The following is a 71,203-nucleotide window of genomic DNA, read 5'->3' on the forward strand; positions in this document are numbered from 1 at the left end:
TGTGGGGGTGCTTTGCTGCAGGAGGGACTGGTGCACTTCACAAAATAGATGGCATCATGAGGCAGGAAAATTATGTGGATATATTGAAGAAACATCTCAAGACATCAGTCAGGAAGTTAAAGCTTGGTCGCAAATGGGTCTTCCAAATGGACAATGACCCCAAGCATACTTCCAAAGTTGTGGCAACATGGCTTAAGGACAACAAAGTCAAGGTATTGGAGTGGCCATCACAAAGCCCTGACCTCAATAATATAGAAAATTTGTGGGCAGAACTGAAAAAGCGTGTGCGAGCAAGGAGGCCTACAAACCTGACTCAGTTACATCAGCTCTGTCAGGAGGAATGGGCCAAATTCACCCAACTTATTGTGGGAAGCTTGTGGAAGGCTACCCAAAATGTTTGACCCAAGTTAAACAATTTAAAGGCAATGGTACCAAATACAAATTGAGTGTATGTAAACTTCTGACCCACTGAGAATGTGATGAAAGAAACAAAAGCATAAATAAATCATTCTCTCGACTATTATTCTGGCATTTCACATTCTTAAAATAAAGTGGTGATCCTAACTGACCTAAGACAGGGAATTTTTACTAAGATTAAATGTCAGGAATTGTGAAAAACTGAGTTTAAATGTATTTGGCTAAGGTGTATGTAACAGCTGTCCTCGCTGACAGAAGGTGAGGACCAAAACGCAGAGTGGTTAGTGTTCATTATTTAATGAAAGTCAACAAAACACTTCAAACTACAAAACAACCAACAACCGTGACAAAACCGAAACAGTCCTGTGTGGCACAAAACCTGACACAGGAACAAACACCCACAAAACACACGTGAAACCCCGGCTGCCTTAGTATGATTCTCAATCAGGGACAACGATTGACAGCTGCCTCTGATTGAGAATCATACCAGGCCGAACACAAAATCCCAACATAGAAAATCACACATAGACAAACCCACCCAACTCACGCCCTGACCAACTAAATTAATACAAGACAAAAGAAAAGAAAACAGGTCAGGAACGTGACAGTGTATGTAAACATCCGGCTTCAACTTGCAAATTGAAGGAAATGTAAGAAACACAGAGGTTATTTGTTTATTTTTTTCATGGTCAATTTTTGTGGGGAAGCCTGGTTTCCCTTGGCATCCATGAATACATTCCACTGGGAAGAAGAGAAGTAGAAGTAGAGCAGGTAGATGAACGAGAGGAAATTGTTTTCTGTGCTAGCTGACACACTGACCTAGTGGCACAGCGAGTTTTACCCGGGCCAGATTACAGCCCCACAGCAGAGGGAGCGAGGGATTAGAGGGTTTCTGAAAGAGGGATTACAGAATGAGAGAGAAGTGGGAGAGGGGTTACACCCCCATGGACGACAGGATCCTGACATATTCTCTGTGGAAATAGTAGTCACCAGTCCTAGTCCTGATAGGCCATTGTCAACGCAAGATTTCATTCCTGATTTTAAACTGATCAATCTCTCTCTTTTCTTTCTCTATACAGTATCTCGCTACACATCACTTATTCATGAATGTAATCTTTGTTTTCCCTGTGTATGTCTGTCAGTCCGTCTGTCGCTCTGTCTGTCTGCCAAATACATCTCCATCTGTTCTGTTTGGCTTGTTTCACAGCTGCTGACAACCTTCAAAATAACACTCCTGCCCTCTCTCTCTCTTTCTGTCCTTCTCTCTCTTTCTCTCTTTTCACTCTCTTTGCATTTTTTCTCTGTGTATTTCAATTAAATTACATTTAAGGCACATATGTTTACCTTGCCAAAGCAAGTGAAATAGATAATCAACAAAGTGAAATAAACAATAAAAAATGTACAGTAAACATTCACTCACAAAAGTTCCAAAATAATAAAGATATTTCAAATGTCATATTATGTCTATATACAGTGTAATGATGTGCAAATAGTTAAAGTACAAAAGGGAAAATAAATCAACATAAATATGGGTTGTATTTACAATGGTGTTTATTCTTCACTGGTTGCCCTTTTCTTGTGGCAACAGGTCACAAATCTTACTGCTGTGATTGCGCACTGTGGTATTTCACCCAATATATATAGGAGTTTATAAAAATTTGGTTTGTTTTCGAATTCTTTGTGGGTCTGTGTAATTTGAGGTAAATATGTGTCTCTAAAATGGTCATACATTTGGCAGAAATTAGGAAGTGCAGCTCAGTTTCCACCTCATTTTATGGGCAGTGTGCACATAGCCTGTCTTCTTTTGAGAGCCAGATCTGCCTTCGGTGGCCTTTCTCAATAGCAAGGCTATGCTCACTGAGTCTATACATAGTCAAAGATTTCCTTAATTTTTGGTCAGTCACAGTGGTCAGGTATTCTGCCACTGTGTGCTCTCTGTTTAGGGGCAAATAGCATTCTAGTTTGCTCTTGGTTTTTTTGTAAATTCTTTCCAATATGTCAAGTAATTATCTTTTTGTTTTCTCATGATTTGGTTGGGTCTAATTGTGTTGCTGTCCTGGGGCTCTGCGGGGTCTGTTTGTGTTTGTGAACAGAGCCCCGGGACCAGCTTGCTTAGGGGGCTCTTTTCTAGGTTAATTTCTTTGTAGGTGATGGCTTTGTTATGAAAGGTTTGGGAATCACTTCCTTTTAGGTGGTTGTAGAATTTAATGTCTCTTTTCTGGATTTTGATAATTAGCGGGTATCGGCCTAATTCTGCTCTGCATGCATTATTTGGTGTTTTACGTTGTACACAGAGGATATTTTTGCAGAATTATGCATGCAGAGTCTTAATTTGGTGTTTGTCCCATTTTGTGAATGCTTGGTTGGTGAGCGGACCCCAGACCTCACAACCATAAAGGGCAATGGGTTCTATAACTGATTCAAGTATTTTTTTATCCAGATCCTAATTGGTATGTTGAATTGTATGTTCTTTTGAATGGCATAGACGGCCCTTCTTGCCTTTTCTCTCTGATCGTTCACAGCTTTGTGGAAGTTACCTGTGGCGCTGATGTTTTTTGTGTGCTCTAGGGCAATGGTGTCTAGATGGAATTTGTATTTGTGGTCCTGGCAACTGGACCTTTTTTGGAACATCATTATTTTTGACTTACTGAGATTGACTGTCAGGACCCAGGTCTGACAGACTCTGTGCATAAGATCTAGGTGCTGCTGTAGGCCCTCCTTGGTTGGGGACAGAAGCACCAGATCAGCAAACAGTAGACATTTTACTTCAGATTCTAGTCGGGTGAGGCCGGGTGCTGCAGGCTGTTCTGGTGCCCTCGCCAATTCGTTTATATATATGTTGAAGAGGGGTGGGGCTTATGATGCATCCCTGTCTGACCCCCACGGCCCTGTGGAAAGAAATGTGTGTGTTTTTTGCCAATTTTAACCACACACTTGTTGTTTGTGTACATTGATTTTATAATGCAGTATGTTTTTCCACTAACACCACTTTCCATCAATTTGTATAGCAGACCCGCATGCCAAATTGAGTCAAAAGCTTTTTTGAAATCAACAAAGCATGAGAAGACTTTGTTTTGGTTTGTTTGTTTGTCACTTAGGGTATGCAGGGTTTTCTCTCTCTCGCTCTCCTTGTCAACAGACTAGAGTAACATATTTGCATGCATGTCTCCCAGCTATGTTGGAGTCCTCCCTCTCCTTCCCTCCCTTTCTCCCTTTCTCCCTCCATCCTCTCCCCACTAGCCTGTTCTGTAGTTATGTAAGTCTTCAGGTCAGAGTGTCACCCCGGTTGTCAAGGGAGACAGAAAACAGAGTGGCTATGGAAGAGGGACATGAGAGAAGAGAGAGAGAGGGAGGATAGAGAGAAAGGATATAGATGAGAGAAAGAAAAGAGAGATTTATGATTATACTATAATTATGTATTATCAGTAATTTAAATAAATTAAATTTAGAAGGAAGACAGATGAGGCATATGTAACGGATGTGAAATGGCTAGCTAGTTAGCGGTAGTGCGCGCTAATAATTCAATCGGTTACGTCACTCGCTTTGAGACTTGAAGTAGTAGTTCCCCTTGCTCTGCAAGGGCCGCGGCTTTTGTGGGGCGACGGGTAACGACGCTTCGTGGGTGACTGTTGTTAATGTATGCAGAAGGTCCCTGGTTTGCGTCGGGCAAGGGGACGGTCTAAAGTTATACTGTTACATTGGTGCCGTGACCCGGATCACTGGTTGCTGCGGAAAAGGAGGAGGTCGAAAGGGGGGTGAGTGTAACGGATGTGAAATGGCTAGCTAGTTAGCGGTGGTGCGAGCTAGCAGCCTTTCAGTCGGTTACGTCACTTGCTCTGAAACCTAGAAGTAGTGGTTCCCCTTGCTCTGCAAGGGCCGCGGCTTTTGTGGGGCGATGGGTAACGATGCTTCGTGGGTGACTGTTGTTGATGTGTGCAGAGGGTCCCTGGTTCGCGCCCGGGTATGGGCGAGGGGACGGACTAAAGTTATACTGTTACATTGATGCTGTTGACCCGGATCACTGGTTGCTGCGGAAAAGGAGGAGGTTGAAAGGGGGGTGAGTGAAATGGTTAGCGCTAATAGCGTTTCAATCGGTTACGTGACTCGCTTTGAGACTTGAAGTAGTAGTTCCCCTTGCTCTGCAAGGGCCGTGGCCTTTGTGGAGCGATGGGTAACGATGCTTCGTGGGTGACTGTTGTTGATGTGTGCAGAGGGTCCCTGGTTCGTGCCCGTGTTGGGGCGAGGGAACAGTCTAAAGTTAAACTGTTACACATAGACAGGTTGGTTGTTTAGCAACAAAACTAACCCATGCTCAACTATGGAGAAAAACAGATGGGGTTGGCTTAGATTGTTGACAACATGTAAACTATATTTCCTCTCCAAATGTTTATTGAAAACATAAATACATTTGCACAATGAGGACTTGTTGTCTCTCAAATATATCGTTACAGTTGTTGGTTAGATAGCTAGTACATTTTTGCCATATTAGCATAGACTTGACAGTCAAAACACCTCAAAACAAGACATGTTATCAATAACAAGATATGACGATATTGAGTGGTGTGTGGCTTCGGGCTCCACTCACTCCAGTGTCGCTCCACAAACCTATTGCGCAATCTGCCTTCTCCCGGTTTCATAACTAAACTGCCAGAGCCTTGCATGACAAAGCACAACCCCCAAACAGCTCTCACACAGGAGAACTTCCCTGTGAATGGCATGAATCAGAAGTAATCATTAGTAATAATTGCAACACAAAGCTCAGAGTTTTTATTATCATAATGCCCATTGTTCTTAGATATGGCCTATCCACCTCAACACAAAGTGCATGAGAAAAAGGGTGTAATAGCCCATAGTGTTATGTCCATGCCTTGCAAAAAATCTTGATTTGTGAAAAACGACAAAAAAAACGATATTTTCAAACCCACGTTACTCTAAATGAGAGTTAAAGCGGTAATTGTTGTTTGTTATTGCCAGTAGATCTGATTTCCCTTAAAACTCGATCCCGCGTACGCGCGGCCGCGAAGACTCGAAGAGGAGCTATCTGGAGTGTGAGATCATATGAGAGTCCAGTCCACGCGTCGAAAAGTAGGTTAGCAGGGTAGACAGAGTGAAAGGCAGTCAGAACGAAAAAGGGGAGTTAGAGTATTGGGACCTTGCTTGCAAGCTAAACCACCGTGGGAGCATTTTGTAAAAAGTTACCGAAATAGTGCATCGAGACAAACAGGACACAATTCAACTTGAACAGTCGATTTTCTTTGTATTTGATTCACCATTGCAAGACTTTGTCGAACGATAACGAAACACTCGCGGATTTTTGCCTTGTTTAAAAATATATAAATCTAGTTCGTTAGGCTAAATAATTTTTATTTTACGTGCCAGCAAATGCTTGTCTTTCAACAGTTGGACATATATTTTTATTCTGTTACACACCCCATGAAGTCCAATTCATTGATCCAGAAACGATAATATTCAACATGAGAGGTACATTTATTATTAGGCTATCATTCATATTCAAATGACCATCGTATACCTTGCAATGTCACATATACTATTTTTAATAAACATAGTATATATGTGACATTGCAAAGTATACGATGGTCATTTCAATATGAAACAATGTATAAAAAGCTTTTGAAATGTAAGTTACTGTAGGCCTAACTGTGTAATTAACAGTGTAACTGCTTTCTTTTCGAAGTGCGTATGATGCTAATCTCATGCTGTTTTGCCTGACTGGTTTATCTGGCTAGTTCTGCCAGGTGCGCCGCTGTGAATGGGCGTCCTGGCTGTTAGTGTATAGACTGGCGAGAGTTTTCTGTCTGACAGAGAACTAGTGAAAATGCTTATATTCATCATAAAATATTTTGGTTCAATATTTGAACAATGTTGCATTTAATTCAGGATTGAGACCATATGGTTGTAAATAGCCTATGTGTTTTGTTTTAAAAGTCTATGATTTGACTTTTTGCATTCATGTCATAATCAGGTTGATTCCACCTGGGACTCTGTCTGTAAAATGTGCCTGGGGATCCATATTGGGTTATGCAACGAGTCGATAGGAGGTGCACACTGGTAAAAATGTGCACTACAGGTTCTAAAATAGGCTACACATGTGATCAAAACACCATTCAATTGGAATAGCAGGACTAAAATGAGTTGCCTATAAATCAAACAATTACATTTGTAAATCATACTGGCATATTTATGGCATTTTATTTTAATATCTTTGCCAGAATAGTAGCCATCCTGAGCACAAACGGCACTATAAATCCATATTAATGAAACCAGAATTACACTGAGTGTACAGAACCTTAGGCACACCTGCACTTTCCATAACAGACTGACCAGGTGAAGCTATGATGTCACATGTTAAATCCACTTCAATCAGTGTAGCTGAAGGGGAGGAGACAGGTTAAAGAAGGATTTTTAAGCCTTGAGACAATTGAGACATGGATTGTGTATTTGTGCCATTCAGAGGGTGAATGGGCAAGACAATAATTAAGTGCCTTTCTAGGTGCCAGGCGCACCGGTTTGAGTGTGTCAAGAACTGCAACACTGCTGGGTTTTTCACGTTCAACAGTTTCCTTTGTGTGTCAAGAATGGTCCACCACCCGAAGGACATCCAGCCAACTTGACACAACTGTGGGAGGCAGTGGAGTCAACATGGGCCAGCATCCCTGTGGAACACTTTCGACACCTTGTAATCCATGACCTGACGAATTAAGGCTGTTCTGAGGGCAAAAGTGGGTGCAAATCAATATTAGGAAGTGTTCCTAATATTGTGTACACTCAGTGTGTAATATTGTTCATGTGTGGTGCTCAGTGGGTTAATTAATCTAAAATAATTAATTGTGTGTTTTCGGCATGTTGTTGTGATGGTGGTGGCAGCATGACCGACTGTGTGGAGGGAGAGAATGTTGTCTGTTCCACTGACCTAATTGGTCGCGTTCCCCTGCTCAGATGTTGCATGCATCAATCAATGGTTCTGGTTGCGTGCCACGTCATTGACTGTCATCGACTGACATATTGCTTTAACGAATGATGTGGTTTAGGGATGGGCAAGGTTATTCAAATATCCGAACTGACGTTAGTATTCGAATATCTATGTGACATTGCTACACAGAAGGATATACCATGACATTAGAAATTCTTAATTTTAATAAAACAAACTTTTGAATGTCGTTTTTTGACGTGCGTCGCCCGAAAAGACCGTACATGTCACGCGTGTAGCCTGTTGATGTTGGCACTACAGTCAGAGGTTCCATGTGTAGCAACGTGAAGTAGGAGATCTTTGTTCAATGAAAAATGGAATTCAAATTACATAATTCAATTAGCTAAATGAGAAGGAGTAGGCTACAATGAGCAAACGACAGGTAGGCTATCATCTAGCCATCTTAGCTAGCATCTTTACATCGATTTGATGCAGTAAAGACAGGCACTACCAGATGGGATGATAACCTATAGCATTTATAAGTTTGTCTATCTAACTAGCGCCAGTCAGTGATATTTTTTTTTGTCTCTCTTCCTCCCATGTCACACCATCGGCCCCAGCCCATCCCCGCTCTGCTGTAGAGCGCACTCTTTCTCCTGAGTCGCGCAGGTTGCGCAGCAAGTTTAAACAAAGTTTATAAATCAATACAAGTTTGACTATGCAGATATCTGGAAACATTTTATGATATTATTTGAATTGTGAAATTACTTAAAACAATCATCCCTAATGTGGTTAGCTGATACTAAAAATACCTATCTTGGTGTTGTAAGATCTGACGTGTCAGAAACGCCTGGGCAGAGGAACATGTCGACGTGACACAACATTTGGTTGATGCATTCAACGTCTGAGCAGGAGGACGTGACCTATGTCACCGAGCGAATACAGCATTCAGGAGGGCGGGGGCGAGAGAGAGGAGGGAGTGGCATAGACAGAGGGAAGGATCAGCAAAGGACGAAAACAGTTGGTTGGTTGCAGAGCCTTGCCTGGGGCATCCCGAAGGCAACGAAGTTGAACTCAGGCAGCAGGTTATAGATACATTTTCTTTAGCTCCTGGAATGGATATAGTAGTTGACATGATTGACAAAATCAACGAACAGAAAGATGATGATAAAAAGGTTCATACTTACTGCAATGCTACTTTGCTACCTTTGTTGCTGCCTATCTTCTCACGACGTTGCCTCTAAAATTGCAACGTTACTGCAATCAAAAGGCATACCAAGACTTGTTACAAGATATACTACCCTAATGTCTGTTGTCACAACAATGTAACAATACATTGTAAGACTGATAAACATATTGCTATTGTAGCATATAAAACATATATAAATATATATATATTTCTATTGTTGAATTACAGTATTTAGTGTTTGTTTGGATTGAGGGTTTTTGGCACAGAGGCTCCTCTGTTCCTAATCTGTTTGGGGAGGGAGGGAGATTGTTTTGGCCTGTAGAGGGTGGTTCTACTTCTGGTGGGATATCGAAATGTATACGCTAACTCTTTGACACGTCATTAAAAGCTATCACTAACACATGAATTTCACACATCAGAATATGCATATATATATATATAGTTATATTTGCATTCCATGTCAGACCATGAAATGCAAATACTTATTTCACAGCCAAAGTGGAAATAAGCATTTGTTCTGTAAGTGGGAAGGTAGTTAGGGGTAGAGCCATTTGAGTACAAAGAAATACTCACTGTACTTATTATTATTATTATCATGGTGATCTCGCTTCACCATATTGACCGTAAGCAACTCTGGAAATGAACTGTTACACTTTGTCCTTCACCTTGTCGGACACAACAGACAACAATCACCTAAGGGACTTGACTAGAGGGGCCTTGTATGTGGCAATATGTGCCGTGTTATGTTAGCCTAGAAAAAGTGGTAGGAGTGGTGACCCAGAAGGCTGGTTGGGTAAAGGGCATCCAATCCATCTGAGTTTACTGGCCCGCTGACACACTGACTGCTTGACACACTGACTAACTGACACAATAAAATTACCCCCACATGTTCCATGTTAGATTCCAAGAAAGGAGAAGGGTTAGAGGCCAGAGCCATAAAGCTATTGAATTAGCCTCTAGTAGAGAACACAGTTACGTGCTTAGGCTGTGACTGATAAACAGACAGAGGTAGCTAGTTTTATTCCCTTTTTAGTACGACAAAACCTATTCCCCATCAGGAGACTGAAAAGTTTTGGCATGGGTCCTCAGATCCTCAAAAGGTTCTACAGCTGCACTATTGAGAGCATCCTGACTGGTTGCATCACTGCCTGGTATGGCAACTGTTCGGCCTCTGACCACAAGGCACTACAGAGGGTTGTGCGAACGCCCAGTACATCACTGGGGCCAAGCTTCCTGCCATCCAGGACCTCTATACTAGAGGTCGACCGATTATGATTTTTCAACACCGATACCGATTATTGGAGGACCAAAAAAAGCCGATACCGATTAATTGGCTGATAAAAATAAAATAAAATAAAATAATAATCTTTGTAATAATGACAATTACAACAATACTGAATGAACACTTATTTTAACTTAATATAATACATCAATAAAATCAATTTAGCCTCAAATAAATAATGAAACATGTTCAATTTGGTTTAAATAATGCAAAAACAAGGTGTTGGAGAAGAGAGTAAAAGTGTCACGATCGTCTTGAGGATAATGAGTGGACCAAGGCGCAGCGTGTGAAAAATACATTCTCTTTTATTAGAGACGAGTGAAAACACGAAACGAACACTTAAAACAAAACAAAACAACAAACGACCGTGAAGCTACAAACGTACGTGCAATACAAAAGCTACAAACGTTATACATAGACAATTACCCACCAAACCCAATGCCTATGGCTGCCTTAAATATGGCTCTCAATCAGAGACAATGAACCACAGCTGCCTCTAATTGAGAACCAATCTAGGCAGCCATAGACATACAAACACCTAGACAAGACACTGACCCATTCAACATACAAACCCCTAGACAATCCAAAAACACATACATTCCCCATGTCACACCCTGACCTAACTAAAATAATAAAGAAAACAAAGAATACTAAGGCCAGGGCGTGACAAAAAGTGCAATATGTGCCATGTAAAATAGCTAACGTTTAAGTTCCTTGCTCAGAACATGAGAACATATGAAAGCTGGTGGTTCCTTTTAACATGAGTCTTCAATATTCCCAGGTAAGAAGTTTTAGGTTGTAGTTATTATAGGAATTATAGGACTATTTCTCTCTATAGCATTTGTATTTCATATACCTTTGAATATTGGATGTTCTTATAGGCACAGTGTAACAGTATAGCTTCCGTCCCTCTCCTTGCCCCGAACCAGGAACACATTGACAACAGCCACCCTCGAAGCATCGTTACCCATCGCTCCACAAAAGCCGTGGCCCTTGCAGAGCAAGGGGAACTACTACTCCAAGTCTCAGAGCGAGTGACGTCACCGATTGAAACGCTATTAGCGCGCACCCCGCTAACTAGCTAGTCATTTCGCATCGGTTACACCAGCCTAATCTCGGGAGTTGATAGGATTGAAGTCATAAACAGCTCAATGCTTGAAGCATTGCGAAGAGCTGCTGTCAAAATGCACGAAAGTGCTGCTTGAATGAATGCTTACGAGCCTGCTGCTGCCTACCATCGCTCAGTCAGACTGCTCTATCAAATATCAAATCATAGACTTAATTATAACATAATAACACACAGAAATACGAGCCTTTGGTCATAAAACAAAACGTTTATTCTTTCAGTGAAATACGGAACCGTTCCGTATTTTATCTAACGGATGGCATCCCTAAGTCTAAATATTGCTGTTACATTGTACAACCTTCAATGTTATGTCATAATTATGTACAATTCTGGCAAATTAATTACGGTCTTTGTTAGGAATAAATGGACTTCACACAGTTCGCAATGAGCCAGGCGGCCCAAACTGCTGCATATTCCCTGACTGCTTTCACGGAACGCAAGAGAAGTGACACAATTTCCCTAGTTATAAGAAATTCATGTTAGTAGGCAAAATTAACTAAATATGCAGGTTTAAAAATATATACTTGTGTATTGATTTTAAAGAAAGGCATTGATGTTTATGGTTAGGTACATTGGTGCAACGACAGTGCTTTTTTCGCAAATGCGCTTGTTAAATCACCCGTTTGGCAAAGTAGACTGTGATTCGATGAGAAATTAACAGGCACCTCATCGATTATATGCAACGCAGGACACGCTAGATAAACTAGTAATATCATCAACCATGTGTAGTTAACTAGTGATTATGATAAGATTGATTGTTTTTTATAAGATATGTTTAATGCTAGCTAGCAACTTACCTTGGCCTCTTGCTGCCCTCGCGTAACAGGTAGTCAGTCTGCAAGGCAGGTGGTTAGAGCGTTGGACTAGTAACCGGAAGGTTGCAAAAACGAATCCCCGAGCTGACAAGGTAAAAATCTGTCGTTCTGCCCCTGAACAAGGCAGTTATCCCACCGTTCCTAGGCCGTCATTGAAAATAAGAATGTGTTCTTAACTGACTTGCCTAGTTTAAAAAAGGTGTAATAAAAATAACGATACCGATGGTTATGAAAAATTGAAATCGGCCCTAATTAATCGGTCGACCTCTACTCTATACCAGGCGGGTCGGAGGAAGGCCCTAAAAATTGTGAAAGACTCCAGCCACCCTAGTCATAGACTGTTCTCTCTGCTACCGCACGGCAAGCAGTACCGGAGCACCAAGTCTAGGTCCAAATGGCGTCTGAAATGCTTCTACCCCCAAGCCATAAGACTCCTGAACATCTAGTCAAATGGCTACCCAGGCTATTTGCATCGCCCAAACACACACACACACACCACTGCCACTCTGTTGTCATCTATGCATAGTCACTTTAATAACTACCTACATGTACAGTTGAAGTCGGAAGTTTACACACACTTAGGTTGGAGTCATTAAAACTCGTTTTTCAACCACTTGTTAACGAACAATTTCTTGTTAACGAACAATAGTTTTGGCAAGTCGGTTAGGACATCTACTTTGTGCATGACACAAGTCATTTTTCCAACAATTGTTTACAGACAGATTTACAGACAGAAATTGTATTACAATTCCAGTGGGTCCGAAGTTTACATACACTAAGTTGTCTGAGCCTTTAAACAGCTTGGAAAATTCCAGAAAATGATGTCATGGCTTTAGAAGCTTCTGATAGGCTAACTGACATCATTTGAGTCAATTGGAGGTGTACCTGTGGATGTATTTCAAGGCCTACCTTCAAACTCAGTGCCTCTTTGCTTGACATCATGGGAAAATCTAAAGAAATCAGCCAAGACCTCAGAATAAAAATTGTAGACCTCCACAAGTCTGGTTCATCCTTGGGAGCAATTTACAAACCCCTGAAGGTACCACGTTCATCTGTACAAACAATAGTACGCAAGTATAGACACCATGGGACCACGCAGCTGTCATACCGCTCAGGAAGGAGACGCGTTCTGTCTCCTAGAGATGAACGAACTTTGGTGCGAAAAATGCAAATCAATCCCAGAACAACAGCAAAGGACCTTGTGAAGATGCTGGAGGAAACAGGTAAAAAAGTATCTATATCCACTGTAAAACAAGTCCTATATCAACATAACCTGAAAGGCCGCACAGCAAGGAAGAAGCCACTGCTCCAAACCGCCGTAAAAAAAGCCAGACTGCGTTTTGCAACTGCACATGGGGACAAAGATTGCACTTTTTGGAGAAATGTCCTCTGGTCTGATGAAACAGAAATATAACTGCTTGGCAATAATGACCATCGTTATGTTTGCAGGAAAAAGGGGGAGACTTGCAAGCCGAAGAACACCATCCCAACCGTGAAGCACGGGGGCTGCAGCATCATGTTGTGGGGGTGCTTTGCTGCAGGAGGGACTGGTGCACTTCGCAAAATAGATGGCGTTATGAGGAAGGAAAATTATGTGGATATATTGAAGCAACATCTCCAGACATCAGTCAGGAAGTTAAAGCTTGGTCGCAAATGGGTCTTCCAAATGGACAATGATGCCAAGCACTTCCAAAGTTGTGGCAAAATGGCTTAAGGACAACAAAGTCAAGGTATTGGAGTGGCCATCACAAAGCCCTGACCTCAATCCTATAGAAAATTTGTGGGCAGAACTGAAAAAGCGTGTGCGAACAAGGAGGCCTACAAATCTGACTCAGGTAGCTTGTGGAAGGCTACCCGAAACGTTTGTCAGGAAGAATGGGCCAAAATTCACCCAACTTATTGTGGGTAGCTTGTGGAAGGCTACCCGAAACGTTTGACTCAAGTTAAACAATTTAAAGGCAATGCTACCAAATACTAATTGAGTGTATGTAAACTTCTGACCCACTTGGAATGTATTTGGCTAAGGTGTATGTAGACTTCCGACTTCAACTGTACATACTACAGTGCCCACGCACATTGACTCTGTACCGGCCCCCCTTGTATACATTGTTATTTTTTACGGATGCTCTTTAATTGCTTGTTACTTTTATCTCTTATTCTATCCGTATTTTTTTTTAACTGCACTGTTGGTTAGGGGCTCACTGTAAGTATTCGGCGCATCTGACTAATAACATTTGATTTGATTAGATTGTTCGCGAGATACCTGGTTTGGGTGTGTTGTGAGAAAATAGACCTATAATGTTACCACTTTGAAACTTTGTCTTTCTCTGAGATATCTGCGTTGAGTTTAGGGTTAGAATGAGTCATATTGAACATGGAAACTTCTGTGCAAAAACTTTAACCTTGTGTTAGTTTGGCCTCTACGACTGAAACAAACTGGGGACACCGATTCACATTTCTTTGTTATGTAACTAGTTCAGTTACATTTTACTATGTTGTGGTTGCTCTCCAGGAGGATAGGTCAGAGGTTAAAGGGGATTGGAGGGATTGGTGTGGCAGCCCAGGTCAGGAGTCAACTGCAGAACTGAATGATGATGTCACGAAATGGTGGTCTGTGCATAGCAAATTTGTGGGTGTTAAAATCTTTGTGTTAAGGTAAAAAGTATTGTGAGTTATATCTGAGTGTTGATTCTAGTGGGGTTAACACCAGTGGGATTTAAATTGACGCCACCTGTGGTGAATAAATGAAGTGTTAATCAGCTGGTGGTGTTACTCGACTGAAGAAGACATGGGAGGGGCCTAATTATCGTATTTCCCAGGATGTTTTGTTGCAGGTTGCGTTTTAGGATAGTTTGTTTTAATATCAATGTTTCTGCATGCACATTGGTGGATTCATTGATCTTATACTACACAAAGATAAATAACATACATTTTCCGAAACTAATCCAATCAGTAAATTATTGGACTTATTTCACCTGTTATTGAGATGGTTCTGCCAGTTTAGATGGTTTAGGTAGTCTCATTTATTGATCCTCCCTACCTTGGCAGTCATTCTAACTGCAGATTGCGGGTGATTAAAAGTTCCAATTGTTGGATATCCTAACTCTAGCTGGATTGCAACAGGAATTATATAACACTTTACAAGCCAGCATTATGTGACTTGCTGATGTGACCTGCAAACCAGGAGGTTATGACCAGTGTGTTAGGGTAATACTAGGCTGTGGAAATATGGTATTGTTTAAAAAAATAAAAAAATTCTCTATGGTCATAAATAAGTAACAATTTTAATTATTTATATTATCTTAGGCATTCAATTGGTAAAGGCTACAGGACTGAAAATCATTGAATGCAACAACCATGTCTCTGTCACTAGCAAACACAGTCATGGATGGTACTGCTACCTCTAGAATTCACTCAACAGGCACCCTGGGAAATAAATATGAAAATAAGGCACCCTGCAGTGTTAAAACAACACCCCAAAACAAGTTAATGTAACACCACAGGTGTTAATTCCCTAACACTGAGAAAGTGTAATGGCATTAGCTCTAATAAAAAGTTAATTTAAGTTGGAATTTGCAACACCCATGGCGTTAGGGACCCAACACTCTTGGTGTGTTCGTTTATCAAGACTTTGAAAAGTGTTAGTTTAACAATTTCGGTGGGTCACATATAATTACTAAAAGTGTTTAATTTAACACTGGGAGTTAAAATTCCAATCACAAATTTGCTGTGTGTTATTCTGGCCGCTGCCTTCCCTCAAGCTGGGGACAAGAATTTCAATACTTGAGGCAGAAGCTCAATGTCAACGAGAGTAGTCAGATAGCAGACCTAGGGCTGTGGCGGTCATGGAATTTTGGATGACAGCCAAATGATGCGGTCACCTTAATAACCGTTCAATTAGCAAAGTTATTTTAATTTTGTACTTAAAGAAGTACATTATCTCCTCTTTTCCTCTCCTGACTGCATGTGCTACTGGGGGGGGGGGGCGTTCCCTAGGCAGCCATAGACTCGTTTGCTATAATATTTTGCTTGTTTCAGTAAGGAACAACAAAGTTTAATCACGTTGTAGAGTCCATGTTACAGCAGAAACGGACTGAACCTCACGGATACCCGGCCATCCTGTCTTCTTCAGTCAGCTGTTCTTACCAAACACAAAAAAAACGTACGACGGTTAATATATTTTCATGACGATCTTCATCCATAATCGTCCACTACACAGAGAAACTGTGTCAGTAGGACAGAATAGTCTGGCAGGCAACCGCGCCTAAGTGATATCCCACACAACCAACCCCAGACAGGCCCTGCCCGCTCCTCAGCCAATGGGAGCTGTAGCGACAGAGTAGGCAGGGCGGTAGCGTTGCTAGAGTGACCTCCCTGAATGAGTGTGTTCGCGGAATGCTTGCAGATGAGAGTTATATAATCGAGAGGAAAGGGAGGGGGAGCGAGCGGGGGTTTGGAGAGAAAAGAGAGTGCAGAGGGGGAAGAGAGAAGGAGCCACTTTTTTTCCATTGCATGCCTGCAGCTGCCTCAGTCGCTCTGTGTATTTGAGTTATTACTTAGAGAGGACAGCAGAATTTCCCAGTTTAAAAAAACACATTTAAATTGATATTTTCCTACATGCAATGCCACAACAACAATGCATTCAATTACAGTGTAAAGTGATTTTCCTTATGTCTGCCTCTTGAAAGACTAAAGAGCCCATGTTTTATGAATAACACACATTTGTTCTCTCTTTCTAGAGCACAAACATAAAATAGACTGACAGATTGAGTAATGTTAGCATGTCACATTCATAACTTAGTTGTTTTTGTCTCTGTTTAGTTCTGTGGCTGTGGTGAACTAATACAGCTGACCGGCTCTGTCTGTTTAAAAGGAAACATGTTTTTCTTCTTCAAGTACTGCCCTCCATTTTAGCCTCTCATATCATATGGGCCCCGTGTATGTGAAGGGAGAGAGTGGGAGAGTGTGTTTGAGGGGACTGAGGTTTCTGACACATGACTCTGTCTATTTCTGTCTCTTTCACTTCACTGGGTCCACAGTCAGACAGACAACTTTAGAGACACTCGGCCAAGTTCAGGTGCAAAACATTTCAGTCAAATCATCCGCCCGCTCCTTTTATGTTTACTTTGAGCTGTACTATTCTCTTTGCTGGATGAATCTGTCTGGGGTGCAACTGTATTTGTATGAAATGTGGCACATACAGGTAACTTCCTTAAATAAAGGAACCAGTGAGTCCGGTTACATGCACACAATAATGCGATTATTGCATATAGTCAGATTAATATAATAGTTCAATTAAAACGTTTACATGCTTTGCAAGAAGAAGGATTTCTCTAATAATCCCGTTAGCATGGACACATCTGAAATCAGGCTACCCGATGACACTCTGATAAATGCAGGAAATCAGCAATGAAAATAAAGGTTCTACTACAGCGACCATGTTATTTTCGGGAAGCGTACATGATTCTGAGCTGGGACGTGTACAGTTTGTCTGTGAAAACGACTTCTAAGACACATACGTTCAGTTGTTCCGAACTCAGTCCATTCACGCTAATGAGGGAGGCTCGCTTGGCTGGTGCTGGCACGTACGCAGATCAAATACACCGCTGGAACGCCGGTTTAAGGCGTTTACATGTCCTAATAATTCAAAAGATTGCTCAGGAAACCAGGTGTTTTTAATCGGTGTATGCTTACTTCGATTTTGACCTTAAGCAGATTTATGATAAGCAGTGTAAGGTGTTTACATGACTATTGCATAATCTGCCTACTGCCATAGTCAGGTTAATATTGAATTATTACTGTGCTTGTAAACGTTTATTTTTATTTTTTTAATTGCACCTTTATTTAACCAGGTAGGCTAGTTGAGAACAAGTTCTCATTTACAACTGCGACCTGGCCAAGATAAAGCAAAGCAGTGCGACACAAACAACAACACAGAGTTACACATGGGATAAACAATGGAATGGAATACAGTCAATAAAACAATAGAAAAAGTATATATACAGTGTGTGCAAATGAGGTAGGATAACGGAGGTAAGGCAATAAATAGGCCATAGTGGCAAAGTAATTACAATATAGCAATTAAACACTGGTGTGATAGATGTGCAGAAGATGAATGTGCAAGTAGAGATACTGGGGTGCAAAGGAGCAAAATAAATTGACAGCAGTATGGGGATGAGGTAGTTGGATGGGCTATTTACAGATTGGCTGTGTACAGTTGCAGTGATCTGTGAGCTGCTCTGACAGCTGGTGCTTAAAGTTAGTGAGGGAGATATGAGTCTCCAGCTTCAGTTATTTTTGCAGTTCATTCCAGTCATTGGCAGCAGAGAACTGGAAGGAAAGGCGGCCAAAGCAGGAATTGGCTTTGGGGGTGACCAGTGAAATATACCTGCTGGAGCACGTGCTATGGGTGGGTGCTGCTATGGTGACCAGTGAGCTGAGACAAGGCGGGGCTTTACCTAGCAAAGACTTTTAGATGACCAGGAGCCAGTGGGTTTGGCGACGAATATGAAGCGAGGTTAAACGTACTCCGTAACACCAACAATAAATGTCTTAATATGGCGTTGGGCCACCAGAAGCCGCCAGAACAGCTTCAATGCGCCTTGGCATAGATTCTACACGTTTCTGAAACTCTATTGGAGGAACGCAACACCATTTTCCCATGAGAAATGTGATAATTTGGTGTTTTGTTGATGGTGGTGGAAAACGCCGTCTCAGGCACCCCTTGGGTTCATATATGGTGACTGAGACACACATACACCCTTTAAACCACCCATGCCCCTTTAAAACCCCTCTTTCAAAGTCACTGAGATCTCTTCTAGCCATGGTAGCCAAAATAACTGGCAACTCTGCATTTTATTCGTGACCCTAAGCATGAAGAGATGTTCATTTCTATATTAACTCAGGAACCACACCTGCATGGAAGCACCTTCTTTCAATATACTTTGTGTCCCCCATTTACTCGAGTGTTTCCTTTATTTTGGCAGTTACCAAGAGTAGATGCGCCATGATTTCAAGTCAATATTTTCCCATTTGAATGCCTTTGTCTGCTGTTGCTACACTGAGAGCATACAAGGCAGAGCGAAACTGACAGCCTGCCTTACACTTTCACCAACTCGTCCTTCACACTGTGCTAACCACAGCCACATGCCAGGTGGAAACCTGTTAACCGGTTGCAAACGCCAATATTCCTCTGACTCGAAGCCAATGCTAGCCTTGCAGAGTGTCTATAATGTATGTGTGAACGTTTGCAACACCTTATGCAATCACATCTGGTTTTGATACAAGCTCTTCTTGGCCGTGCCCCAAGAGAGATTGGCCTCAGCGGGGGTGTTATTCAATAGTGAGAGGGGTGTGTGTGTAGGCTGTATCAGTCTAATTTCCTGTCCTTATTTTGAGATCTACTAGCTGTAGACTTGGCAGGGAATTATTATTTTTCTGCATTCTCATTAGGTTTTGATACAGGTTTGATAACTCACTTGATGGCTTAATCTTCATAGCTTTTTTCAATATGTACTCTCTCTCTCTCTCTCTGTGTGTCTCTCTCTCGCTCTGTGTGTCTCTGCAGCTCAAATAGAAGTAATACCCTGCAAGATCTGTGGGGACAAGTCCTCAGGAATCCACTATGGAGTTATTACCTGTGAGGGCTGCAAGGTGAGCAAGTACTAGAGTTTTTCCACTTCACCACGTCACAAAATAGGTAATGGGAGACTGACTGTCTTAACAATGTAAAACCAAGACGAGCTGCAATAGAAAATATCCTTTGTTGTCGTCGGTGATTTAATACATCCATGCTATAACATCTAGGTTTATGATGCTGGGATTATATACATTCTGTAATAATTTGACTCATTCCATTGTGTTTCTTTGTGTAGGGGTTCTTCCGCCGCAGCCAGCAGAACAATGCCATGTACTCGTGTTCCCGCCAGAGGAACTGTCTTATTGACCGAACCAACCGCAACCGCTGCCAACACTGCAGACTGCAGAAGTGTCTGGTGTTAGGCATGAGCCGGGACGGTGAGTCTCTAACTCTCTCACACACACACACACACACACACACACACACACACACACACACGTGCAAGTATTCTAACCCAGAGGATAACTCATGACAGCATTATACAACAGTTATTTCCAATCCACACAGACATTGACTTATATTCTTCCCCGTCGCTTGTCTCCATCCAGCGGTGAAGTTTGGCCGTATGTCTAAGAAGCAGCGCGACAGCCTGTACGCTGAGGTCCAGAAGCACCAGAAGAACCAGGAGTGTCTGAACCAGGGTCTGTCACTGTCCAGGGAAGACGTGGCTGGGGGAGAAAGCAAGGGGGACAGGCACGGGGATCTCAGTCGCTCCTACAGCAGCGGGGGCTCCAGCTCCACCCTGAGTGACCTGGATGACATCGCAGCGCTCCCCAAACTGTTTGACCTCCCCTTGACCCCACAGGAGGCCCACGAGTACTGCAGCCTGGAGCTGCAAGAAGACCACGGCGGAAGCACTGGGAACACCTCCAATTCTTCATCACCATCATCATCCTCGCCCATTTCGTCCAATCAGAATTCTCCCCAGCAAAATCTACTGGATGTCACCGACGCCAATGGGATCAAACACGAGTACCAGATGTTGTCGCACACACACGCGCTCCTGGCACACACACACGCCACACTGCTAGAGACACTGCCTGATGACTGCACTCTTATGGATATAGGTAAGAAATCTATTACTATTGCTATAACTAACATAACCAACTAAGTTTCCCAGTATCAAGTAAACATGTTGTCTGTGGTGGTCTTGTATTCGTAAGTGTGCCTGTGTTGTTTCAGAGCGTATCACCCAGAGTGTGGTCAAGTCCCACTTGGAGACGAGTCAGTACAGCTCTGACGACCTGAAGAGGCTGACATACAATCGGATGCAGTACTCACCTGAGGAGACTCGCAACTTCCAGTGTGAGGTGAATACACACACTCACACACATTGCACTCACCATCACAATACCTAGTATAATATTGCATTGTCGTCGTATTAAATGATTATTTCTCTCTTTCTCGCAGTCTGCAGAGTCTGTGTGGCAGCAATGTGCCCACCACATCACCAATTCCATCCAGTACGTGGTGGAGTTTGCCAAACGCATTACAGGCTTCATGGACCTGTGTCAGAATGACCAGATTATTCTGCTCAAAGCAGGTCAGTACCTATATATATGCAAACTAGACTGACTGCTCAAATCACTTCAGTTCTTACAGGACATACATAGACACACTGATACGCAAAACAAGGTGGGCATGTTTATACAGATAATTCTTTCTGTGTGACATGCACACTCTCTCTTACACACACACACTTACATATGCAAACAGTATACCATAGCACCACGTGAACATTTCTGTAATGTGAGTGAAGAAATGGTGTAAATGCTTTATCTTGCTAACTTTGGCTCTTGCACTTCTTTTCTCCAACCTTCTTCCTTTTGTTCTCGTTTTATTTGTGCCCTTTTTATTTGTATTTGTTGTTTTTTTTACAAACCACACATCACTGCTCTGACCATTTAACCATCTCTGGAACCTACATTTCTGTATATATAATTTATCATTATATCTGCAACACACAAACACATTTATTTTACAATACTCCATATTATACCATTTGTAAATGTTTGAAACCCCTTTTGACAAATCCATCCTACGCTGCTGATTTTCTAAATGTTCAAACGCCTTACATCTGCTGTCCTCCAATCTGAAATATTTACTTTTCATTGTGTGTTTGTGCATGTTGGAGCATTTTCCGTCTTCTCTGTCTTCCCCTCCCTCCTCTTCCTCCATCTCTGTGGCTCTCTGTGGTTACCATTGCAGGCTGTCTGGAGGTGCTGTTGATTAGGATGTGCAGGGCATTTAACGCCACCACCAACACCATGTTCTTTGATGGCAAATTTGCCTCCGCTCAGCTCTTCAAAGCCCTCGGTAAGTGTCTTTATAAATAGGCTACTCTTTCTGCAATACAGTATAATGTATAGGGTTTTCCTAGCCACCGTGCTTCTACATCTGCATTGCTTTCTGTTTGGGGTTTTAGGCTGGTTTTCTGTATAGCACTTTGTGACATCGGCTGATGTAAAAAGGGCTTTATAAACAACATTTGATTGAAATTTGATTGATACTGTTAGCTACTGCAAATTAGCCTGATCAAAGACCAGCCTGACCGCTGATCTTTATGTAAGCTCGCGAGATTGGGATAGTAGGTGAGGCTAACTCGTACAATTCAATGAAAACTCAACATGGCGTCTGGATATCTAATATTGTGACATTTCTCTGCAGGTTGCGATGACCTGGTCAGTGCCGTGTTTGACCTGGCTAAAGGGCTCTCCCGCCTGCAGCTGACCGATGAGGAGATGGCTCTGTTCAGCGCCGCTGTCCTTCTGTCCCCAGACCGACCATGGTTAGCCGACAGCCAGAAGGTCCAGAAGCTACAGGCGAAGGTCTACCTGGCTCTGCAACACAGTCTGCACATGAGCGGAGCTGCCGACGAGAAGCTAGACCAGGTCAGGCCTAGCACACTCCACAGCACCATAACAACAATACCCCACAGTCTCTAGCCATGCCCCAGTTGTCATTAGCTGAGATCCACCATATTGGAGTTACTGGTGTAGCATATGTCTCCTCTCCAAGAACTTTATGATACGATCCTCTCCAGAATATCCCAAACAGCCGCATATGCACATTTTATAGGGCCTTATGGCCTGAACAATCTTGTGCTGTAGACATGCTGACATTCTTTAAATCGAACAAAGGCAGTTAACCAGTCTAGTGCTGTAGACCGGATCTATCCCATTTTAGCTTAGCTTAAGTACATACACATTTCATGCATTCTCCAGATTTTTCCCTTTCCATCACACCAAGTCCACAAATATTGATTGTGTTTTCCTGACTGATCCTGGTGTGTCCCCTCTGTAGATGGTATCCAAGCTGCCGATAATGAAGTCCATCTGTAATCTCCACATCGACAAGCTGGAGTTCTTTCGTCTGGTCCACCCCGAGACCGCATACAGCTTCCCACCACTCTACCGGGAAGTGTTTGGGAGTGAGATCTCTCTCCCCGACTCTACAAACAACTCCTAGAGAGAAAGATGGAGTGAATGTGTTATAGAGAAATAAGTATGGAGGTAGGGAAGTGAAAGGAGAGAATGAATAAGTGAGGGATATAAATAGTGACCTCAGAAATAACCAGCTGTTAACGAGACAATCCAGGACTTAAAATACTCAGTCTCCCAGCATCCTGTTGTGTTAGTCCACCACTATCCCAGCAGGCCATACACCTTACACTACAGACTTCACCTTCATGGTCCTTTTGTACCGTAGCACTTTGGACAAACTAATGGGCGATATGCATATTCTACAGTATGCACATAGATCATTTAGCATTAGAACTAGAGGTCGACCGATTATGATTTTTCAATGCCGATACAGATTATTGGAGGACAAAAAAAGCCGATACCGATTAATCGGCCGATTAATAATAAAAAATAAAAAAGTTTTTTAAATATATATATATATATCATACACACACACACATTTTTGTAATAATGACAATTGCAACAGTACTGAATGAACAATGAACACTTTTATTTTAACTTAATATAATACATAAATACACACACAGCTCTGAAGTGACAATGATACTGAAGAGTCTGCTTAGGAGACAAATACTCTCAACTGTTTGAATAAAAATAGAGTTTAAGTTACCTGTGATGAATGTTGAAAACAAAAACTTTAATTTCTATATGCAGGAAATCCTATTTTAATAATGGGCATGGTAAGAATTGACAACCAAAGTGCGAGTCATAATTCCCATGACACATAGCAAAATCTGAAAAGCGGTTCCTTCATTTATTCCATAGGATATTTTTAGATTCACTTAAAATAAGGTCTGTGTTTCGTGTAGGCTTACATCACCGTGCCAATTTTATAACTGTGTAGATATCCATAGGACAAGGTAACTCTGATCAATATTGGCTAAATATAAGCGAAGATAAAAAAAAATTGTAGAGTGGATTTATGAAAATATGTTGACAAACGTTACCTTATCCTAGTGAGATTTACACGGGTATCAAAACGTCGAGGCGGTTTAAACCTGCACGAAACACAGACCTTATTTGAAGTAGATCAAGACATTCTCTATGGAAGACATGAACGGTAAAATAACGAAGGAACCCCTTTCAAATTCAGCCGCAAGTTATTACAGGAATTATAACGCGTCGACTATTTCTCTCTAAACCATATACCTTTGACTAATCCGGAAACTATCACCTCGAAAACAAAACGTTTATTCTGTTCCATATTTTATCTAACGGGTGGCATCCATGAGTCTAAATATTCCTGTTACATTGCACAACCTTCAATGTTGTCATAATTATGTAAAGTTCTGGCAAATTAGTTCGCAAAGAGCCAGGCGGCCCAAACTGTTGCATATACCCTGACTCTGCGTGCAATGAACGCAAGAGAAATGACACAATTTCACCTGGTTAATATTGCCTGCTAACCTGGATTTCTTTTTGCTAAATATGCAGGTTTAAAAAATATATACTTGTGTATTGATTTTAAGAAAGGCATTGATGTTTATGGTTAAGTACACATTGGAGCAATGACAGTCATTGATTGATTGTTTTTTATAAGATAAGTTTAATGCTAGCTAGCAACTTACCTTAGCTTACTGCATTCGCTAACAGGCAGGCTCCTCGTGGAGTGCAATGTAATCAATGCAAGATTGGATCCCCCGAGCTGACAAGGTTAAAAATCTGTCGTTCTGCCTCGTTCCTAGGCCGTCATTGAAAATAAGAATGTGTTCTTAACTGACTTGCCTAGTTAAATAAAGATTAAATAAAAAGGTGTAAAAAATAAAATTAAAATATATATTTTTTTAAATCGGCAAATCGGCGCCCAAAAATACCGATTTCCGATTGTTATGAAAACTTGAAATCGGTCGACCTCTAATTAGAACATCATTTTTCAATGCTCCCCAACCCTGTCATGAATGTACCTCACTGACAAGCACCAATGCACCAGCTAGAGCCCCACACCAAATGTAAATACTAACATTCTGCTTCAATTCAACTGTTCAATTTAGAATCATTGTAATTCTTTGGTTCTACTCAACATACCCAGGGTTCATTCATTTGTAGTCCCACAGACAGTTCTTGGCGGTACCATATACAGTTGAAGTCGGAAGTTTACATACACTTAGGTTGGAGTCATTAAAACTCGTTTTTCAACCACTCCACAAAATTATTGTTAACAAACTATAGTTTTGGCAAGTCGGTTAGGACATCTACTTTGTGCATGACACAAGTCATTTTTCCAACAATTGTTTACAGACAGATTATTTCACTTATAATTCACTGTATCACAATTCCAGTGGGTCAGAAGTTTACATACACTATGTTGACTGTGCCTTTAAACAGCTTGGAAAATTCCAGAAAATTATGTCATGGCTTTAGAAGCTTCTGATAGGCTAATTGACATCATTTGAGTCAATTGGAGGTGTACCTGTGGATGTATTTCAAGGCCTACCTTCAAACTCAGTGCCTCTTTGCTTGACATCATGGGAAAATCAAAAGAAATCAGCCAAGACCTCAGAAATAAAACTGTAGACCTTCACAAGTCTAGTTCATCTTTGGGAGCAATTTGCAAATGCCTGAAGGTACCACGTTCATCTGTACAAACAATAGTATGCAAGTATAAACACCATGGGACCATGCAGCCATCATACCGTTCAGGAAGGAGGCACGTTCTGTCTCCTAGAGATGAACGTACTTTGGTGCGAAAAGGGCAAATCAGTCCCAGAACAACAGCAAAAGGACCTTGTGAAGATGCTGGAGGAAACGGGTACAAAAGTGTCTATATCAACAGTAAAATGAGTCCTATATCGACATAACCTGAAAGTCTGCTCAGCAAGGAAGAAGCCACTGCTCCAAAACCGCCATAGAAAAGCCAGACTACAGGTTTGTAACTGCACATTGGGACAAAGATTGTACTTTTAGGAGAAATGTCCTCTGGTCTGATGAAAGAAAAATAGAACTGTTTGGCCATAATGATCATCGTTATGTTTGGAGGAAAAAGGGGGAGGCTTGCAAGCTGAAGAACACCATCCCAAACGTGAAGCACGGGTGTGGCAGCATCATGTTGTGGGGGTGCTTTGCTGCAGGAGGGACTGGTGCACTTCACAAAATAGATGGCATCATGAGGTAGGAAAATTATGTGGATATATTGAAGCAACATCTCAAGACATCAGTCAGGAAGTTAAAGCTTGGTCGCAAATGGGTCTTCCAAATGGACAATAACCCCAAGCATACTTCCAAAGTTGTGGCAAAATGGCTTGACTTCAATCCTATAGAAAATGTGTAGGCAGAACTGAAAAAGCGTGTGTGAGCATGGAGGCCTACAAACCTGACTCAGTTACACCAGCTCTGTCAGGAGGAATGGGCCAAAATTCACCCAACTTATTGTGGGAAGCTTGTGGAAGGCTACCCGAAACGTTTGACCCAAGTTAAACAATTTAAAGGCAATGCTACCAAATACTAATTGAGTGTATGTAAAGTTCTGACCCACTGGGAATGTGGTGAAAGAAATAAAAGCAGAAATAAATCATTCTCACAACTATTATTCTGACATTTCACATTCTTAAAATAAAGTGGTGATCCTAACTGACCTAAAACAGGGAATTTTTACTAGGATTAAATGTCAGGAATTGTGAAAAACTGAGTTTAAATCTATTTGGCTAAGATGTATGTAAACTTCCGACTTCAACTGTATGTAGGCTACATATACAGTACCAGTCAAAAGTTTGGACACACCTACTCATTCAAGGGTTTTTCTTTATTTCTACTATTTTCTACATTGTAAAATAATAGTGAAGACATCAAAACTATGAAATAACACATATGGAATCCATGTGGTAACCAAAAAAGTGTTAAACATATCAAAATATATTTTAGATTCTTCAAAGTAGATGACAGCTTTGCACACTCTTGGCATTCTCTCAACCAGCTTCATGAGGTAGTCACCTGTAATGCATTTCAACTAACAGTTGTGCCTTGTTAAAAGTTAATTTGTGGAATTTCTTTCCTTAATGCGTTTGAGCCAATCAGTTGTGTTGTGACAAGGTAGGGTTGGTATACAGAAGATAGCCCAGTTTGGTAAAAGATCCAAGTCCATATTATGGCAAGAACAGCTCAAATAAGCAAAGAGAAATGACAGTCCATCATTACTTTAAGACAAAGGTCACTCAATACGGAAAATTTCAAGAACTTTGAAAGTTTCTTCAAGTGATTTTACATTTACATTTTAGTCATTTAGCAGACGCTCTTATCCAGAGCGACTTACAGTAGAGTGCATACATTTTATTACATTATTTTTTTTACATACTGAGACAAGGATATCCCTACCGGCCAAACCCTCCCTACCGGCCAAACCCTCCCTAACCCGGACGACGCTATGCCAATTGTGCGTCGCCCCACGGATCTCCCGGTTGCGGCCGGCTGCGACAGAGCCTGGGCGCGAACCCAGAGACTCTGGTGGCGCAGCTAGCACTGCGATGCAGTGCCCTAGACCACTGCGCCACCCGCAAGTGATGTTGCAAAAACCATCAAGCGCTATGATGAAACTCTCAGGCTGCGTGAATCAGGCCTTCATGGTGGAATTGCTGGAAAGAAACCACCACTAAAGGACATGAATAAGAAGAAGAGTCTTGCTTGGACCAAGAAACATGAGCAATGGACATTCGACTGGTGGAAATCTGTCCTTTGGTATGAAGAGTACAAATTTGCGATTTTTTTTGTTCCAACCGTTGTCTTTGTGACGCAGAGTAGGTGAATGGATGATCTCTGCATGTGTGGTTCTCACTGTGAAGCATGGAGGAGGACGTGTGATGGTGTCGGGGTGCTTTGCTGGTGACACTGTCAGTGATTTATTTAGAATTCAAGGCACTCTTAACCAGCATGGCTACCAGAGCCTTCTGCAGCGATACGCCATCCCATCTGGTTTGCGCTTAGTGGGACTATCATTTGTTTTTCAACAGGACAATTACCCAACACACCTGCAGGCTGTGTAAGGGCTATTTGACCAAGAAGGAGAGTGATGAGTGCTACATCAGATTTACATTTACATTTTAGTCATTTAGCAGACGCTCTTATCCAGAGCGACTTACAGTAGAGTGCATACATTTTATTACAATTTTTTTTTTTTTTTTACATACTGAGACAAGGATATCCCTATCGGCCAAACCCTCCCTACCGGCCAAACCCTCCCTAACCCGGACGACGCTATGCCAATTGTGCGTCGCCCCACGGATCTCCCGGTTGCGGCCGGCTGCGACAGAGCCTGGGCGCGAACCCAGTCCAGCCTGGGCGCGAACCCAGAGACTCTGGTGGCGCAGCTAGCACTGCGATGCAGTGCCCTAGACCACTGCGCCACCCGGATACTCAGATGACCTCCACAATCACCCGACCTCAACCCAATTGAGATGGTTTGGGATGAGTTGGACCGCAGAGTGAAGGAAAAGCAGCCAACAAGTGCTCAGCATATGTTGGAACTCCTTAAAGACTGTTGGAAAAGCATTCCTCATGAAGCTGATTGAGAGAATGCCAAGAGTGTGCAAAGCTGTCATCAAGGCAAAGGGTGGCGACTTTGAAGAATCTAAAATATATTTTGATTTGTTTAACACTTATTTGGTTACTACATGATTCCATATGTGTTATTTCGTAGTTTTGATGTCTTCACTATTATTCTACAATGTATAAAATAGTAAAAATAAAGAAGAACCCTTGAATGAGTAGGTGTCCAAACTTTTGACTGTATCTTGTGCAGGTATGTACTCACCAATTTTCACCAAGGGACCAATTTTATGATTCAGTTATTTATCTGTTAAATATAAGAAGATATAAACCGGTATGACATGCCACACTACTTGGTGCTGATCATTGTCTGCCAGTAGGTTAATAAGAAACTCACAGAATGGTTATACACACACAGACATAGGCACATGTTCTGACAGTGTTTGGTGCTGCCCTTTGTAGGCTTTTAAAATGCAATGAGAAACCTCAGTCCCACACCCCCTTCCCTTGTTAATGCCACTTAGAGACAAGAAGAAAATAAATGATCTTTTAATTTATATACACATTTATAAATAAATATTTTAAATAAGAATGTATATAGATAAATGTGTGTGTGTGTATATATATATTTAGAGAGCAAGAGGGTGTGAGATGGAGAGAGGGAGATGAGCGGAGAGAAAGGGAGAGAAAGAAAAAAGGATAATGGACTCCGAGTGATCTCAAAAAAAGCACTCTTAGAAAATTATTTTTTTCCTGGACTGTTTTCCTCTCACTGGTTTCCAAGGCAACACCCACCCCCATTGCAACCCAATGGGGTTATGTACTGTATGTCATGTGACCAATGGGGAGGAGGCAGAACACTCTTTGCCTAGTGGATACTCCCGGGGTAGGCAGTCCAATCACACAAAGGCAAAGGAGGAGACACGTTCTTGGGCCAGTATCTGAACTGTACAGACTATGGCCCAACATTGTCAATGACCCAATATTGACGGAAACGTTGGACCCTTGCCTCAGGAGACCGCTGAAATAAGTATTGAGGAGAAGAGTTTCTCTGTGAGAGTACCTAACCAGTAACAGCCAGCCAATAGGAATAGGCTCCCCTTCACTCATAGCTTTTCTTTGGGTTACAATTAAGTTCGTATGTGTCATAAGCTTTCTTTGCTGGTTGGATCAACTGTATTATTTTTGTACATTGATGTTCCTGTGTCCTCCACTCACTATATGTCAAAGATATTTCCTATCCACTGTCCCACTGGGTGGGCACAAGTCTAATGATGGACTGAGCTACCAGCTACCCCTGAGTTAGGCATTGATGTTAATTAGGTTTAGGATTCAGACAGAGCATCACTTACCCCTTTGAAGAGTATGGACGGACAGCATATCCTGATTCTAATTCAGTCCTTATTGAACTGTAATGTTCCGGAACAGAATATTGAGAATAAGGTTCTAAGAACTCACTCCAGAAAGGGTTCAGAGTGACTCAGGGAGCTAGCTGAGTTCAGTCTGGGTCCTCTCACCAGTGTCTTCTACTAGCCTTGTATTCTTCTCACCTTGCACCTAAGACAAGACCCATAACCTTGATCATTGTGTACGTAAGCTCTATTTTTGTGAATGGTACTCAGTGTCAAATATATTTTCTCTTTATTCTCAATATTATAACACAATCTGAATTTTAAAAGACAGAATCAAGAAAATAAAAATTGAATTTTAAAAATATTTTGTTCTTGTGATTTAATGTTACCTTGGTTGTGATTTTTATTTCTCTGTTGATCTTTGATCATTTTATTTTTTATGTCATAACTGACTTTACAAGACAAAAAAGTGATCTATTTTTTTAAGAACCTAGGGAAATTCAAAAAAATCTATAACATTTCTGTCTTCCCCCCCAAAATGTACAAGAGGTATTTTGTTAGTTAAAGAGTAAACGAGTCAATCAGCTCGATATATATTGTACATTGGGTTACATTACATGTGCGTTAAAGAATGTAATAAAAGTATTTCTTTTGAATCAGTGAAGTCTGTCTTTTAAAAATGTAAATTCCCTCATCACAAACCTGGTTTATTCACATTTTAAAAATAATACCACTTACATCATGTAATGAAGTGGTAATAGTACGGCAACAAGTTCACAATGGAAACATTATTTGCCTAGATGTTCCTTAATTTCAGTATAATCATATTCTTGTTTTCAGGGTAATACACAATATACTTGTATGTGCTATAGTATAGAGGGGGTAACAAAAATAATATCTGAAATGACTAGATAGGTGTGAATATTATCGTGATGGCTCCCCCTAGCCTTACAACAAGCTAAGTGGAGCGTCTGCCATATTGCTCTCACTGATCCTGATCTGTGAACACTGAAGTTGTAAGAACTGAAAGGGCTAGGGACCAAAATGGGCCTATGTATAACACATTAGCCTGGTCCCATTCTGAAATAGGGCCCTGGATCATTCAGGATGTCATTGTAAAATGTTCAGATACAAATATATTGCACTGAACAGACATGATTGCCTGCATGTAGAAAATGTATTGGCCAACTGACATCAGCAACATTTTTTTTATATATAATATGCAGCAGTGTGAATATTGCAGCCCTCTGAATAAGGCACAAATGTTGCCAAAAACATTCACCCCTTGACACTGGGAAAGGAAAGTGAGCAGACTGAGATGCATCCATTGTCCCTAAGTAGAGCTGTCACATCTACGGCCCACAGCTAGTCCCTTCACCAATATCTCCTTTCCTTTACCTGTACGGGAGATTGGGTGAAGGTGAAAGAAGATTCCAAGTGGCATCCACCTTTTATTGTAGCAACCGCCTGTCCTCTCACAGATCAGCAGATAAAGAAGATAGCTAACACCTAACTCCTCGTGACATCAGTCTGGAATGGGTCTTTGATGTTGTTGGCACAAGGCCTAGATTAATTAAAGTGCTTTTACTGGTTGTCTCTCTGTCTTTCTCACTCAAAAACCCACACGCAAAACCATACACATCCCCCTACAATTACAACGGTTAGATTTTCAAACGCAAACAATGAGGTCTCAAACCCCGAGAAAAAAAAACATTTGAGACAACCAATCAAACCCGTCGCACAATTTCTAAACTAATATTGCATTAACACAGATTAGGCCTAGTCCTGGACTAAAAATAAAATTTCGGTAGATATTTTCCATTGTCATTTTCCATTGAGTGAATGCTCATAACACCTATAAACACATAAACCATGGTTCCAATGGTTTTTCCGACATTCATTTTTCACATCGTGAATATTACAAAAAAGTTTACCTTAACGTGACATTTTTGATAGTCATGTAATTCTCTCTTGGTCAAGGTGAGTTTTATCAACATATTCGCCTCAATTTACTTGCAAAAATGTGCAATGCTAATTATTGCTAAAAGTTACCTTGTCCAGAGAGATTTGCGAAGTTAAAACATCACACCAGGGTAAACCTACATGAAACACAGACCTTATATGAAGTGGCTGTGCAAAATCACAGATGGAAAAATGAATGGTGAAAAAACGATTGGAACCATTTCCGGGTTCTTTGACTCATACTGTGCATGCTCTACAAATTCAGAACTAGGTTTAGCATAAACCGTGTCTGGAAAACTAGTTAGATGTGTTCAAAAACAGAAGTGCTGTCATCATTGTGCCATGTAGTGGCACTGGGTTTACACCATTCCAACACAGAAACGTTTATTTGTAACATACTTAATTAAAAACATTTTGGAAGGAAAACTATTTAACTCATATTGTAAGTAACTATAGGTCATATTTCATATACATCTGGGAACAATGGACAGTTACTTTAATCCCCTTGGGCAATAGTGGGAGTTGCAAAATCGTCATCTAGCCACAGATTTTACTACTCCTTACAGGAAGTATGGTTGCCAGGCAAGTTCCACTCACCAAGGCATAAGGTAAACCAGCTGGAAGACGTGTATGGTCAAAGCAGCAGAGAAACTTCAGCGAGCTATTCCTAAAATCTAACTTTCGGCATTTATTTTGAAGCAGCTTGCACGTAAAGAAATAAACTAATATCCTGCTGCAAAAATGTCTGTCGCAGGCTTCAAGAAACAATTTTATAAAGCCAGCCAGGTCAGTGAACAACAACTTTTTACTTCGGCTAACGTTAGCTTGCTAGCGGTAGCTTTACTTCTGCAAAAGCTATTAATGTCATTTTTTACGAGGAAATATGTGACACAAATGTTTTTATCTAAATTACTCAACTTTTCATTTAGTCTAATGGATAACTTCAGTGGACGGGTAAAGTCCTCGCAAAGTTAAATCGGCATAGCGCGGGTGAGTTGGGTATGTTAGTTAGCTACTGTTAGCAGCTAACTAGATGTCAGTTCAGCACGGTTTAGAAACTCTTGACTGTGCAGTTACTTTGTTGCGTCGTTATGCAATTGACACAATGTTTACATTTACTTCGGCTAGCTCACTACAATGTTTAAATTTGCCATAAAAACACGTTTGAAAACAGCGCCATTGCAGTGATGTCATTATATGTTTGCATAGCTAGCTAAATTAGCTCGTGAGTTTCGTATCAGGATGTTGACTTGACTCACTTGAAATACTCCCCCCAATCTCTGCTGAGTTCAGCAGAAAAATTCAGCCACTCTCCTGACATTCATCCTGGCCTGGGTTTACGGCCAGATTTCCATTGGAGGGATGGGTAAAGCAGGGTAGACTAGAGGTTAATTAAACTAGCTGTGTGAGTGAGCAAGACATTCAACCTTTTTATCTGAGCTCAACCAACAAGTGTGTGTCAGGATGATGTCATGGACATTTTATTACAATAGCTAAATATATTGGTAAAACTACAGATACTTATCTGTACCGCCTGCATTGCCATATCAATTGTCATGACTACAGAGAATGCACCTCTGACTGAAGTTACCATCATGTGTCCGTTTGTTGGGAGGGAAGTGTAGTGTTTCTGGATGGAGATGGACATTCCATTCCTTCCAGACCCACCACACTGTTATTCTCTCTACAAACTATTCCCTTCCCCCTCTACCATTCCCTTCATCTGTCCATCTCCATGAGAAATGATCTTGTAGTTGGAGTGATAGTGCTAATTTGCATATGGGGATGATTGGTAACCATGATTGACTCCGTGGGTCTACCAGCCATAACAGGTGAATTCCTCACTCACGCGCTATGAGTAGCACGGTCTCTACTTGCCAGATACAAACATGCTTCTTACCCTTTTGTGGAATTTATTGCGTGATGTAGTTGTCACACTAACAATAGCGCTTATCTAATAATACGTTTGTTATTGAACGGATATGAAACGCATTGTAGCCTTTGCCGATACGAACAGAACCTGCATTTGGCATCAAGGGAAATAACTACAGAACAGTTTGTATAGTCCTAAGGAAGTCATCCGACAGCTTTGAGAGAGAGAAACTGTTGAAATGGGCCTATTAGGTTTTTGTAAATACACTTGAGGCCCTCCATAAATACTGCTGTAACACAATGTGTTGTGTGTGTGTGTGTGAACTGGAATGGCCCCTGACTGTACCACTCACCTCTAGAGCATATCCTAGTCTCAGACAGGTTATTTTGCATAGGCGCCCATTAGGCTGGGCCTAGTCACACTCAAACCCCTGTCATTAAATGTCCCATGAGTGTGCAGAGACTCAGACGTACCCTTATTATGAGGTCATCTGCTATGTTATAGGGGCCTGTTTTGGAAATACGAGTGCAGTCTGTTGTAGTGTTGTCACGATTAAGGTTGGGTGATATTTGGGAGACCTCTTATATGATATTCTGCTCCAAATTTCACAATATCCAATATAACTGTTTTGCCACGTTAATGACAATGTTTCCAGACTGCAATTGTTGTGCTTATTTACAATATTATAGTCGTATTCACATGGTGAAAAAATAAGGCTTTGTTGTGACATGACTATCATTAATGTGATGAATGCTATTCATTGAATAATTACCTACTACGTTTAATTATTACTCAATTAAATTAAACATGTAACAGTTAACTCATTAGGAATTTGGGGCACCACGGGAAAAGTTAATTTAATGAGTTACCGTTTCCCAAATTAACTCAAGAATATATCGATATCATACCAGTCATCAATCAATCATTTCCTCATATCACTCGTTCTGAATGTTGTTGACTTTGTAAATCTGGACGAACCCTAACTTAAGTGATGAATCAGCGAAACATTATTTATTTACAAACTAAATAATCACACACAAATACATAAATGCACACACACGGTATAGGTTATTGATTACTAACATAATGCAATGAAAACAGTCCCTAGTGGACTAACCCGATATGATGGCTTGTTACACAATTGAAAGGGGGTGGGGAAAGAAAGAACGGGAGAGACAGAGTGGACTTATCGTACATACATTTGGAAACTACGTTCACCGTAAGTATGAATATTTAGCACCCTAACAACTGCTCATTCGGATTAGAAATGCAACATACACTTACTCGTAGATGTCCTTCTCTGTCGTCTCTCTGAAACCACTCGGTCTGTTTATGGCAAGTAATTAGATGTAAGTCTCTGGTTGTCCACCAGAGGTCACAATGTTCTTAGTTGTAGGCTTATTTTGTTCTGGAGTGTTCTTAGAATGGATACATCAGAGGTGTACCACACGGTGGTGAAAGGGATCTGTCTTCCCTCTCGTCTTTGGTCAATTGTCCTAGACTACTTTATATACCAGCTGCAGACTGGGAATGTTTGGTCTAGTCTTCACCTTCAAGGGTTGGCAGGTAGCCTAGTGGTTAGAGCGTTGGTCCAGTAACCAAAAGGTTGCTGGGTTGAATCCCCAAGCTGACAAGGTAAAAATCTGTCGTTCTGCCCCTGAGCAAGGCACTGTTCCCTGGTAGGCTGTCATTGTAAATAAGAATTTGTTCTTAACTGACTTGCCGAGTTAAATAAAGGTTACATCGTCACTTGGTCTTTACCATTTTCTGGTCTTGTAGTTTTAACCATTTCAACGTGTGGACCACATTCTCTGGTCTGTATTTAAATTCTCAGCGAATCCTTTTAAGCACTCTGGTCTTGGAGGGTGTTCTGTCCTGTTGACACAATGTCTGTGCTCACATGGGCGTGGTTACTGACTGGGCCCAGGTTTAAAAGAAAAGCCATTATCTAATTTAAAGGCTACAATCACGCTTCTATCGTTTCAAAAGTATTCTTATACGTCATTTATTTTATACAACATTTAGATGCAAACCTGATAACTAGGACGTGTACACTTTCAGTTACAGTTATCTTGTTATACATTCTTTCTGATGACATCACAAAATAGACATTTAAAGTATTCCATCCCTCATCATCCCCAATGTTTGGATGTGGAAATATATTGTCCCGGTGTCTGATGTTGAAGTTTTGGCAAGAGTCTCGCTCTATACACAGCACATTCCTTTGTTCAATACTGCAGGGCAAGAGAGAGAAAGTTTACGACCAGAGTTAAGTCATAAAACCTGCTCAACTCCCCCCTTCCTCTCTGGTGGGAGAGAGGAGGGGGGGGGGGGTCTGGCTATCTGTCAGCCTTGTGCCGAGCTGATCTGGCGCCTTTGATCCTTACTAAGGAGAGAGAGTCATGACAGCTTAGTTCATCAATTTAGATGTAATTTTCAACATATTGATACAGCCTAACTGATAAAACTGCACAGTTTTGATTAGTACATTTCAAATAGAGTATAGTCTTACACTTCACGATATATCGTCAATGTCAAATATCACGATATTCTATTTAATCATATATCGGCCCAACGCTAGTCACGATACCCAAATTTTAGTATCACTACTTTATACCAGGGGTATTCAACTCTGACCCTACGAGGTCTGGAGCCTGCTGATTGTTCAACCTGATAATTAATTGCACCCACCTGGTGTCCCAGGTCTAAATCAGTCCCTGATTAGAAGGCAGCACTGGGGGGAAAAACACATTGGAACAGGCTTTGAGGTCCAGAGTTGAGTTTGAGGGCTCTATACTATCACGATACTGCAGAAGAAGAAAATAAAATAAAAAGTTGGGAGATGGACTGATTTTCCTTTTTTGTGGGGGGAGATTTGCTCTCAATCACGTCATTTATTTATAGAGCATCCAATGCTTCTGTTTTTCTAAGTCCACAACCATGCTGAAATCACATAGGAGACAATTTTTGAGTTTTGGTAAAAATCTAAATATTGATTTGAGTAGTTACCCTTTATTTCAAGTGCTCATGCACCTAGGGCTGTTTTTGTTTAGCAGGGTTTCTTTAGCTCACATGGAGTTTGCAAAACAAGTGCCCACTTGATTGATGCAAATAATCCTGATTCTGCCAAGTAGGTGTAGGCTAGTTTGTACTTAACTTGAGAAGGCTTTTGGGAAAGCCTTTCCATCTACTAGAAAACAGTTATCATTAGCATTCCTAATGGCTACACAAACTGGTAGACATACTCACACCGCTAACACACACACAGACGGGGGGGATTCCCGTGCCGTTACCTTTTCAGAAAGTTTCGGGGAATACGAATCACTGATGCATTCTGTTAATGTCTTATGATAAACTTGGGAAAATGTGTTGCTTTTGTAATTAGTTCAGTATATTTAGTTGATTTCCAAATGTGAGACGTTTTGATAGAAGAACCAAAAGTAACATTCTAATACCGGACCGTTCTTAATGTTGTAGTATTGAAAAAGCGCTTGAAGTATTGGTACACTGTGCAACGCTAGTCTGTTGGTGTGTTACTCACCCTGTGTCTGGTGGGGTGACTTGTTCGCTTATGGGTGTGGGTCATGGTGTGTTTTGTAAATCTTGCAACGCAGCAGTAGTGCCCAAACCGGATTCCTGGGTCGTTATTTTTGCCAGGAGAACCGATCAGGTCAACAGCCTGCCAATAAACACACACACATACACACAGTCACTTCCACACACACACTATCTCACACTCACTCGCATGCAAAGCATTATGCACGTACAATAACAACGTCAGTAACAGTCTGTTGGCACGCACGCGTATACAGACACTCTTGCGCCTCCTCTTCTCTCTCTGACACAGTTCAAGCTCATTTGTTAGTCACGGTCAACATGAACTTGAAATGATGTCATGTCAAATTTCAACGCCTATGACATTGAAAACCAATACGTAGTTGCTTCATTTTGTGTCACTGAACGCCATACATTAGTCTGTTCCATTTCATAATATTGACTCTACTGTCATATGAGGAATTATTTAGAGTTGGCTCTTGGCAACATATGTTGATAATTTTGCTGCTCGGGTTTTAAAACTAGTAGCCTACTCGTTGCTACATCTTGAACCGCAGATCATGGAATAGGCTATGGCAGCATTAATGCACGGAGGGAGAACCTGCCAAACGGCTGGTGCTCATCATGTGAACGCACACCAGAGAGATGTGTTGAGAACATGAACAAACGCACCAGAAATATGTTCCCACTCCCAGGCAGGCCCACCTCCAGTTCTACGTTATGTCATATAGCATCATGTGGATTACAGCTATCAGTAGCTGAAGCCTGGCCACTGTGCATGTAATGTGACAGCATTGAGCACGCCAGGTTATGTGACTATGGTAACTGCAACAGTTATTGCACTAAAGGTGCGAGTTTCACGATTCATGGCAACAACTGAAGCAGGACTGAAGCAGGCGTACGGTCTTTGAGAGTGTATTGCACACTGATGGGCAGGTTATTAAGGTTGATGAGTAGTTACTAGTTGATACGTTTTAATCAGTTGTGTAAAACTTTTGGAATGGAGCAAAAGCTTGCATGCACTGGGTCTCCATGACTTGGATGAAAGAACACTGCTAATGTAAAGACTGGTTGATTAACCCATCTGCTGTGTGCATGTAGTGAGATAAGTGCCCTGGAGACAGCTGCACTGAGTCACATGGTGGAGGAATATTCAATAAGAGTCTGATTTTTACCTGCCAATCAACCAAAAGCTTCTGGTGCTTATGTGCACATGGGTGTGTCTGTGTGAGAACGTCTCTGTCTGTGAAAGTGTTCCTGTCTGTCGGTGACTTGTGGGGTCCACTCTGGTGACTTTTTAAAAGGACATTTTACACCAACATGAATTAAAATAAAATTATGCTGACAGCAACAAAAAAAACGTTTTTTTTTTTTAAAAACCACTTTTTTTTGTATGTTTTGTTGGGGGGGTTACAGGTACATTATCCATTTAAATGTTAACGTTTGTAAGACATGTACCCGTAGGCTGCCACTCAAAAGAGAGAAAAGAAAATGGCAAGAAATACATAAAGGAATAATAAATTCAGTATGAAAAAAACCTAAAAACAAAGTGGTCATCTGTGTGCTCGTCGTCCTCACCAGGGTCTTGACCGGACTGCAGATCGGAGTCGTAACTGACTTCAGTGGGCCAATGCTCACCCTCGATGGCCACGGGCACACTGGACAAGTGTGCTCTTCACTGATGAATCCCGGTTTCAACTGTACCGGGCAGATGGCAGACAGAGTGTATGGCTCGTGTGAGCGAGCGGTTTGCTGATGTCAACGTTGTAAACAGAGTGCCCCATGGTGGAGTTATGGTATGGGCAGGCATAAGCTACTGACAACGAACACAATTGCATTTTATCGATGGCAATTTGAATGTACAGTGATACCATGATGAGATCCTGAGGCCCGTTGTCGTGCCGTTCGTCCGCCGCCATCACCTCATATTTCAGCATGATAATGCACTGCCCCATGTCGCAAGGATCTGTACACAATTCCTGGAAACTGAAAATGTCCCAGTTCTTCCATGGCCTGGATACTCACCAGACATGTCACCCATTTGAGCATGTTTAGGATGCTCTGGATCGACGTGTACGACAGCGTGTTCCAGTTTCCGCCAATATCCAGCAACTTTGCACAGCCATTTAAGAGGAGTGGGACAACATTACACAGGCCACAATCAACAGCCTGATCAACTCTATGCAAAGGAGATGTCGCGCTGCATGAGGCAAATGGTGGTCACACCACATACTGACTGGTTTTCTGATCCATGCCTCTACCTTTTTTTCTAAGGTATCGCTGACCAACAGATGCAAATTTGTATTCCCAGTCATGTGAAATCCATAGATTAGGGCCTAATCAAATTATTTCAATTGACTGATTTACTTTTATATGAACTGTAATTCAGTAAAATATTTGAAATAGTAGCATATAGAGGTGAAATGTTGTATTGACCATGTTCAGTGTAGACTGCTAAGAGTAGACATGTCCTGTAATGAACCAGCACAGACTGGAGAAGAGCAAACTTTCTCCATCACATGGTCAATACAACGTTTCACTTCTATATGCTACTATTCTGTCTGAATTAGGCCTGCTTTGTTGTGATCGAAAATTCATGTCCCGTGCAGAATGGATGTGAAAGAGACTTGTAGTGAACATATTATTCTCCTCCCTTTCTCTCTGCCTTGTCCTTTTGTAGATGGTGAGTGAGAAGGTAGGGGGTGCAGAAGGAACCAAGCTGGATGAAGACTTCAAAGATTTGGAGAAGGTAAGGGCTCTTTCCCCTTAACAAAACGACCCTCCTGTACTACAAACGAAAGTTTTTCTTAAACTTCTTGTACATAATTCTCTTACCCTTTCTCTCTTCCCCACAGAGGGCAGATGTTACCAGCAAAGCGGTGGTTGACCTAATCTCTAAAACCTCTGAGTACCTGCAGCCCAACCCAGCGTCCAGGGCCAAGCTGACCATGCTGAACACAGTGTCTAAGATCCGGGGCCAGGTGAAGAGCCCTGGCTACCCCCAGGCTGAGGGGCTGCTGGGGGAGAGCATGGCCAAGTTCGGACGAGAGATGGGAGAGGACACCAACTTTGGTAAGAAAGAAAAATTGGTTTCATAAATTGACATACGTTTTTTATTTTAGCCTTTGCCCCTCAAAATACAGAATTCCAAGTGTGTTTGTGTGTGTGTGTATGAAGTAGTGACCACTCAAAAGAGTACTCAACAGAAGAACATTGTCCTTTGTGGCAGTTGAGTGGATTGTGTACCCACTCATGTAACTGTGTTTGTCCTGTAGGTGGGGCCCTGGTGGACGTGGGCGAGTCCATGAAGAGGCTGGCCGAAGTCAAGGACTCTCTGGATATCGACGTCAAGCAAAACTTTATCGACCCACTGCAGGCCGTCGTCGACAAGGACATCAAAGATATCCAGGTACAGATCAAGAATGAGTGATTCTCAACTCTCCCCCAATGTTACACATTTTTGTTCTAACCCTGCACAATCAACTAAGGGAGGGCTCTCTCCTTCTCCCTGCTCAGCATCTTCTGAAGAAGCTGGAGGGCAGGCGTCTGGACTACGACTATAAGAAGAAGCGGCAGGGGAAGATCCCAGACGAGGAGCTGAGATCGGCCCTGGAGAAGTTCCATGAGTCCAAAGAGATGGCTGAGAGCTCCATGCACAACCTGCTGGAGACTGACGTGAGTCATCAAATCAAATTGTATTAGTCACATGCGCCGAATACAACAGGTGTAGACCTTAGAGGGAAACGCTTACTTACAAGCCCTTAACCAACAATGCAGTTTAAAAAATATGAATAAGAATAAGAAATAAAAGGAACATGTAATTAAAGGGCAGCAGTAAAATAACAATAGCGAGACTATATACAGGGGGGTACAGGTACAGAGTCAATGTGCGGGGGCACCGGTTAGTCGAGGTAATTAAGGTAATATGTACATGTAGGTAGAGTGATTATGCATAGATAATAACAGAGTAGCAGCGGCATAAAAATGCACGCATGACTAAGTCGCTTTGGATAAATGTCTGCTAAATTATATACAGGTAACTGCCAAAATAATGGAAACACTTTTGTAAATTAGGGATACAAAGTATATTGAAAACAGGTGCTTCCAGACAGGTTTGGTTCCAGAGTTAATTAACCAATTAACTTCCCATCATGCTTAGGGTCATGTATAAAAATGCTTGATAGGGCATTATTTTGGCTACCATGGCTATGCCCCCATAGGACACATAGTAATGCCAAAATAACATGCAAAACACACATATATTTTAGCTAAACAGGTGTGGCTCAAAACAGGTGGCTCTGCCCCACCTGCCCTGAATGATGGGTCGCCACTGCCTGTATACTATATATAGGGCTCCTTACAAATGAATTGGTCATAAAGTGCTCCCTTAACAGAAACATACAGTATGTGCCTAAACTCCTCAATAGCAAGTATAAACAACAGTGACAAGGAAGAAAGGGAGCCTATTTTCCATTGGTTGTCTGGGTAGGTCAGAGCTAGTATGATCGTCATGCCATATGAGGTTTCATACTCCCAAGCCATAATACCCTATCGCTAGCATTAGCATTGGCACTAGATTTGGCATCAATGTTAGCATTAGCCTTGATGAGTATTTCAGGACCAGAATGCAGTCAGCTTGCCACGACTACATAGCAGGTGAGTGGAACATATACCCCAAAACATGCATGCGCCAGTTTTCCCGCAGAAGTTGCCATTTATTAAAACTGAACTTGGTGTGAGAATGTGCTTCACTCCACACAAACTTCAGACCATGTGTGCGCACATTTTCTAGTGGTTGAAGTATTGTATTGTGTGCAAATGGGGATGAATAAAAAACCAGATGCAGCCATTGGCAGTTAGTGGGCCTAAGAGTGAAAATCTGTGTTAAAAAAAATAAAAAATAAAAATAATTAGACATAGGAAATAGTTTTCTATTTATTTTATTTCCATAACCATTGCAGAATAAATTCCTCACATTCTGCCCGTGATGCATCCCCAAAGTAGCCATACAACAAATGCCCATGCACATCTCTAATTTAATTGAGCCCAGTAGCTTAGTAAATAGAGAGGCTATGTATTTCAAGCTTTGCTGTTGCCTATGCCATCCCATTGGCAGCACGGTTTATAACAGGATAAAGTTGAATTTAACAGGTGAACAGGCAGTTGATCTTTTACATTGAAGTACAGTGCCTTCGGAAAGTATTCAGACCCCTTGTCTTTTTCTATGTTTGGTTATAGCTTTATTCTAAAAAGGATTAAATAAAAATACATAAGTATTCAGACCCTTTACTCAGTACTTTGTTGAAGCACCTTTGGCAGCGGTTACAACATCGAGTCTTCTTGGGTATGACGCTACAAGCTTGGCACACCTGTATTTGGGGAGTTTCTCCCATTCTTCTCTGAAGATCCTCTCAAGCTCTGTCAGGTTGGATGGAGAGCTTTGCTGCACAGCTATTTTCAGGTCTCTCCAGAGATGTTCGATCGGGTTCAAGTCTGGGCTCTGGCTGGGCCACTAAAGGACATTCACAGACTTGTCCCGAAGCCACTCCTGCGTTGTCTTGGCTGTGTGCTTAGGGTCGTTTTCCTATTGGAAGGTGAACGTTCGCCCCAGTCTGAGGTGCTGAGTGCTCTGGAACAGGTTTTCATCAAGGATCTCACTGTACTTTGCGCTGTACATCTTTGCCTCGATCTTGACCTGTCTCCCAGTCCCTGCCACTGAAAAACATCCCCACAGCATGATGCTGCTGCAAACATGGTTCACCGTAGGGATGGTGCCAGGTTTTGGTTTTCCTCAACGTGACGCTTGGCATTCAGGCCAACGAGTTCAATCTTGGTTTCATCAGACCAGAGAATCTTGTTTCTCATGTTCTGAGAGTCCTTTAGGTGCCTTTTGGCAAACTCCAAGCGGGCTGTCATGTACCTTTTTCTGAGGAGTGGCTCCACTGTCAGTGACCTTTTGGTTTTTGGTCACCTCCCTGACCAAGGCCTTTCTCCCCCGACTGCTCAGTTTGTCTGGGTGGCTAGTTCCAAACTTCTTCCATTTAAGAATGATGGAGGCCACTGTGTTCTTCAATGCTGCAGTCATTTTTTGGTACCGTTCCCCAGATCTGTGCCTCGACACAATCCTGTCTCTGAGCACTACGGAAAATTCCTTCGACCTCATGGCTTGCTTTTTGCTCTGACATGCATTGTCAACTGTGAGACCTTATATAGACAGGTGCCTTTCCAAATAATGTACAATCAATTGAATTTGCCACAGGTGGACTCCAGTCAAGTTGTAGAAACATCTGAAGGATGATCAATGGAAACGGGATGCACCTGATCTCAATTTAGAGTCTCATAGCAAAGAGTCTGAATACTCACCACCCCTAATGCCAAGAGTGTGCAAAGCTGTCATGGCTACTTTGAAGTGGCTACTTTGAAGAATCTCAAATATAAAATATATTTTGATTTGTTTAACACTTTTTTTTGGTTACTACATGATTCCATATGTGTTATTTCATAGTTTTGATGTCTTCACTATTATTCTACAATGTAGAAAATAGTAAAAATAAAGAAACCCTGGAATGAGTAGGTGTGTCCAACATTTTAGAATAGGGCTGTAACAAAATGTGGAAAAAGTGAAGGGGTCTAAATACTTTCCGAAGGCACTATGTATGCAACATAGTAAGTAGCCTACTGTAATGTCAATGTTTTTGAGTAGTTCCAGAACTTGCTGGCAGTCCAGCATATTTAGGATTGGGGTTAAAGTCGATGCAAAACATTGTTGAATTCAAACGTTCTGCTGACAGATCCACAACAATTAGCGGCATATTTTATTTAAGAATCTGTCAGTCCTTTGCCAAATACTGCATAAATTACTGCAAAAGATGAAAAGATTCTGCCAACACCTTCAAAGACATTTTGATCAAGTTTGCCATTGCTCTTTCTTTTAGAAACTGACGTGGCCTAATTCCAATAGTTCCAGATTATGCAGCAAATAAATGGTGTGTTCACAATAAAAGGTGAATGGAGGGTGTTTTCCAGGCAGAGTTATGCTTGTTCACGCGCGCACACTTTTAAGACGGGTCTGATTTATAACATCTCTATTTTTAGACATATTCATTTCAGAAATTGCGCACGCAGAAATTGTGTGTGAAATTTACGCAACTGTTATATACGAGGCCCATGTTAGGTATTAAACTTTTTGTTCCATCAGGGTATGGAGTGAGTAGAACACGTGTTAGTCAGGAACAAAGCAGTTTTGAGAGTCAGAAAATAGGCCTTGTGAGGGGAGACGATGAAGAACAATGAAGCAAACGTGCCAAAGTGTAAGTGTGCCATGGTAATGGCATTTCTTGTCCAGTCCCCCTGTACAAATAATACATCTGACTGATTTCTGTGCTTGTATGTAGGTGGAGCAGGTGAGTCAGATGGCTTCTCTGGTGGAATCCCAGCTGCAGTATCACAAACAGGCCGTGCAGGTTCTGGAGGAGCTGACTGACAAACTCCAAGACCGGTATTTAAGCTCTCTGTGTGTGTGTGTGTGTGTGTGTGTGTGTGTGTGTGTGTGTGTGTGTGTGTGTGTGTGTGTGTGTGTGTGTGTGTGTGTGTGTGTGTGTGTGTGTGTGGACATCTACAATTCAGTTGAAGATGTTTGTGTTGAATGTCACTGTGTGTGTGTGTGACCTGAGTCATCCCCTCTCCTGTGTGTGTATCAGGGTGAACGAGGCCCAGTCTCGCCCCAGGCGTGAGTACACTGCTAAACCCAAACCCTCCTTTGACTACGGCGAGCCGGAGCACTCAAACGGAGGATACTCCCCCACTGCCAACCCCCCTTCCTACTCATCCGGTAAGATTGGCCCTTAGCTGCGTGTGGTGTGTGTGCTTTTGTCCCTGTCTGTGTGTATCTATTGTCTCACCAGCCCAGAACTGATCTTTCTATATGTATGTATAGCCCCCCTTGTAGAAGTTCCATCCTTCCACAGAACACCGTCCATGAAGAACAATCAACACTGTGAGTGTGTGTGTGAGTCTGTGAAAGTGACACTTAAATGTTTTTTTATAACATGGAATGGTGTGTGTTGAATGCTTTAACCCTCCCATCCCCTGCATGTCACCACAAAGAGTATATGTTTGGTCACTAACACACACCCACATGCCCAAGCCTCTACAACCACTAAACTAACCCTGTGCGCTGGATCTGGTAACTGGTAACGGTTCCCTTCAGCCCTCTGAACCCAGCGGTTCGGAGGTTTCTGAAGCGTTCTGGTTCCGGAAGTGTGCCTCTCCTGCATCTCCCTCATTTAAACTCTGGAAGTGGTCCTGGTTTGAAAATGCTAACTGTGTTTCAGAAGAATGCAACATTTTTCAAGTTTCCTTTTTCTCTTTCCAACACATTCCTCTCCTTCCCTGTCCCCAGCCTCTGAGCCGTGCGCTAAGGCATTATATGACTTTGATCCGGAGAACGAGGGTGAGCTGGGCTTCCGCGAGGGCGACATCATCACGCTGACCAACCGCATCGACGAGAACTGGTTCGAGGGCACACTCCACGACCAATCAGGATTCTTCCCCAACAACTACGTAGAGGTGGTGGTGCCCCTGTAACGCTCAGAGAGGAGAAGAGCATGAGAGGGAGGGAGATGGGAGACGAGGGGGCATCTCAATTGTCTGAAGTGGGTCACTGGTCTAAATAAAAGGAGATCTCGGCATGAGGAAAGTAGCTGAGGAGAGAGGTCACTTTAGATTGAGATTCACCCAATGATGGATGGACAGAAAAAAGTGAGGGAGACAGGATATGGATGCTGACGGAGGGAAAAGTTAGTACAACATTGGGGTTGGGTGTATCTTTGTTTTCATTCTCTATGCACCTGTGCACTTTCTACTCTTCACCTCCCTTACCGGGAGATCTGAAGAAGGGGTTCCTAGAGGAGATGTTTGTGTTATTATGCGTGACCTGTACCTATGAACACTACCAGGCTATGCTGTAAGCAGACCTAGGGGGAAAAACTGCAGCAAAATTGCCTTGCGATTGTTGCCTTTAATCACTCATTTACTTTACGTTGTCCTCATTTCTAGGCAGAAGTGTTTAAATATGTGTTACTCTTCCACGAGTGGGAATTAAAAGGCTGTTTCATTTTAATGCACACACGCCCTCTTCTTTTATAGACAAACACAAGAGGTGGAGCGTGAGATGGATCTCTGTTTTAGCACTTACATGCTGCCCTCTGCTGGTCTACGTGTGTTATACCGTCAGGAGTAGGATGAAGTTGCAATAGATACTGATCCGTTTTGCGTGTTACCCCCCTAATGGTTTATTTCATGGTCCTTTTTTCAAACTCATAATCTATTCCATACTTGTCAAATGTGATTTCTGCTTGTATGTGGAATAACTAGCCTGTTTCTACTGAAGCCAACGTGGCCATTGTCTTGGTATGGCAACAATATGGGGTTGGGCACCGAGGCTAGTGAATAACTGTAGTGAATGGTCCTTTTCTGTTGGCGTACACACAGCTCTGCTGGTCAGAGTTGTACTACGTCTCTGAACACTATCTCTGTTTAGTACTGTTACTGCTGCTAGGCTGCCTTTCATAGACTCTGTCTGCAATACCCCTTTGCCTTCCTCTCCTCTATCTCTGCCTTTACACTAACTTTTACATGGTCTAATTATCAAAAAAGGGGACATTTTGCATTTCTCACAAAGTCCTTAGTTCTGAATGTGTTTTTGTGTTCTAAAACCGATTTGTAGTAATCTGCACCCTCTGACAATAACCCTAGTCTCTGTGCCTGAGGGCTGAAACCAAAGTAACATACTTTTTTGGGGGAGAGTGGAGATGGATACCACAGTGGCCTATAATTGACTTGCTACAGTCAGTCTGTGTACAGTCAGTAAGGTATATGTCTGTCAGTATGCATCGCTTGTTGACACGGCTGGCAGTGTCTTGGAGAATGTATTCAGGTTTTCTAGAGTATTTACGTGTCACCCCCAGTGTGTGTGGGAGAGAAAGAGTGGACAGAGTACTGGATATGACCAAACACTCGTGTTTTTCTGGGTGTTACAAACTGTTCTAGTTTCAGTTCTACCTTTAACCCAGAGCCTCAGAACTGTAAATATATGAACTCTACACACAGACAATAACTGGTTCTCCTTGTTATCTCGTTGTTTCACTCCTTCATGGCATCCGTGGAACTGGAGCATAATCTTTTATATAGAAATAGCACAGTTTATCCCCTACCCCCACTCTCTGGCTCTCTGCCCCCATCCCCTGCCCCCATTCCTATGCCCCCTTGCCTCCCCTCCTACCCCTCTCTCACACCTGCCCCTGGTCCCTCCCTATTGTCATCCCTAACCCCCCCCCCTCCCTTCACTCATCTCCTAATCCTCCCCCTTGAGCCCTGCCTCTCTCCCATCACTACAGAACTCTCCCTCTCTCTCCACTCCTTCCCTAGAACATGCAGCTTCACTACCAAAATAAACCGAATGTGCATTTTGGCATGTTCCTGTTAACTTAATGTGTACATGTTTCTCTTGTCTATTATATAACAGGGTTCAGACCACCTTTGTCAGTTTTTGTGGACATGTGTCGTTGTCAACAACTATTCTAATGCCATTGGTGACTAATTATATGTGTATGTTTTTCACACTACATTTAGAGCTGGGGTAGATCTACCAACCCCCCCCCCACTGGAGTACCATATTATTTAGATATTATGAAAATAAGTATTATCTTAACATTATTTTAATATACAGAATCATATTGGAAGGTGTCCAGTGTAAATTGCTAGTAGCCTGCATGTGTGTCTATAGGTAATGCCTTGGTTTAGCGATTTAATGCCTCATTTTGAGGCTCTTTTTTTGTTGTAACTGTGACACTCCAGCGATCGAGGCTTGAACCAATTCAGGATTATCTTTTTATATGGATTATCTCTATATTATCTTTGTATTGTCATAATCTCCTGTGTATTGTATATTTTTTGTGATGATGTAAAGGGGAAAGGAGGCTGTCCTTTCAATTGTTAAATAAATATAAAGTGAAGTGGCCCTCTGTGTGCTGGTTGTGTCTTCAGGTCTACAATGCATGATTGGATGAATTGTTTTCTTTCGGGGGGATGCACATTATGCATATCATTTACATATGAATTACACTATTTTCAGAAGTCTTTCATTAATACAGTGTAGTTTAAATATTATACACAATGTTGAATGAAATTATGACGGTAACGGTAGCCTAAATTCATAGAATAATTTAATCAGTGGTTTCAAAAACAATTTGATTGTCAAAAAATGTATTGATCAGTCAGGCTCTGGAATAAGTGTCCAAGCAGGTGGTGGTCGACTTTTCAAGCAATATATTTGAGATGTCACAACCAATCTCTCACCCTACTGAAGAAGCCTAATCAAAGCAAACTTCACAATAAACCACACAATGACATATCCTATACTGACTGACACATAAGGACGCGCACGACAGCCAGCTGTTGGCGGATATCCATGGTGATATCTCTTCGGAGGAAGGCGTGTCATCTCTCCCAATTACTAAGCGCCCCTTTGTCCTCTGTCTATGCCCAGCCAGCCAGCGATACTCATGGCGGCTGCACCAGTCAAACAGCGCTCGGGAACGAGGGCTCAGCTCCCGCCCTGCTACTACGAAGGATACCTGGAAAAACGGGGACCGAAAGAAAAGGTAGGTGCAGTCATACCGTCAATGTACAAATGTCGGTGTATTGCATGCTGTGTGAGTGGCTGCATAGTGTCGCCCAGATAGCGCGCACCGGGCGGGGGCGAATTCCTTGGAAACCCCATTCTGCGAAAGCTGTCAACTTCCTTATTGTGTGCGAATGGGCGAGTCTTGAAAAAGCTGGCAGTGATTTTCATCTAGCGGTACACTTGCTTATTGCGCACGATTACTAGCAGACAACTGGAGTGCGAGTTAATTAAGCGCGTATACTAAGCGTCCTCCTATTAACCTCGGGTTAGAGTGGCCACTGAATTTAAAAGGATAACACTACAGGCATTTCCCGGTGAATGTAGCCTAGTCAAGACATGATTGGTCATTATGTCAGTAACACAAATGATTATATGTATTGGCCTATTCAACCAAAAAGGAAGGCTCGGGCTGACTCAGTGATTTTTGACAACGGTAAATGTTTGACAGCTGCTTGTACTTTGGCCATGCCTATCGCTGAGTGGTAGTGCCGCTGTGCTATGGAGTTTGGGAGAGGAGAGAAGTATGGGGGGGTTGTGTCAGTGGTCAGCTGAGCTGTGTGGGTTGTGGTGCTGCATGATAATGACACCGCCTGGGCACAGCTGGGAGGGAGGTGATGGGGGAATGTGGAACAAAGACACACACATAGACCAGATATTTGGGCTGGGGTTCAGGTGCACTCTATTGAAGGGAGGATCACATGGCCACAGATTGACAACAGCTGTGGTGCAGATTCATCCCCTGAGACCTGGGATCACTAGTGGGCCAAAGTGTGTGTGTATGTGTGAGGGAGATAAACTGTGTGTGAATATATGTAATACAACTCATGTTATAACCATGATAGATGTTGAAGTTGTCAATTAAAATATTAAACCGCTCTAATTCCCTCTGTGTAACTGTCCGTCTGTGTTACCAGATCTCTCGGCGGCTGTGGACCTGTCTGTGTGGGAACACCCTCTTCTTCTTTAATAATGCCAAGGACACTCACGTAAATGCTCTGTGTGTGTGTGTTAAACACTTTGTAAATCTTCAGGGATGAGTTATTGTGTATGTTAATTTGTCTATCTGTGTATCTGTTGCAGTATGTGGAGAAGATGGATCTCAGTGGCTTTGTCTCACTCAAAGACGACTGCAGCCGAGACAGAAACCTGGAGGCAGCTAGACTCATACTGCGCATGAAGGATGGAGAGACAAAACTCACAGTAATAAAACACACAGACACACACCCACACACACACAGCCAGCCAGAGAGAAACAACTTCTTCTCTGGTCTCCTCTCATCCAGGTTGCCAATCTAGAGGCTCGAGAGCTGTGGAAGGGTTTCCTCCAATCTGTCGTAGATGTAAGTATCACACACCCTACATCACAGTATAATCCTGTCTGATTGGTGGTTGATCCCTGAACTTTCAGTAACCCCCTGTGTGATTGGTTGTTGTAGCTGAGTGTGCCCAGCTGTCTGACGTTGCTGCCGGGGCAGGTGCAGATGCTGAGAGAGGTGGTGGACCGAGAAAGGAACAGACGCAGAGCAGCACGCACCCCCACCCGCGCTCCCCCCTCACCCCTATCAGTACCTCTACTGGGGGAGATCCCATCGTGAGTCACACACACTGCTGACACTGAAGTGAGTGCAGGTGTGTTACACCTAGGTGTGTTTGTGTGTGTATATGAAACTGCTGTATATGCTTTTGTGTGTCTATAGGTGTTTCCGGCCTGTGTCGAGGACTGAGGCAGAAGTTCTGTTAGAGAGACATCCAGACTGTGGCAACATGCTGCTGAGGCCCGGCAGAGACGGATCCTCATTGGCTGTCACCACCCGCCAGGATCTCAACGGGTAACGGCCACTCAACATAGATATACACACATAGATCTGCAAGCATTTTTTTGATTGATTTGATCTGTCAATTGCATTCTCTCTCTCTCTCTTTCTCTTTCTCAGGTCAGTGTTCAGACACTATCGTGTGACTCAGAGAGAGCAGGGGGGATATGTGATAGATGTTGAGAACCCAGTAAGTCCAACACACTCACACACGCATTGTTACAACACGCATATAAACACATGCTACATTGTTGTCTTGCCTCATATCTTGCTATTCCATGGGTCCTAACTCTGTGTTTTCCCTCTCTAGATTCCCTGTGCTACGCTTCATGATGTCATCGACGCACTGGTGGAGAAGACAGCAGGAACCCTACAGCCCTTTCTTCTGGAGGAACCTTATGAGGAGAACATCAGTGAGACACACACGGACACACACTAATTCTCAACACATTTCCACTTACACAGTGTTGATTGAAATCCTAAGAGATACAGTATCTGAGGTTCTGTCCAATGTTCATGTAGTTAATTGATATTTGTGTATTTGTCGCCTTCAGCGTTTGTTTCGTCCAATGAAGAGAATGGAGAGAGAATATTACACTGTGCCCCTTCCAGCCCACTACCCAAAGCCCCCGCCCTACCCCCCAAACAAGGTACCCAGAAATCCTACACCACACACACACACACACACACACACATACTAACCGCTCTGTTTGTCCTGGTGTAGAGCGATGGAAACCCCTACCCAGGTCTCCTGCTCCCGACCGCCGTATCCTGTCAGCTGTGACATCACCAGTACCGTCATCACCCAGCAGCCCAATGAGACGGCTTGTTCTCTCCCCCTCCCCCCTCCTCGCACAAAGTGAGTGGCATGTGTCCTGATCAATGTATCCACTCATTCCCACACGCACACTCATACTACAGAGGTCTCACTCCTCTCTCCCCAGGCCTCACAGAGGAGCTCAAAATGAAACTGGAGAAGAGACGGACCAGTCAGGAGTGACTTCCGGTAATTGCTCAGCCAACTAGCGGTCAAAACTCTTCCACCACCAGCAGCAGCAGCAGCTTTCTTCTCTTCCTGTGCCTTCTGATTGGTGCACAACTCTGGTCCTCATGGATCACAGTCCTACTGTACCTTTCAAAGTGTTTCCCACCATGTTTGGGTAACGCACCTTATCCACCTGAGTTGTGTTCAGCAGCCTAAAATTGCAGCCTCAAAACCGTTTTCAAGAAGGGATAACCAGTGGGGTTGAGCATTAGATGAGCACACAAATACAAAGGACCAATGACTGAGCCTGTTACTCCATTGTTCCGATTGAGCCAATGTCTGTTGTCCTGCTGCTGATGTAACTGACGCCACACTGGAGACTAGAAAGAGTGACACCAGAAGCTTGAGAAACCAGACTAGAGACTAGAGCGGTAGTCACCAACCCTGGTCCTGGAGCGCTACTGGGTGTGTGTGCAGGCTTTTGTTCAAACCCAACACTAACACCTGGATCAACGAATTAAAGTCTTGATAAATGAAATCGTGTGTTATTGCTGGGCTGGAACAAAAGCATGCACACCTTGAACCTGTACATCACTACACACCTTCCAGGTCCTGGGTTAATGACAACTGGATTAGATGTAAACATGTCTAGTTGTTCTCGTGCATCTAGAATGCCAATGCTCTAATCTATTGTATTATGTTGGTGCAATGATGGTATGGTGCTCCACTTGACTAAACCTTCTCTACTGTGTGTGTCGTTGCTACAACTCACGTGAAACCTTATTTTCTACTGTGTGTGTGTGCGTGTGTGTGTGTGTGCTAGGCCTAGGCTACTGTTAGCCGACTATACTCAACTAAACTCCATGATTTACGATGGAGTTGAGCGGCGACTAGTGTGGGCGGACTGGAGCTCCGACATCACGAAAATGTAGTTTTTTTTAATCAAAAACAATTGATGATTGATTTTAGCACCAAAGGAATAGCCGCGATTACACAGAACAATGTTGTGTGTAATTGCGGGCTATTCTTTGGGTGCTGAAATCAGTAGATGTGGATAAGAATGTAATTTTATGTGATGTCGGAGCTCCAGTCCGCCCACACTAGTCGCCACTCGACTTAATTTTAAATCGTGGAGTTGAGTTTAATCGGCTAGGCTATTGTGTGATGCTATGACCTACTGGTGCTAGGACACTTTTTACTCCTCAAAGGTTCTTTGTCCCGTCGCAACAAAGAACAAAGTATGAAAGTATTGTAATTTAGGCTTACTGTGCACCATTGATTTCATTTGCTCCTCTTGTTCTTTGGTGTTGTGGGCTGGTACACAAGCACAATTCAGTGGAACTCAAACCCTGTGGTCATTGGCTGATTTGTTCGGAGGGAGTGCATCCTCTATTGGACTCTCAGAACTACATTGTACACTGTGCATTGTCTTGTACAATTCTCTTCTATGTCCTGGGTGTTGGTCAGTGTTGTTTAAGAGAAACATCAGTGGTATTTATGAGATGTCCTATTCAAGGATATTAAATAAATGGTTTGCATGAAACAAGAATACTTTTTTGGTATTTGGTATTTTATTAGGATCCCCATTTAGCTGTTGCAAAAGCAGAAATGTAGCACATGTAGCCTACATTTCAATGCATACACACAAAATATCTAGGTCAAATAGGGGAGAGGCGTTGTGAGGTGTTGCTTTTTCAGTTTTTTGAAACCAGGTTTGCTGTTTATTTGAGCAATATTAGATGGAATGGAGTTCCATGCAATAAGGGCTCTATAGAAAACTACGCTTTCTTGCATTTGTTCTGGATTTGGGGACTGTGAAAGACCCCTGTTGGCATGTCTGTTGGGGTAAGTATGTGTGTCAGAGCTGTGTGTAAGTTGACAATGCAAACTATTTGCGATTTTCAACATAATGTTCCTTATAAAAAGAAGTGATGCAGTCAGTCTCTCCTCAACTCTGAGCCAAGAGAGACACTGGCATGCATATTATTTATATCAGCCCTCTGATTACAATGAAGAGCAAGACATGCCGCCCTGTTCTGGGCCAGCTGCAGCTTAACTAGGTGTTTCCTTGCAGCACTGGACCCCACGACTGGACAATAATCAAAATTAGACCAAACTAGAGCCTGCAGGACTTGCTTTGTGTGGTGTCAAAAAGCAGAGCATCTCTTTAATACGAACAGACCTCTCCCCATCTTTACAACCATTGAATCTATATGTTTTGACCATGACGGTTTACAATCTAAGGTAACGCCAAGTAATTGAGTCTCTCAACTTGTTCAACAGCCACACCATTCATTACCAGATTCAGCTGAGGTCTAGAGCTTAGGGATTAATTTGTACCAAATACAATGCTCTTAGTTTTAAAGATGTTCAGGACCAGTTTATTACTGGCCACCCATTCCAAAACAGACTGCAACTCTTTGTTAAGGGTTTCAGTGACTTCATTAGCTGTGGTTGCTGATGCTTATATGGTTAAATCATCAACATACATGGACACGCATGTTTTGTTTAATGCCAGTGGCAGGTCATTGTTACACCAACAGAATCAGCTCTTGCAGCCTTTCCTCTGCTCTCATCGGAGCCTTGCACACCAGCAGGTGGAAGCAAAGTGCAAATTTGAATGAGAGCAATATCCTCTCCAGCATACCTTCCATAATTGTTTCAAAAATGTTTTGTAACATTTTGCTCATTGTCTGTTTTTATTTTGTTAGTCAGTCTCAGTCAGATATCATATTAAAAAACTGCAAACATTTCTCTCCACCCTATGGAGAAAAAAATTTGAATCGCAGGAAAATAGCTGTAAAATAGCAAATGTTCCTCTCTGCCCCATGGCAAAATGAGTAGAATTGCAGAAAAGGAGTTATATAATTGCAAAATCCTCTCTCCGCCCCATAGCAAAATGTTTAGAATTGCAGCAAATTTGTTTTAAAAAACTATAACATTTTCTCTACACCCCATGGCAAAATGTGTAGAATTGCACTAAATTAACTCTAAAATGTAAAAAATAATTATCTCCGCTGTCAAGAGGGAGGCCACTAAAATGTTTCGCTCACAATGTGGTGGTGGTGGTGAGGGGGCAGGGGTATGGATGTGGGTACGCAGACCAGCGAGCAACTGGCCACCCTCATGAGTTCAGATTTTTTTGTGGCCCATCCCTGCTGTAGAATACTATACTACACACCGTAGGATCCCTTGATCGTACAGTGCTTACTATAAAATATTGTAGTCTACTGTAGAACAGTGTTTCCTGGTCCTGGGGACTCAAAAGGGTGCACATTTGCGTTTTTGCCCTACCACTAAACAGCTGATTCAAATGTTCAACTCATCATCAAGCTTTGATGATTCGAATCAGGTTTGTAGTGCAATGCTTTGGGTCCCCAGGACCATGAATAAGAATATGCTGCTGTGGAATTCTATACTCCACACTGTGGTATCCCTTGATCGTGTGTGGTACTTACTATAGAATTTTGTAGTATACTGTAGAATACTATACTACATGCTGTAGTATCCCTCAATCGTAATATATACACTGCTCAAAAAAATAAAGGGAACACTTAAACAACACAATGTAACTCCAAGTCAATCACACTTCTATGAAATCAAACTGTCCACTTAGGAAGCAACACTGATTGACAATAAATTTCACATGCTGTTGTGCAAATGGAATAGACAAAAGGTGGAAATTATAGGAAATTAGCAAGACACCCCCAAAAAAGGAGTGATTCTGCAGGTGGTGACCACAGACAACTTCTCAGTTCCTATGCTTCCTGGCTGATGTTTTGGTCACTTTTGAATGCTGGCGGTGCTCTCACTCTAGTGGTAGCATGAGACGGAGTCTACAACCCACACAAGTGGCTCAGGTAGTGCAGTTCATCCAGGATGGCACATCAATGCGAGCTGTGGCAAAAAGGTTTGCTGTGTCTGTCAGCGTAGTGTCCAGAGCATGGAGGCGCTACCAGGAGACAGGCCAGTACATCAGGAGACGTGGAGGAGGCCGTAGGAGGGCAACAACCCAGCAGCAGGACCGCTACCTCCGCCTTTGTGCAAGGAGGTGCACTGCCAGAGCCCTGCAAAATGACCTCCAGCAGGCCACAAATGTGCATATGTCAGCATATGGTCTCACAAGGGGTCTGAGGATCTCATCTCGGTACCTAATGGCAGTCAGGCTACCTCTGGCGAGCACATGGAGGGCTGTGCGGCCCCACAAAGAAATGCCACCCCACACCATGACTGACCCACCGCCAAACCGGTCATGCTGGAGGATGTTGCAGGCAGCAGAACATTCTCCACGGCGTCTCCAGACTCTGTCACGTCTGTCACATGTGCTCATGTGCTCAGTGTGAACCTGCTTTCATCTGTGAAGAGCACAGGGCGCCAGTGGCGAATTTGCCAATCTTGGTGTTCTCTGGCAAATGCCAAACGTCCTGCACGGTGCTGGGCTGTAAGCACAACCCCCACCTGTGGACGTCGGGCCCTCATACTACCCTCATGGAGTCTGTTTCTGACCGTTTGAGCAGACACATGCACATTTGTGGCCTGCTGGAGGTCATTTTGCAGGGCTCTGGCAGTGCACCTCCTTGCACAAAGGCGGAGGTAGCGGTCCTGCTGCTGGGTTGTTGCCCTCCTACGGCCTCCTCCACGTCTCCTGATGTACTGGCCTGTCTCCTGGTAGCGCCTCCATGCTCTGGACACTACGCTGACAGACACAGCAAACCTTTTTGCCACAGCTCGCATTGATGTGCCATCCTGGATGAACTGCACTACCTGAGCCACTTGTGTGGGTTGTAGACTCCGTCTCATGCTACCACTAGAGTGAGAGCACTGCCAGCATTCAAAAGTGACCAAAACATCAGCCAGGAAGCATAGGAACTGAGAAGTTGTCTGTGGTCACCACCTGCAGAATCACTCCTTTTTTGGGGGTGTCTTGCTAATTTCCTATAATTTCCACCTTTTGTCTATTCCATTTGCACAACAGCATGTGAAATTTATTGTCAATCAGTGTTGCTTCCTAAGTGGACAGTTTGATTTCACAGAAGTGTGATTGACTTGGAGTTACATTGTGTTGTTTAAGTGTTCCCTTTATTTTTTTGAGCAGTGTATATTCAGGTAACTGCCTAAAGAAAGGAAACACTGTAGTAAATGAGGGATACAAAGTATGTTGAAAGCAGGTGCTTCCACACAGGCGTGGTTCCTGAGTTAATTAAGCATTTTAACATCCCATCATGCTTAGGGTCATGAATAAAAATTCCCAATTGCCCATTATTTTGGCTACCATGGTTAGAAGAAGAGATCTCAGTGACTTTGAAAGAGGGGGCATAGGGGGTTTAAAGGGTATGTGTGTGTGTGTGTGTGTGTGTGTCTTAGTCACCAGATCTCAACCCAATTGAACTCTTCTGGGAAATTCCAGTGCGGCGTCTGAGGATTTGTTTTCCCCCACCATCAACAAAACATCAATTGATAGAATTTATTGTGTAAGAAGGGTGTCACATCCCTCCAATATAGTTCCAGACGCTTCTAGAATCTATGCCAACGTGAATTGAAGGTGTTCTGGTGGCTCATGGTGGCCCAATGCCCTATTAAAACACTTTATGTTGGTTTTTCCTTTATTTTGGCAGTTGCTGAAAGATCATACCCCCAAGACATGCTAACCTCCACTGTTAATGTTAATTTTTCTGAATATACAATAAAGCTCAGTATTTCAATGATTTACTTCATAGTCATTATTGCTCATGGTTATCAAGGGTGTCAATAATATCGGACCTCACTATATATATATATATATATATATATAGCATCAGTCAAAATTCTGGGCACACCTACTCAATCCAGGGTTTTCTTGATTTTGACTTTTCTACATTGTAGAATAATAGTGAAGACATCAAAATTATGAAATAACACATATGGAATCATGTAGTAACCAAAAAAGTGTTAAACAAATCAAAATGTATTTTGGCATTCTCTCAACCAGCTTCATGAAGTAGTCACCTGGAATGCATTTCAATTAACAGGTGTGCCTTGTTAAAAGTAAATTTTCTTTCCTTAATGTGTTTGAGCCAATCAGTTGTGTTGTGACAAGGTAGGGTTGGTTTACAGAAGATAGTCCTATTTGGTAAAAGACCAAGTCCATATTATGGCAATAACTGCTCAAATAAGCAAAACCCTCATTACTTTAAGACATGAAGGTCATCAATCTGGGAAATATCAAGAACTTTGAACGTTTCTTCAAGTGCAGTTGCAAAAACCATCAAGTGATATGATGAAACTGGCTCTCATGAGGACCACCACAGGAAAGGAAGACCCAGAGTTACCTCTGCTGCAGAGGATAAGTTCATTAGAGCTACCAGCCTCACAAATTGAAGCCCAAATAAATGCTTCACAGAGTTCCAGTAACAGAGATATCTCAACATAAACTGTTCAGAGGAGACTGCATGAATCAGGCATTCATGGTCAAAATGTTGCAAAGAAACCACTACTAAAGGACATCAATAAAAAGAAGAGACTTGCTTGGGCCAAGAAACATAAGCAATGGACGTTAGACGAGTGGAAATCTGTCCCTTTGTCTTTTGAGTCCAAATTTGAGATTTTTGGTTCCAACCGCCATGTCTTTATGAGACGCAGAGTAGGTGAAGGGATGATCTCCGTGGAGGAGGTGTGATTGTGGTGTGATGGTGTAGGGGTGCTTTACACTGATGGTGTGGGGGTGCTTTGCTGGTGACACTGTCTGTGATTTACTTAGAATTCAAGGCACACTTAACCAGCATGGCTACCACAGCATTCTGCAGCGATACGCCATCCCATCTGGTTTGCGCTTAGTGTGACTATCGTTTGTTTTTCAACAGGACAATGACGCAACACTATTTGACCAAGAAGGATAGTGATGGAGTGCTGCATAAGATGACCTGGCCTCCACAATCACCCGACCTCAACCCAATTGAGATGTTTTGGGATGAGTTGGACCGCAGAGTGAGGAAAAAGCAGCCAACAAGTTCTCAGCATATGTGGGAACTCCTTCAAGACTGTTGGAAAAGCATTCCAGGTGACGCTGGTTGAGAGAATGCCAAGAGTGTGCAAAGCTATCATCAAGGCAAAGGGTGGCTACTTTGAACAATCTAAAATCTAAAATATATTTTGATTTGTTTAACACTTTTTTGCTTACTACATGATTCCATATGCTCAGACTCTAAAAACCTGTTTTCTGCAGCATTGAAGGTCCCCAAGAACACAGTGGCCTTCATCATTCTGAAATGGAAGAAGTTTGGAACCACCAAGACTCTTCCTAGAGCTGGCCGCCTGGCCAAACTGAGCAATTGGGGGAGAAGGGCCTTGGTTGGGGAGGTGACCAAGAACCCGATGGTCACTCTAACAGAGCTCCAGAGTTCCTCTGTGGAGATGGGAGAACCTTCCAGAAGGACAACCATCTCTGCAGCACTCCACCAATCAGGCCGTTATGGTAGAGCGGCCAGACGGAAGCCACTCCTCAGTAAAAGGCACATGACGGCCCGCTTGGAGTTTGCCAAAAGACACCTAAAGGACTCTGAACATGAGTAACAAGATTCTTTGGTCTGATAAAACCAAGATTGAACTCTTTGGCCTGAATGTCAAGCATCATGCTGTGGGGAAGTTTTTCAGCGGCAGGGACTGTGAGACTAGTCAGGATCGAGGGAAAGATGAACAGAGCAAAGCACAAAGAGATCCTTGATGAAAACCTGTTCCAGAGCGCTCAGGACCTCAGACTGGGGCGAAGGTTCACCTTCCAACAGGACAATGACCCTAGGCACACAGCTAAGGCAACACAGAAGGGGCTTCGGGACAAGTCTCTGAATGTCCTTGAGGGGCCCTGCCAGAGCCCGGACATGAACCCTAGAACATCTCTGGAGAGACCTGAAAATAGCTCTGTAGTGATGCTCCCCGTCCAACCTGACAGAGCTTGAGAGGATCTGCAAAGAAGAATGGGAGAAACTCCCCAAATACAGGTGTGCCAAGCTTGTAGCGTGATACCCAAGAAGACTTGAGGCTGTAATCGCTGCCCAAGGTGCTTCAACAAAGTACTGAATAAAGGGTCTGCAATCTTATGTAAATGGATTATTTCAGTTTTTATACATTTTCAAAAATCAGTTTTTGCTTCATCATTATGGGGTATTGCGTGTAGATTGATGAGGGGAAAAAACGATTTAATCCATTTTAGAATAAGGTTGTAACGTAACAAAATGTGGAAAAATTAAAGGGGTGGAACGCTCTTAGAGACTCACCCAGAAAGACTCACAGCTGTAATCGATGCCAAACGTGCTTCTACAAAGTATTGACTCGGGTGTGAATACTTATGTAAATCTGAGATCTGAGACCAGGCTAAAGTCTTTAGGTTGATATCTTCTATGTTATTTCCCAGAGCCCAACTTCATCTCCATGGCCCAGATTCCAGAGTGTGAGAGCAGGTCAGTGGGTGTTGATGACAAGGTCTACCTGTTCTTCAGTGAGACTGCTGTGGAGTATGACTTCAACAGCAAACTGGTGGTGTCCTGCGTGGCTCGTGTCTGCACGGTAGGTGTGTGAACCACCGCATTTAACCATGACAAGGTGACTGGGATTATGGCCGAATACAAACAGTGTAGTTATTCCCTCCATAAGGCAATCAAACAGGCAAAACGTCAGTACAAAGACAAGTCGCAATACAACGGCTCAGACACGAGCGGTATATGGCAGGGTCTACAGAGTTCCTCTGTCCAGTGTCTGTGTTCTTTTGCTCACCTTAATCTTTTATTTTTATTGGCTAGTCTGAGATATGGCTTTTTCTTTGCAACTCTCTGTTGACGTTGAGACGAGTGTTTTACGGGTACTATTAAATGAAGATAGGACCTGTGAGGCGTATGTTTCTCAAACTAGACACTCTAATGTACTTGTCCTCTTGCTCAGTTGTGCACCGGGGCCTCCCACTCCTCTTTCTATTCTGGTTAGCGCCAGTTTGCGCTGTTCTGTGAAGGGAGTAGTACACAGCGTTGTACGAGATCTTCAGTTTCTTGGCAGTTTCTCGCATGGAATAGCCTTAATTTCTCAGAACAAGAATAGACTGAAGAGATTCAGAAGAAAGTTATTTGTTTCTGGCCATTTTGAGCCTGTAATCGAACTCACAAATGCTGATGCTCCAGATACTCAACTAGTCTAAAGAAGGACTGTTTTATTGCTTCTTTAATCAGGACAGTTTTAAGCTGTGCTAACATAATTGCAAAAGGGTTTTCTAATTATCAATTATGTCAGACCCTGATCTGTTTCACCTTTCCTCGTTATTGTCTTCACCCCCTCCAGGTGTCGCTTGTTTTCCCCAGTGTATTTATCCCTGTCTCTCTGTGGCAGTTTGTCTTGTATGTTTCCAAGTCAACCAGCGGTTTTCCCGGTCGCCTGCTTTTTTATTTTACCCATGCCTGTTTCTGGACTTTGTACCCGCCTGCCTTGACCACGAGCCTGTCTGCCACTCTGTACCTCCTGGACTCCTGATCTGGTTTTGACCTTTTTGCCTATCCACGACCATTCTCTTGCCTACTCCTTTGGCTTAATAAACATTGTAAGACTCCAACCATCTGCCTCCTGTGTCTGCATCCAGGTCTCGCCTTGATAAATTAGCCTTTTAAAATGATAAACTTGGATTAGCTAACACAACGTGCCATTGGAACACAGGAGTGATGGTTGCTGATAACGGGCCTATGTAGATATTCCATAAAAAATCTGCCGTTTCCAGTTACAATAGTCATTTGCAACATTAAAAATGTCTACACTGTTTTTCGGATCAATTTGATGTTATTTTAATGGACAAAAAAAGTAGCTTTTCTTTCAAAACAAGGACATTTCCAAGTGACCCCAAACTTTTGAACGGTAGTGTATATCCTACCAACGGGACATTAACTGTAATATCTTATGTTTCACTGAGTCGTGCCTGAAGGACGACATTAATAACATACAGCTGGCGGGTTATACACTCTATCGGCAGCATAGAAGAGAAGCCTCTGGTAAGACACGGGGCGGGGGCCTATGCATATTTGTAAAGAACAGCTAGTGCACGATATCTAAGGAAGTCTCAAGTTTTTGCTCGCCTGAGGTAGAGTATATCATCATAAGCTGTAGACCACACTATCTACCTAGAGTTTTCATCTGTATTTTTCGTAGCTGTTTACATACCACCACAGACGTATGCTGGCACTAAAACCACACTCAATGAGCTGTATACCGCCATAAGCGAACAGGAAAATGCTCATCCAGAGGCGGCGCTCCGAGTGTCTGGGGACTTTAAACGCAAGTAAACTTAACACAGTTTTACCTCAATTCTATCAGCATGTTAAATGTGCAACCCGAGGGGAAAAAAACTCTAGACCACCTTTACTACAAAGCTCTCCCTCGCCCTCCATTTGGCAAATCTGACCATAATTCTATCCTCCTGCTTACATGCAAAAATTAAAGCAGGAAGCACCAGTGACTCGGTCTATAAAAAAGTGGTCAGATGAAGCAGATGCTAAACTACAGGACTGTTTTGCTAGCACAGACTGGAATATGTTCCAAGACTCTTCCGATGGCATTGAGGAGTACACCACATCAGTCACTGGCTTCATCAATAAGTGCATGGATGACGTTGTCCCCACAGTGACTGTACGTACATACCAGAAGCCATGGATTACAGGCAACATTCGCACTGCGCTAAAGAGCTGCTGCTTTCAAGGAGCGGGACTCTAACCCGGAAGCTTATAAGAAATCCCGCTATGCCCTCCGACGAACCATCAGGCAAGGGTCAATACAGGACTAAGTTCGAATCGTACTAAACCGGCATCGACACTCGTCAGATGTGGCAGGGCTTGCAAACTATTACAGACTACAAAGGGAAGCACAGCCGAGAGCTGCCCAGTGACACGAGCCTACCAGACGAGCTCAATAACTTCTATGCTCACTTCGAGACAAGTAAAACTGAAACATGCATGAGAGCATCAGCTGTTCCGGACGACTGTGTGATCCTGCTCTCTGCAGCAAGACCTTTAAACAGGTCAACATTCACAAGGTCGCATGGCCAGACGGATTACCAGGACGTGTACACCGAGTATACGCTGACACACTGACATTTTCAACCTCTCCCTGTCTGAGTCTGTTATACCTACATGTTTCAAGCAGACCGCCAGAGTCCATGTGCACAAGAACACTAAGGTAACCTGCCTAAATGACTACCGACCCATAGCACTCAAGTCTGTAGCCATGAAATGCTTTGAAAGGTTGGTCATGGCTCACATCAACACCATTATCCCAGAAACCCTAGACCCACTCCAATTTTCATACCGCCCCAACAGATCCACAGATGATGCAATCTCTATTGCACTCCACACTGCCCTTTCACAGCTGGACAAAAGGAACACCTATGTGAGAATGCTATTCATTGACTACAGCTCAGCGTTCAACACCATACTACCCTCAAAGCTCATCACTAAGCTAAGGACCCTGGGACTAAACACCTGCCTCTGCAACTGGATCCTGGACTTCCTGATGGGCCGCTCCCTGGTGGTAAGGGTAGGTAACAACACATCCCCTACGCTGATCCTCAACATGGGGGCCCCTCAGGGGTGCGTGCTCAGTCCCCTCCTGTACTCCCTGTTCACTCATGACTGCACGGCCAGGCATGACTCCATCCCCATCATTAAGTTTGCTGATGACACAACAGTGGTAGGCCTGATCACTGACAACGATGAGACAGCCTATAGGAAGGAGGTCAGAGAACTGGCAGTGTGGTGCCTGGACAACAACCTTTCCCTCAATGTGAGCAAGACGAGTTGATCGTGGACTACAGGAAAAGGTAGGCCGAACAGGCCCCCAATAACATCAACAGGGCTGCAGTGGATTGAACACTGCTGCTACTCGCTGTTTATTGTCTATGCATAGTCACTCCACCCCTACATACATGTACAAATTACTTCTAACCTGTACCCCCGCACACTGACTCGGTACTGGTACCCCTTGTATATAGCCTCGTTATTGTGTTACTTTTTATTATTTTTTACTTTAGTTTATTTGGTTAATATTTTCTTTACTCTTCTTGAACTGCACTGTTGGTTAAGGGCTTGTAAGCATTTCACGGTAAGGTCTACATTTGCTGTATTCAGCGCACGTGACAAATAACGTTTGATTTGATTTGATTTGATATTCTATTGTATTTTAGTTTATGCCGCTCCGACACTGCTCGTTCAAATATTTATTGATTCTTAATTCCATTCCTTTACTTTATATGTGTGTGTATTGTTGTAAAATTGTTAGATATTACTGCACCGTTGAAGCTAGAAACACAAGCATTTCACTACACCCGCAATAACATCTGCTAAACATGTGTATGTGACCAATAAAATTTGATTTGTGTGTTAGTGTATCTATGTGTGTGTGTGTGTGTGTGTGTGTGTACGCGCATGTGAGAGTTTCTCTTTAATGTCTCTTTAATGCACTGTGTTGTTGTGTCCAAGGGACCTCTCTGTGGTGTGTGCGTACAGCGTGTTGGACATCGGTAACCGTGGAACTGTCCTTTGTGAAGTTGGTGATGTACAGCTGTGACATCCCCACCCCCAGACTTGGAGCTGTGAGTCAGACTGATATCCTCTCTCTTTTCTCTTCTGTTTTTTATTCAACTTTATTCTCTCCCCACCCCCATTTTGAGAAATGGAAACAGAACCCGGAACTAAAGTGATCTCTTGTGTTCTGGAACAGAACCGTTATTTTCAAGTCTTGAGAACCTTTTTGTACCAAAAATATTCCTTATGTCCTCATTATTCTATAATTTGGTGAAATGATAATGCTAGTAATAGCCTGAACACATTCCAGTTCATGTCATGATGTTCAGCTTTTCAAGCCAAGCCCCCTCCATGTCCACCCCTCTCTCTCCCCACCTGTGAAATTTCTGTTGCATCTCGCGCCGAGCGTTCCATAGCAAGCTTCTCTAGCTGTGCTAATAGGTTGAGTAAATGAATGATCTATTCTGTAAAAACTATGTTGATTTCACAGGTTACAAAAATTACAAAAAGGAACTATATGGGTTCGAACTGGTTCAGAACTTTATTTTATTTTTTGTTCAGAACAAAGAAAATATGGGTTCTGTTCAGAATGATTGGAAAATAATTTTGGTTCCAACTAAATGGATCATATTTGGAGTGTATTCAGCACTCACTGTGACTGAACAGTATGCAAAGGATGAAAGTTAAGTTTTCTTTGGGAAAATCATTTTAATTAGAACAGATAGGTGTTCTGTAACTGTCAAATAATGACATTAACATACTTTCTAATCAATCAAATGTATTCATAAAGCCATTTTTACATCAGCAGATGTCACAAAGTGCTTATACAGAAACCCAGCCTAAAACCCCAAATAGAAAGCACGCTACTGTGTGCTTGTGTCTTGAAAGGCTTATTACATTTTGTGTAATTGCCCATTGTTGATATGCTGTAAGTGTGTGAATGAGATTAAAACATGATCACACATTGAAAAACTAGTTGGCTTCGGCTATTCAGACACCACAGAGGCATGGCAGTGCCACTCATAAATATAGCAAGAGCTGTATGAAACCCTTTTAGAATAATGCAATACAAAATGAACAAGGGCTACTTATTTGTGGGCAAAGGTGTTGAGTGTAATCATGTTGGCCATATTGGATTCAGAATCAAATGTATTTACATGGCCTCCCGAGTGGCGCAGTGGTCTAAGGCACTGCATCGCAGTGCTAGAGGCATCACTACAGACCTCGGTTTGATCACAGGCTTTACTTGGCTCATCGAGCTCTAGCGACTCCTTGTGGCAAGCCGGGTGCCTGCAGGCAGACCTCTGTCGTCAGTTGAACAACGTTTACTCAGACAGGGGTTAAGCGGGCGGATTTTAAGAAGCGCGGTTTGACGGGTCATGTTTCGGAGGGGGCCCCTTTGCACTTCTTCAAATAATAATTTTGCAGGAATCTCCTTGCGAATGATTTTGCTGAAGATTGTATCTCCCGAGCCTGTTGGGGAGTTGCAGCGATGAGACAAGATCGAATTTGGGGGTAAAATAAACACACAAAAAAGTATTTACACCAACAGTCTTTATAGGCATGAGTGTTGTACACAATTCTGAAAAAAGGCCTCATTTACAAAAGTAATATTTACAGGTGATTTAACCTCCATCAAATGTTATTATGGCAGCCATATTGGATTTGAGACCAAATATAAAGATAATCTGTGATGGCCCTCTGATTTAATTGCAAGACTAGGGAACCTTTACAGAACCTTTGACCTCAAAACATCTTATTTGGATGTCAGAGCCCACTTGTTTTCCTTAGAGCGATTACAATAGCTACAACATAAAATAATGTTTAACTGTATGTATTTTTGCCAGGCGGTACCATACAGCACTGAATGAAAGCAAATTTGACATAGAAAGTTGTCTATTGAACAGCTACCAAAAAGCAAAGTTTACATTCATCAAGATTCTTGATAGTTATTTCTGCCTATTGTATGGATCTGTGTTAACAGGTCTTTATTATAGAAGTTATTTAAGATATCCAAATGCTGTTTGTGTATTTGGGCAGACAATTGACTTGTTGTATTAAAGATTTGAGCAATATCAGAGCTTGCCATATTGGGTTACCCCTGCAGCCAGGCATTATTCTGCACTGTTTGAGTCAAAGGGTGTCACAATATCTATAAATGTAACCCCTTCTGCAGTAAAATATTTTTACACAACCATCCATTTCATACATGGGAGACCTTAGAGATGTGGAAAAACATGGTTGTGCTTTGTTATACCTCAGGTCGAAGTATCTAAAAAAACTAAATACATTTGAGGATTGGCCACTAGCCTAAAGTGCATTCTCAGGATCCTGTTAACTGTACTGTATCAGTGTTGTTTACGTTATTAAAACTCTTTCTACCTGAACTGTTTTTGGCATCTCCAATGTGTGTGTATAGAATAGTCAACAGGCATGACTGGTTTCAATCTGGAGCAGGAGTGGACTTGCTAAGAAAGTGCTCACATTGGGGGTTAATTAGTCCTAAATCGAACAGCTGTTGTTCCTAAGATTGAAAATAGGTCAACGTTACACTTAGCCAATGGTAAAAGGGACAGTTGACTATCTTGTGATTTGTTGACATCCTCTTCCTGACTGATTATGAGACATAGTTAATGCCACTCCTAGGAAAATTGAAATCTTGTCAAATGTTTTGTTATTAGACTGTTTTACCTCACAGCTCTGATGGCAACAAATGGAAGACAGCTCGGGAAAAAATCTTTAATATGTAATTTCAGAGACAGGTACATTGAAAGCCTATCTGATCAAACTAAAATATAAACCATTCTTTGTGACAACAGAATGGGCAGGGCTGCCGTAGTAATAGCAAGGAGAAAGGTTAACACTAAGATAACCAATAAAAACACAGTAGATCCAAAGTGTGTAAAAAAAAAAATTTTAGGCCTTCAGACTAAACATTAACCGCTAGAACACATATGAACCTTACTGATGATCCCAACTGATGTGATGTCTGATCTATACATTCCATTTCTATGGTTAAAACCTGGCAGTGTGAGTTTCCTGGTCCGGATTGGGGTCCAGGCCCAAGGCTGGTGTTGGACTGTTGAGGTTCTAAACTCAGCTGGTTCTATCTTCTGTAGCGGTACCTCTTGAAGTGGAACCACAGCTGGAAGATCCCGTTGGCGAACTGACAACGGAACCCGTGGCGGTGAGAGTACTCCCACTCGCGGTTAACGATCTTAAAGGCAATGTCCTCGTATGGCGGGCCCGCATGGAACCGCAGAACACCAAAGTCCTTGTTGTCGGGACTGGGTTCTAGGAAGTACTGCGGTGTGGAACGTTTGTTGATCAGGTCCGGGTAGAAGATGTTGAACTTGTAGCCCTGGACGATCTTAGGCGGAGGGTTGTCGAAGTCGTAATGGGTCTGGTTATATTTGTTCCACTCGAAGCCTGTGTGGACCCTGTTGAAGAAGCGAGGTTTCCGGGGACGGTATTTATCAGCCCACAGGTACATCTTCCCTGTGAGGGGAAGCTCTACGCTAAACTGAGCCTCGTCCCCGCCCATGCCCTGTTTGGCGCGACGCACAAACTCATCCTCTGCATTCTCATTGGCATCACCTGGAGAACAAGGGGTGAGCGGAGAGAGAAAGATGGATTAACAGGACGATGGGTAGAGATAGGCCTTGTAAGAATGTCTGAGCGTTTTTGTGTATGTACGAATATGGGTGTGTAAAGCCTCTTACCTGTGACGGCGAGCTGTCTGCGTGAGAGGTGTAGTTTGTGTGTGTCTTCGTCAGGTGTGATGGTGTGTGTGTCCAGCGGTTGCTCTGAGGGAAGCAGCAGTGTGGGACTGTAGCGGCCAGAGTCATACTCTGCCTGGCTCTGCTGGATCAAATCCTCCTCTGTCAGAACAGCCTCTACCACCTCACCCTTCTCCTCTCCATCCCCCTCTTTCTCCCCGTCTCCCTCCGTGGATGGGCCCGCCACTTGCTCATCCTTCTCCTCTGCATCTCTCTTTTGATTGATGGAAGAGGAGGGTCCGGGCACCTCTGAGGGAGTGTCTTTCCCACTCTCGGTCCTGTGAATGAAAAACAGAGGCGGCAAAGGTCATACCCTGTGTACCTCAGCGCGTGTGTGTGCGAGCGCGCGTAGAAAGAGGTTGCCGGTGTGCGTGCGCGTACTCACACAGCCTCGTCCTCAGGCTCCTCTTTGATGATCGGGAAGAGAGGCACACTCTCCACTCCCTGCTCCTGTTTCAGCTTGAACAGCTTCTGACGCAACACGTCCTGGTGCCTCTCTCTCAACCTACAACACAGATAGGGGTTGACATTTGTTTTCTTCATTTTAGTCATTTAACAGACACTTATCCCGAGCGGCATATGGTAGCGATTGGACACATTTCTGTACTTTTGCCTGTACTGGTCCCCAGTGGGAATCGAACCCACAACCCGGGCGTTGCAAGCACCATGCTCTACACGCAATCAACCGGTCCTCACCGTGCTCGGCCCATGAAGACCCTGACTTGCTGCATCAGGCTCTCCCAGTAGCCTATGTCCAGGTTGGATCCCCCAGCTCGGATCTTAGTCTCCATGTTGAGGTTCAGCGCCTGGAGCTGGCTGTACGTCTTTCCCTTAAACACTATCTGAACATCGGTGCTCACTGACGTGTTAATGCCATCACGACGGTCACCTGGAGAACAGAGAGACGGTCAACTAAACAGTAAACATCAGTAGACAGACTAGGGCTGCACCAGAAATGGCACCCTATGCCCTAATTATATATTACACTACTTTTAACCAGGGTGCCATTTCCGACACACCCTAGGAGAAAGAGACAAGGGGAGAAATGCCTAGGCGTAAAAAATATAGAGGTTGATGGTGGACAGCCAAGACAGAAAATGGGCCAATGAGAGAGAGCAATACTGAGATGTCCATGTAGCTGGGCCTATGAGTGGTTGAGGTGGTGCACCTGGGCCTTTTCCAGATGCCTCCAGTTTCCGGAGCTTGCTGATCTCATCCTCCGTGATGGTGGTCATATCCCTCCAGAAGTCTACATTCTTCCCCTGCTCCAGCTCCATGTATACCTACGGAGAAAACACACAGGGTCACACAAAAAACAAACACTCTCTTCCTCTACACACCACAATTTCTCAACCAACAAGCTCCATTTATTCTAGAATGACAGTAAGCACACACACCTTGATATCTTCAAGCAGGTCGTCCATGTCAGTGACGGTGAGTCCGTTGAGGAAGGTGTAAGGTTCGTGCATCTCCACAGCCAGGTCGTCATCCTCAGCACTGATGTACTTAGCCAAAAGGTCTATGGGCTTAGCACGGCCATCACGGATACGGATCTTAGACCTAAACACACAAACATTTATTAGCTAGAGGGCTACACACTAATCCACATCGGCAGACACCGGAGCAGTGAGCTGTTGTTTTTGGACCAGGCTGTTTTTGAGTGAGTGAATGGAACCACAGTGCCTTCGGAAAGTATTCAGACCCCTTGACATTTTCCACATTTTATTTGGTTAGCCTTATTCTAAAATGAATTAAATAAAAAAAAATCCTCATCAACAACAAAAAGTATTCAGACCCTTTGCTATGAGACTCGAAATCGAGCTCAGGTGCTGCATCCTGTTTCCAGTGATCATCCTTCAGATGTTTCTACAACTTGATTGGAGTCCACCTGTGGTAAATTCAATTGATTGGACAGGATTTGGAAAGGCACACACCTGTCTATATAAGGTCCCACAGTTGACCGTGCATGTCAGAGCAACAACCAAGCAATGAGGTCGGAGGAATTGTCCGTAGAACTCCGAGACAGGGTGGTGTAGAGGCACAGATCTGGGGAAGGGTACCAAAACATTTCTGCAGCATTGAAGGTCCCCAAGAACACAGTGGCCTCCATCATTCTTAAATGGAAGAAGTTTGGATCCACCAAGACTCTTCCTAGAGCTGGCTGGCCGCCCGGCCAAACTGAGCAATCGGGGGAGAAGGGCCTTGGTCTGAGAGGTGACCAAGATCCCGATGGTCCCTCTAACAGAGCTCTAGAGTTCCTCTTTGGAGATGGAAGAACCTTCCAGAAGGACAACCATCTCTGCAGCACTCCACCAATCAGGCCTTTATGGTAGCGTGGCCAGACGGAAACCACTCCTCAGTAAAAGGCACATGACAGCCCGCTTGGAGTTTGCCAAAAGGCACCTAAAGGACTCTGACCATGAGAAACAAGATTCTCTGGTCTGATGAAACCAAGATTGAACTCTTTGGCCTGAATGTCAAGGTCATGTCTGGAGGAAACCTGGCACCATCCCTTGGGTGTTGCATGGTGACAGTATCATGCAACACGTGGTGACAGCATCATGCTGTGGGGATGTTTTTTTTCACCGGCGGGGACTGGGAGACTAGTCAGGATCAAGGGAAAGATGAAAGGAGCAAAGTACAGAGAGATCCTTGATGAAAACCTGCTCCAGAGCGCTCAGGACCTCAGACTGGGGCGAAGATTCACCTTCCAACAGAACAACGACCCTAAGCACACAGCCAAGACAATGCAGGAGTGGCTTTGGGACAAGCCTCTGAATGTCCTTGAGTGTCCCAGCCACAGCCCGGACTTGAACCCGATCGAACATCTCTGTAGAGATCTGAAAATAGCTGTGCAGCAATGCTCCCCATCAAACCTGACAGAGCTTGAGAGGATCTGCAGAGAAGAATGGAAGAAACTCCCCAAATACAGGTGTGCCAAGCTTGTAGCATCATACCCAAGAAGACATGAGGCTGTAATCGCTGCCGAAGGTGCTTCAACAATGTACTGAGTAAAGGGTCTGAATACTTATGTAAATGTGATATTTCAGTTAAATTTTTTATATATTAGCAAGTTTTTTTTAAAAACACGTTTTTGCTTTGTCATTATGGGGTATTGTGTGTAGATTAATGAGGGAAAGAAACAATTGAATACATTTTAGAATACGGCTGTAACGTAACAAAATGTGGAAAAAGGGGTCTGAATACTTTCTGAATGCACTGCATGTGAGAGGTTGAGGGTCAGGGTATACAGAGGGACAGTAATGAAGGTGGCACCACTAACCGTAGCTTGGCCTGGTGCAAGTGAAAGTTGTCCTCTTGTT

At 42.8% G+C, this 71,203-nt stretch overlaps 4 protein-coding genes and 1 long non-coding RNA gene across 6 annotated transcripts in view; 3 read left to right on the plus strand and 2 right to left on the minus strand.

Annotated features, from left to right (window-relative positions):
- The first annotated feature begins 5,504 nt into the window (after nt 1–5,504).
- On the plus strand, nt 5,505–23,281 carry LOC139560611 (nuclear receptor ROR-beta-like). The gene is made up of 9 exons (XM_071377539.1): nt 5,505–5,898; nt 19,325–19,410; nt 19,632–19,773; nt 19,945–20,463; nt 20,579–20,706; nt 20,807–20,939; nt 21,605–21,712; nt 22,064–22,287; nt 22,700–23,281. The coding sequence occupies exons 1-9, from the start codon at nt 5,892–5,894 to the stop codon at nt 22,862–22,864; spliced, it is 1,512 nt and encodes a 503-aa protein (XP_071233640.1). The 5' UTR covers nt 5,505–5,891; the 3' UTR covers nt 22,865–23,281.
- Nucleotides 22,381–24,508, minus strand: LOC139560612 (uncharacterized). Its single transcript, XR_011671994.1, has 2 exons — nt 24,447–24,508; nt 22,381–22,860 (listed from the first exon to the last, which is right to left on the minus strand). It is a non-coding gene; the product is annotated as an uncharacterized lncRNA (long non-coding RNA).
- A 7,729-nt stretch (nt 24,509–32,237) lies between these two features.
- On the plus strand, nt 32,238–45,883 carry LOC139559807 (endophilin-A2-like). Of its 2 annotated transcripts, XM_071376168.1 has the most exons (9): nt 32,274–32,453; nt 39,776–39,844; nt 39,951–40,167; nt 40,371–40,504; nt 40,612–40,770; nt 44,490–44,593; nt 44,796–44,926; nt 45,032–45,091; nt 45,497–45,883. In XM_071376168.1, the coding sequence occupies exons 1-9, from the start codon at nt 32,409–32,411 to the stop codon at nt 45,679–45,681; spliced, it is 1,104 nt and encodes a 367-aa protein (XP_071232269.1). In that variant the 5' UTR covers nt 32,274–32,408; the 3' UTR covers nt 45,682–45,883. The 2 variants fall into 2 exon arrangements, with proteins under 2 accessions (XP_071232270.1, XP_071232269.1); XM_071376169.1 differs by lacking the exon at nt 45,032–45,091 and having other exon boundaries at nt 32,238–32,453.
- A 2,675-nt stretch (nt 45,884–48,558) lies between these two features.
- On the plus strand, nt 48,559–51,689 carry stap2a (signal transducing adaptor family member 2a). Its single transcript, XM_071376340.1, has 11 exons — nt 48,559–48,758; nt 49,696–49,767; nt 49,862–49,981; nt 50,065–50,121; nt 50,218–50,372; nt 50,479–50,610; nt 50,716–50,785; nt 50,906–51,008; nt 51,150–51,245; nt 51,320–51,454; nt 51,540–51,689. The coding sequence occupies exons 1-11, from the start codon at nt 48,636–48,638 to the stop codon at nt 51,593–51,595; spliced, it is 1,119 nt and encodes a 372-aa protein (XP_071232441.1). The 5' UTR covers nt 48,559–48,635; the 3' UTR covers nt 51,596–51,689.
- A 15,137-nt stretch (nt 51,690–66,826) lies between these two features.
- The window catches only part of LOC139560256 (splicing factor Cactin-like), a 9,337-nt gene continuing 4,960 nt past the window's right edge, over nt 66,827–71,203 (minus strand). Inside the window, exons 4-10 of the mRNA XM_071376871.1 lie at nt 71,164–71,203; nt 69,278–69,440; nt 69,049–69,163; nt 68,577–68,769; nt 68,266–68,385; nt 67,824–68,158; nt 66,827–67,698 (exon numbers count right to left, since the gene is read on the minus strand). The exon at nt 71,164–71,203 is cut by the window's right edge and continues 106 nt beyond it. Of these exons, the coding sequence (XP_071232972.1) occupies nt 67,208–67,698; nt 67,824–68,158; nt 68,266–68,385; nt 68,577–68,769; nt 69,049–69,163; nt 69,278–69,440; nt 71,164–71,203 (1,457 nt within the window). The 3' untranslated portion in view covers nt 66,827–67,207. The remainder of the gene's footprint in view (nt 67,699–67,823; nt 68,159–68,265; nt 68,386–68,576; nt 68,770–69,048; nt 69,164–69,277; nt 69,441–71,163) is intronic.

Source organism: Salvelinus alpinus, chromosome 30 (genome assembly GCF_045679555.1).
Source record: "Salvelinus alpinus chromosome 30, SLU_Salpinus.1, whole genome shotgun sequence".
Taxonomy (NCBI): Eukaryota; Metazoa; Chordata; class Actinopteri; order Salmoniformes; family Salmonidae; genus Salvelinus; species Salvelinus alpinus.

What these genes read in the sequence shown, in the direction of transcription:
- LOC139560611 (XM_071377539.1), top strand. An exon ending in CTGCACTCTTATGGATATAG is followed by an intron (nt 20,464 to 20,578) that starts GTAAGAAATCTA and finishes GTGTTGTTTCAG; the next exon opens with AGCGTATCACCCAGAGTGTG. An exon ending in GATTATTCTGCTCAAAGCAG is followed by an intron (nt 20,940 to 21,604) that starts GTCAGTACCTAT and finishes TTACCATTGCAG; the next exon opens with GCTGTCTGGAGGTGCTGTTG.
- LOC139559807 (XM_071376168.1), top strand. Translation starts at nt 32,409, where the DNA reads ATGTCTGTCGCAGGCTTCAAGAAACAATTTTATAAAGCCAGCCAG. An exon ending in ACTTCAAAGATTTGGAGAAG is followed by an intron (nt 39,845 to 39,950) that starts GTAAGGGCTCTT and finishes TCTTCCCCACAG; the next exon opens with AGGGCAGATGTTACCAGCAA. An exon ending in ACAACCTGCTGGAGACTGAC is followed by an intron (nt 40,771 to 44,489) that starts GTGAGTCATCAA and finishes GCTTGTATGTAG; the next exon opens with GTGGAGCAGGTGAGTCAGAT.
- stap2a (XM_071376340.1), top strand. Translation starts at nt 48,636, where the DNA reads ATGCCCAGCCAGCCAGCGATACTCATGGCGGCTGCACCAGTCAAACAG. An exon ending in TCCTCCAATCTGTCGTAGAT is followed by an intron (nt 50,122 to 50,217) that starts GTAAGTATCACA and finishes TGGTTGTTGTAG; the next exon opens with CTGAGTGTGCCCAGCTGTCT. An exon ending in CTCCCCCCTCCTCGCACAAA is followed by an intron (nt 51,455 to 51,539) that starts GTGAGTGGCATG and finishes CTCTCTCCCCAG; the next exon opens with GCCTCACAGAGGAGCTCAAA.